The sequence below is a fragment of the Stegostoma tigrinum genome, chromosome 39, assembly GCF_030684315.1.
Source record: "Stegostoma tigrinum isolate sSteTig4 chromosome 39, sSteTig4.hap1, whole genome shotgun sequence".
NCBI lineage: Eukaryota > Metazoa > Chordata > Chondrichthyes > Orectolobiformes > Stegostomatidae > Stegostoma > Stegostoma tigrinum.
Window position 1 is genome coordinate 410,376 of NC_081392.1, and position 72,089 is coordinate 482,464.

Below are 72,089 nucleotides of genomic sequence, written 5' to 3' on the forward strand. Positions count from 1 at the left end.
ACTGCTTACAATATTCCAGCTGCAGTCCAACGGGAGACTTCTCTAGAGGTTTTAGCAAGACCTCCCTATTTTCATACTCCATTCCTTTGAAACAACAGCCAATAGTCCATTTGTCTTCCCTTTCACTCACTGAATTTGGATGCTAGCTTTTTAACGTTCACACATAAGGACCCTAAAATCCTCTCTGCTGCAGCTTTCTCCTGTCTTTCTCCACTTAAATAATATTCATCTCTTCTATTCTTCCTGCCAAAATGCAAAACCACACATTTTCCCTGTCAAGTTTTTGCCCACTCACTTGACTTCTCTCTTCTCTTTCAGATTCCTCACAACTTATCTTCCTATGCATTTTTTGTGTCATCCACAAAGATAGCAATAGTACTTTCATGATCCAAATTATTAATATATGTTCTGCCTTTGTACCATACCAAGAGTGAGGTGACCAAAGCCCAGAATATGCTGAAGACACATTTGACTGCATAGTTGGACAGTACGACACCAACATGTGCAGACATTGGCAGCAGGTCCTGAGTTACAGTCAATGTATCTCACTGGCAGAGTGCCAGGATTAATGCTATAGATGCCAAGAACTTACGTTTGTACCTATTGTGTCTATGACAAATGTCCTGCTGTTGGTCCAACTGAGCAGCTACCAGATTATAACCGAATCTGGAGCACCATGTCCTGGCTGCATCGGTGAGCTAACTGCAGGAGTAGAGGTGACAGCTGTTCCTACTTTGAGCACTTGGTCTCTGTGCAGCCTCACCTATTCATTTTGTGTCATTGGCTTTGTGCTGTAAATTTGAAATGGTAAGGAACCTGTGTGAAATGTAAGTGAACTCTATAATCCAACTGTATAGACATATATAAATTAAAGGTGTCTGTTTAACTGAAAGAAAAATGTTGTAAGTAATTGTCCCTCCAGTGCTGGTTCCTGTGACACTCCATTATTTACAGACTTCCATCCTAAAAATGACCTCTCTATTCCAAATCTCTACCTTGTATTAATTACCCAATCCCCTGTCCATGTTGATATACAATGCCCAACATCATGAGCTCTTTAAAAACCAAAAGAACTGCAGATGCTGTAAATCAGGAACAGAAATAGAAATTGCTGAAAAAGCTCAGCAGATCTGGCAGCATCAGTGAAAAAAAAGTCAGAGTTAACATTTCGGGTTTGGTTCTGAGGAGGGGTCACCAATTCCGAAATGTTAACTCTGATTTTTTCTTCACAGGTGCTTCCAAACCTGTGGAGCATTTCCATTAACTTCCGTTTTTGATCATGTGCTCTTATCTTATTAAATTTCCTTACGTCCGTTACCTTATTGAAAGACTCTTGTGATCCAAATAGCCATTACATCTATCAGATTTCCTTTATTCATCCTGCCTTCTGGCTCCTCAAAGAACTCTAATCATTTTTTTCAGCATGATTTCCACTTGATGAAACCATGCTGACTCTGTTTGATTCTATATCCCTGCACACCAGTCAATGAAAGTAGACAGGCAGGTGTAGCAAGCAATCAGAAATGCAAATAGTATTTCATTGTAGGAGGATTTGAGTTCAAAAATAGGGATATTTACTACTATGGTGAGTTCGCACCTAGGCTATTGTGCACAATTTCGTTTCTTCAGAAATGGGGGAAGGGAAGGGGGATCTGAAATAAATAGGGATCAAGGAGAGGATACACTTGCCACGGAGGAAGAGTAGCAAAGGTTCACTCGGCTGATACTGAGAATTGCAGGATAGCCTTATGGGGAGAGATTTGCTCGACTGGGCCTACATTCAATTGAGGGATCTGATTGAAATGTATAAGCTTCTAACAGGGCTAGATAGACTAGATGCAAGATGTTTCCCTTGTTGGGAAGGCTTGAATCAGAGATCACAGACTCAGAATATGGGCTTGGCCATTTAGCACAGAGAAGAACAAACATCTCTTTTCCATTTCTGCCTTTTTGACCGGTCTGTCTCCTCTCCACCTATCTTCTCCTCTATCCATTTTCTATCTGCCTCCCCCTCTCTCCCTATTTATTTCAGATCCCCCTTCCCCTCCCCTATTTCTGAAGAAGCGAAACGTCAGCCTTCCTGCTCCTCTGATGCTGCTTGGCCTGCTGTGTTCATCCAGCTCTTTCTCAGATTCTCCAGCATCTGCAGTTCCTACTATCTCTCTTCACTCAGAGGCTGTTTAACCTATCAATCTCTAACACAGAAGGCTGTGGATGCTAGGTTACTGAGTACATGCAAGAAAGAGATTAATAACTTTTTTTAGAAATTAATGGCATCAAGGGGTTTGTAGACAAAGCAGGAGTATGGCGTTGATATGGAAGATCACCATGATCATACTGAATATCAGAATAGGCTCAAAGGGCCAAACAGCCTACTCCTAATTTCTATGTTTTGATATCAGATATTCTTAAATGCTCAACCACTATGATTGCTCAGTGGTTAGCACTGCTGCCTCACAATGCCAGGGACCTGGGTTTGATTCCACCCTCAGGTGACTGTCAGTGTGGAGTTTGCACATTCCCTCTGTGTATGTGTGGCTTTGTTCCAGTTTCCTATCTCAATCCAAAGATGTGCAGGCTAGGTTGATTTGTCATGCTAAATTGCCCATAATGTTCAGGGATGTGTAGATTAGGGGGAATGGGTCTGGGTGGGATGCTTTGAGAATCAGTGTGGACGGGTTGGGCCAAAGGGCCTGTTTCCACACTCTAGATATTCTATGGTCTTTTATAATAGACTCTTAATATTTTGTCAATGGAGAATCTTAACCTAACTGGCCTATTGTTAGCTTTTTTTGGCTCTTTCCCTTTTTGCAGAAATGTGTTATATTGGAAGTTTTTAATAATCTTGGGGCTTTACCAGAATCTAAGGATTCTTGGAGATACTACCAGTCCATCCGTATCTCTGTAGCTACTTTTTTGAAAAAAAACAAAAGAACTGCAGATGCTGTAATTCAGGAACAAAAACAGAAGTTGCTGGAAAAGCTCAGTTGGTCTGGCAGCATCTATGAAGAAAAAAATCAGAGTCTGGTGACCTTTCCTCACAACACTTCTTTGTACTTCTTTTAAAATTCTGGGATACAATCCATCTGATCGAGGGGACCTATTAGCATATAGCATAATTAGTTTCCCTAATGCTGTTTCTGGAGTAATAGTCATTGTGCTTTTTTCCTCCCCTCTCCCTTTTGCCCCTTTGTTATTTAATATATTTTAACATTGCTATTAGTATCCTTTACTATGGAAAATTATGCAAAGACTTGATTAAATTCCTCTCCCATTTCCTGATTCACAATTATTATTTCCACAGCCTTGTTTTCTAAGGGGCCCATGTTAATTTTGGCCTCCTGTTTGTCTTCATATATTTAAGGAAGTGTTTACTGTGTGTTTTATGTTATTTGTTAGTTTGCTCTCATAGTTTGTATTCTACTTTTTTTGGTCATCTTTTGTAGGCTTTTACAACTTTTCCAATCCTCTCGTTTACCACTAATGTTTGCCACATTGCATTTTTTTCTTTCAGTTAATACCATCCTGAACTTCCTTAATTATAGTTAACATGACCCTTTTGTCCCTTTCCTACAATCATCTTATTCACTGGGATAGACCTATGTTATGAAACATGAATTATTTTCTTAAATGTTCATCATCATAGGTCATAGAATCCCGACAGTGAGGAAACAGGCACTTCAGCCCAACAAGTCCACACCAAATGTCTGCCATCGTTCCCCTGCCATCTTTTCTACTAAACTCCTTTCCCCTTTCTCTTCAGCCAACTCTGCCTTAATTCTTTTATAATTCCCTTTGCTTAAGGTTAGCACAGTTATTTCCAACCAAAGATCCTCCCTCTCAAAGTGAATGCTATCATGTTATGATAACTACTTCCCAGAGCTCTTTTACTCTGAAATCATTTATTAAATCTGCCTCATTAGACATTACGAGAGTCAAACTAGCTATTTGTAGATTGTATCCAGAACTGTTCTTGGGTACAAATCCTGGAACACCACCTACCAATAGCACATGCACTGCAGTGATTCAAGAAGACCAATCTAACACTTGCCCCCATACCTCCTCCCTCACTCCCATCCCAGGCCCCAAGAAGACTTTCCACATCAAGCAGATGTTCACCTGCACATCTGCCAATGTGGCACATTGCACCTACTGTACACATTGTGACCTCCTCTACATTGGGGAAACCAAGTGGAGGCTTGGGGGCCGCTTTGCAGAACACCTACGTCAGTTCGCGATAAACAACTGCACCTCCCAGTTGCGAACCATTTCAACTCCCATTCCTCAAACGACATGTCCATCCTGGGCCTCCTGTGGTGCCACAACGATGCCATCCGTAGGTTGCAGGAAGAGCAACTCATATTCCACTTGGGAACCCTGCAGCCCAGTGGTATCAATGTGGACTTCACAAGCTTCAAAACCTCCCCTCCCCCCACTGCATCCCAAAACCAGCCCTCCCTAACCTGTGATAATGGGAACTGCAGATGCTGGAGAATCCAAGATAATAAAGTGTGAAGCTGGATGAACACAGCAGGCCCAGCAGCATCTCAGGAGCACAAAAGCTGACGTTTCGGGCCTCGACGCTTCATCAGACAGGGGAATGGGGTGAGGGTTCTGGAATAAATAGGGAGAGAGGGGGAGGCGGACCGAAGATGGAGAGAAAAGAAGATAGGTAGAGAGGAGAGTATAGGTGGGGAGGTAGGGAGGGGATAGGTCAGTCCAGGGAAGACGGACAGGTCAAGGTGGGATGAGGTTAGTAGGTAGGAAATGGAAGTGCAGCTTGAGGTGGGAGGAAGGGATGGGTGAGAGGAAGAACAGGTTAGGGAGGCAGAGACAAGCTGGGCTGGTTTTGGGATGCAGTGGGGGGAGGGGAAGAGCTGAGCTGGTTGTGTGGTGCAGTGGGGGGAGGAGACGAACTGGGCTGGTTTTGGGATGCGGTGGGAGAAGGGGAGATTTTAAAGCTGGTGAAGTCCACATTGATACCATTGGGCTGCAGGGTTCCCAAGCGAAATATGAGTTGCTGTTCCTGCAACCTTCGGGTGGCATCATTGTGGCACTGCAGGAGGCCCATGATGGACATGTCGTCTGAGGAATGGGAGGGGAAGTTGAAATGGTTCGCGAATGGGAGGTGCAGTTGTTTATTGCGAACCGAGCGGAGGTTTTCTGCAAAGCAGTCTCCGAGCCTCCGCTTGGTTTCCCCAATGTAGAGGAAGCGACACCGGGTACAGTGGATACAGTATACCCCATTGGCAGATGTGCAGGTGAACTTCTGCTCCCTCACCTGTTCTTCCTCTCACCTATCCCCCCCCCCCACCTCAAGCCGCACCTCCATTTCTTACCTACTAACCTCATCCCACCTCCTTGACCTGTCCGTCTTCCCTGGACTGACCTATCCCCTCCCCACCCATACTCTCCACCTCCTCTATCCATTTTCGATCCGCCTCCCCCTCTCTCCCTATTTATTCCACAACCCTCTCCCCATCCCCTTCTGTGATGAAGGGTCTAGGCCCGAAACGTCAGCTTTTGTGCTCCTGAGATGCTGCTGGGCCTGCTGTGTTCATCCAGCCTCACGTTTTATTATCTTGGATTCTCCAGCATCTGTAGTTCCCATTAACTCTATGAATTCTTCTTCCTGGTTACATTTGACAATTTCATTTTTCGAATGTGCATGAAAATTAAAGTCATCCATGATTAATAGTCACCAATGGTTTTTCCGACACGCTGTAATTAGATCGGATTTGTTCTTTGTCTTACACGTTTCAATTCGAACGGTAATCTCGGAGCATTTCACTCTCCGGCCGTGCAAGTGGCGCTGCAGCCTGTGCAACAAACGCTCCCGAGCTGTTTTGAGCCTTCCAGGCTGCTAGATGGCGCTGTCTGCCCCATCACGTGATTAGACCCCGCCGTATACGGTTTCGCCGTTGGAGGTGCATTGTGGTAGTGTTCAGAGCGGAATTTATTTTGGGTGAGTGTGTGAGATCGTGGTGATAGTCAGAGAGGCCTTTCACCCAGAAGTGTTGATCCGTGGTTGTAAGTTTATAATTATTTGGGCCCGTACTAGGTTTCTGCAGTGTAGATTCCGGGCTGCCTCTGGGATCGATTTTCGGCTCGCGCCGGTGGGGAGGTGTTCCGTGGAGATGATTGACAGCTATTTAAACCATTAGCGTCAAAAGCAGGTCAGCTGTTGAGGCGGGTTTACTGTGGGTATTGTGATGGCATCACGGAGGATGGCTGGAGGCCGCGCTGCTACCCTATCCATTAGGGTTCAGCCTGCGCTTCTCTCGCGGCCTGCTTAGGTGTCCCCGAAATGTGCCCTTTCCACTAGTTGAGTGAGACTAGTTCGTTCAAACAATCAATACAGGAGCAAAAAGCCTACATGCTCCCTTTCCCTTCTGAATGATTCTATATGACATATTAGATAAACTGAATCATGCTTTGACTAAAGCAGGGACAGGAGAGGTCAATGGTGCTGTGGATTGGCCTTCGGCAAAGGGCTGACTTGATATACCAAGTGCTTACATCATCTTTAGTAACATGGGAAACTGGGCATGGATGTCATGGCATTGGAGAATCCAACAGGAGTTTACATAGAACATAGAAAAGTAAAGCACAGTACAGGCCCTTCGGCCCACGATGTTGTGCTGTGGAATAATCCTAATCCAAAAATAAAATAACCTAACCTACATTTCCCCTCTATTCACTGCTGTCCATGTGCAATTAAGTGTGATCACCATTTGATCATGGCTGATATGTTTCTCAACCCCATTCTCCTGCCTTTTCCCCATGCCCTGACCCCCTGTACTAAACAAGAAAATATGCACATGACTTCTCCTCCACAGCTGTGTGCTGTAATGAGTTCCATAGATTAACCACCCTCTGGTTGAAGAAATTACTCCTCATCATAGTTCTAAAGTGTTGTTCCTTCATTCTGAGGCTGTACCATTGTGCCTTGTCGTGGGTCTGATGTATGAGGAGACATTGACTAGGTTGGGATTGTTTTTACTGGAGTTCAGACAAATGGGGGGAGTGGAGATCTCAGAGACTCCTAAAATTCTAACATGACTGGACAGGGTAGATGCAGGGAGGATGTTACCAATGTTAGGTGTGCCCAGAACCAGGGATCACAGTATGAGGATTCAGAGTAGACAATTAAGGACAGAGATGAGGAGACATTTCTTCACCCAAACAGTGGTGAGCCTGTGGAATTCTTACCACCGGAAGTAGTTAATGCCAAAACATTGACTGTATTCAAGAGGCATCTAGATTTAGCATTTGGGGCTAATGGGGTCAAAAGTTATGGAGAGAAAGCAGGATTAGGCTATTAAGTTGGATGATCACCCATTATCGTGAAGAATGGTGGAGCTGGCATGAAGGGCCGAATAGCTGCCTCCTGCTCCTATCTTCTATGTTTACATACGCTTCAGGCCTCTTAGTATTCTGTAAGTTTCAATAAGAACTCACCTCATCCTTCCAAACTCCATGGAGTACAGACCCAGGACCCTAAACTGCTCCTCAGCTGAACAAGCCCTTCGTGCCCACAATCATTCATGTAAATCTCTTCTGGACCCAGCATATTCTTCCTTATGGGACCTAAAACTGCTCTTAGTAGTCCAAATGCAATCTGACCAGAGCCTTGCCCACCCTCAGCATTTCTTTTCTTGTATTCTAGCCTTCTTGAAATAAATGCTAGCATTATGGTTGCTGCCCGAACTCCTAACCGAGCCTGCATGTTAACTATAAGAATCTTGAACTAGCACTCCCAAAAAGAGCTGCATGGGAGGATTTAAACTAGCAAATTGCATGGGACCCAGGGAGAAAGTGACAAAAGAGATCAGTTTGAGACTAGTACAGTTGGGAAAAAGAACAAATCACACAGTCTGGGCAGGCAGGAACAAAGCAGAGAACAAAGTAGGACTGATAATTAAAATACTTTTATTTCAATGCAAGAGGCCTAACAGGTAAGGCAGATGAACTCAAGGCATGGTTGACAACAAGGGAGTAGGATATCATAGCAATTACAGAAATGTGACTCAGGGATGGAGAGAACTGATCCAAAATGTAGATGTACCTACGAGAGAAGGTACAAAACCTGATCTATTCTTGGGAAATAAGGCAGGGCAGGTGACTGAGGTGTAAATGGGGGAGTACTTTGTTGCCAGTGACTGTAATTCTATTAGTTCAGGGTTTGAGTGAAGATTTGTAGCTCGGGTGCTGGTTGTAGCCGTCGGTGTGTTCGCCAAGCTGTAGGTTGGAAAGCAGACATTTCGTCCCCTTACAAGGTGACACCCTCAGTGTTGTAGAGCTTCCTGTGAAGCGCTGTTGTCTTGTTCCGTTTTGAATTTATACGGTCCAATCTTTGCTGCTTCCGATAAGAGCCAGTTCCAGCTGTATGTTGTAATGGTGGTATATTGGGTCTAATTCTTGTGTTTGTTGATGTTGTGTTTGTCTATGGATGAATGCCAAGCCTCCAAGAATTCCCTGGCTGTCCTCTGTTTGGCTTGTCCAATGATAGTACTGTTGTCCCAGTTGAAAGTGTGGTTTTTCTCATCTGTGTGTATTGAAACCAAGGACATCCGGTCCGTGTCATTTAGTTGCTGGCAGGTGTTCATGGATATGGGTTGCGAGTTGTCTGCCTGTTTGTCCCACGTAGTGTTTTGTGCAGTTTCTCCATGGTATCCTGTAGACCACATTTGTCCTGCCCGTGGTATCTATTGGGTTTTGAGCTGTGATCAGTTGTTGTCTTAGTGTGGCTGCAGGTTTGTGTGCTGTCATAATTCCTAGCGGCCTGAGAAATTTGACTGTCAGTTCTGAAGTGTTTTCTTTTGTAGCCGGACTACTCACTGGTTCCAGTGATTCCTGAAAGATCACCACCGAAATTTGACAATCCCTTCAGCTATCTCCTTCGATACCCCGGAGTGTAGCCCATTCCGTCTGGGTGATTTATCTGCCTTCAGGTCTTGCACCTTCCCCAGCACCACCTCCTTGCTGATGGTCACTACACTCACCTCTGCCCCCTAATTCACTAAGTTCTAGTACGTTGCTAGTATCTTCCACTGTGAAGACTGATGCAAGGTACCTTTTCAGTTTCTCCATCATTTCTTTGTTGCCTTTTACTACTTCAGCAGGTCACTTTTCAGATTAATCTACCGTTAATCTATTAGGCTACATGAAAGCAGCATGCTTTCATCAGAATGTCTTGATTCAAGTGATTCCAGGCACAATTAAATGTGACACCATTATACCCTCAGGTTAAGTGTAATGCAATGTTACACTAACTTATTTTTCTTTTGCGGGTCGTTCAAGGATCATGCACAGCAGCCAATTCGGGCAGTAGGAATCAATGCTCCAAACAGCCTCAGCATATCATAGAACGATACAGAGCAGAACAGGCCCTTTGGCCCTCGATGTTGCGCCAACCTGTAAACTAATCTAAGCCCATCCCCCTACACTATCCCATCATCATCCATATGTTTATCCAAGGACTATGTAAATGCCCCTAATGTGGCTGAGTTAACTACATTGGCAGGCAGGGCATTTCATGCCCTTTCCACTCTCTGAGTAAAGAACCTGCCTTTGACATCTGTCTTAATCTACCACCCCTCAATTTGCAACTATACCCCCTTCGTACAAGCCGACGTCATCGTCCTAGGAAAAAGACTCTCACTGTCCGCCCTATCTAATCATGCATGGAGTATCTGCACATACATGCAGTTTAGGAAACATATGGTATGATATTGCAATAATACTGTGATCATGAGTCTTAAAGGTAATCTGATATCCTGAGTCTGAAACATAACACAAACAGACCCCATGTCCTTCTAGATGGTAGTGGTTGTGGGTTTTGAAGGTGCTGTCTAAGACAGTGGGTGTCAACCTTTTCAGTATAAAGGCACACTTCAACAGGACAAACAGTTCCAAGGCACTTCCACTGTTTTGTCTGCGTGGAATTGACATTCTGGAGACTTGCATGTGTGCAGTCAATTGGAGTGCCTGGTGTCAGCAGGTACTGCCTTCTTTTATAGACAGTGAAATTACAGAGGAAGTCAAGAGCACAAATGTAGCCTCTGCTCAAGTGGAGCTGTGCTGCATCCTAAAAATTTCACACCACATTTCTAACCTGAGTGTGCCATGACATGCTGGTTTAAAACTACTGGTCGAAGGAGCTTTGTTGAACTTCTGCATTGCAACTAATACCTGATACTCTGAGCATCAATGGCGCAGGAAATGTTTTTTGTGGATGTGGTGCTTATTAAGTGGCTGCTTTGTCCTGGGTGGTGTAAAGCATCTTGAATATGTTTTAAGCTGCAATCATCCAGGCAAGTGTGGAGTATTCCGTTACATTCCCGACTTCTGCCTAAGGGATGGTGGGCTGTCTTTGAGGAGTTAGGAGTTGAGTTACTTGCTGAGGCGTTCCAAGCTTCTGACTTGCTCTCTTTTTTTTTTAATCGACTCGTGGGACATGAGCATTGCTGGCTGGCCAGCATTTATTGCCCACACAAGCTGCCCTTGAGAAGGTAGTTTTTTTTTGAACCACTGGAGTCCATGTGCTGTAGATATGCCCACAACACCCTCAGGGAGGGAATTCCATGATTTTGACTCAGCCACAGTGAAGGAATGGCAATATCTTTCCAAGTCTGGGTGATGTGTGACTTGGATGGAAACTTGGAGGTCGTGGTATTCCCCATGTACCTTGTAGCCACGGTATTTACATGGCTGCTGCATCTTTGCTTCTGGTCAATGGTAACTTCAGGCAGAGCTCTCTCAGCCACTTCGAGGCTTCACATGCATTCATTGGTTTGATTGTCATGCTAACATGTGGAGTTCTGATTTGGAGGCCCAAGTTTTTAAAATATATATTAGAGGGAACATTGTACCCAGGATGTTGATAATGGTGAATTTAAGTGATGGTTATGCCATTATGGAAAAATCAAAGTTTGTTGGATATGGTCATTTTCTGGCACTTGTTGCTCGAATTTTACTTGCCACTTGTCAGCCCAGGTCTGGACATTGTCCAGAACATTGTATTTGGACTGCTTCAGTGTTTGTGGAGTCTTGAATGTGCAATATTCTGCACCATTCAGGAATGAACTTCCCCACATGAGGTGTAATAGAACATACTGCACAGTACAGGCTCTTCAGTCCACGATGTTGTGCCAAACTCTTACCCTAATCCTAAGGTCTATCTAACATCCACCCCTACCTTTATACCTATCATCCATATGCCTATCTAATAGTCACTTAAATACCTCTAATGAGGCCGACTCCACTACCCTCTCTGGCAATGCATTCCAAGTCCTGACTGCTCTCTGAGGAAAGAACCTATCTCTGACGTGTCCCCTATATCTACCGCCACTCACTTTAAAACTATGCCCCCTCGTAATAGTTACCTCCACCCTAGGAAAAGTCTATGGCTATCCACTCTATCTATACCTCTGATCATTTTGTACACCTCCATCAATTCACTTCTCATCCTTCATCATTCTAAAGAGAAAAGCCCTGGATCTCTCAACCTTTCCTCGTAACACCTTCCCTCCATTCCAGACAACATCCTGGGAAATCTCCTCTGCACCTTTTACAACACCTCCACATCTTTCCCGTAATGAGGCGACCACAATTGGACACACTACTCCAGATGTGGCCGAACAAGGCTTTTGTATAGCTGGAGCATAACTTCACGGCTCTTGAACTCAGTCTCTCTATTAAGGAAAGCTAACACACCATACACCGCCTTAACATCTCTATCCACCTGGGTAGCAGCTTTCAGGGAACTGTGGACATGAACCCCAAGATCACTCTGCTCCTCCAGACTGCCAAAAATCTTTCTGTGAACCCTGTATTCTGCTTTCAAGTTTATCCTTCCAAAATGAATCACCTCACACTTTTCAGGGTTAAGCTCCATCTGCCACTTCTCAGCCTAGCTCTGCATCTTATCAATGTCCCTTTGTAACCTAGAACAGCCATCCGCACTATCCACAACTCGACCCACCTTCACATCGTCCGCAGTCTTACTAAACCACCCCTCTACCTCCTTCATCCCAAACATTTACAAAAATTTGTAGCTCAGATTGAGGTTCTGCTAAGAACCCTGATATCGGAGATCCCATGGGTGTTCTGTTGGTTTGTCTGTAAGTTTTGTTATTGCAAGTGAAGTGGGTGGTGAGGCATAGATCCACTAGCTTGATGATGTTGTCTCACCACCCACTTCACTTTCAATAACAAAACCTAGAGACAAACCAACGGAACACCCATGGGATCCCCGATATCAGGGTTCTTAGCAGAGGCAGTAATGCAGAGACTCGAACAAACAGCTCTGCCAATCATCCAACCCAAACTTTGTGTCCGCTATGTGGATGACACCTTTGTCATCACTAATCAAAACAAATTAGAGGAAACCTTCAAGACCATCAATAATACCCTTTACTGGCATAACATTCACAAAAGAGGAGGAAAACAATAGGCTGCCATTCCTAGATGTCACAGTAGAGCGAACAGCCAATGGGGAACTTCAAACCAGCGTCTACAGGAAAACAACACATACGGACCAAATACTGAACTACAGGAGCAACCATCCCAACACCCACAAACGAAGCTGCATTAGAATATTATTCCAATGAGCCACCACGCACTGCAGCACAAAGGAACTACGCAGAGCAGAGGAAAATCACCTATACAGCGTATTCAAAAAGAATGGGTGCCCTATGAACACAGTCCACCGATTCCTCAGCAATAAACCCAAACAAACAGACAAAACGGACCCAGAAACCATAACCACTCTCCCCTACATCAAAGACATCTCGGAAATGACTGCCAGACTACTCGGACCTCTTGGCATCAGGGTAGCCCACAAACCCACCAACACACTAAAACAGCAGCTAATGAACTTAAAAGACCCTATACAGACAACAAATAAAACAAACGTCATCTACAAAATACCTTGCAAGAACTGTGACAAACACTACATTGGACAAACTGGCAGAAAGCTAGCCACCAGAATACATGAACATCAACTAGCCACAAAACGACATGACCCACTATCACTCGTATCCTTACATACAGATGAGGAAGGACACCACTTTGATTGGGACAACACATCCATCCAAGGACAAGCCAAAAAGAGACACGTACGAGAATTCCTAGAAGCATGGCATTCCAACCGGAACTCCATCAACAAACACATTGATTTGGAGCCAATCTACCACCCCCTGAGAAAAAGAACAGGAAATGACATCACCAACCCAAGGAAACCTAACCAGATAAATAGAAAGCGGGACATAACACCAGCACTTCATCGGAGGCTCACTGATGATGTTACCTAGAATGGTGACAAAACGTCTGAAAATGAACCTTCCAGCTCAGCAAGCAATCTCACATCCATTTACAAAAATCACAAATATATGACCTAGAACAGGACCTTGTGGTACACCACTCGTTACTGAGCACCATGTTGAACATTTTCCGTCCACAACCACCCTTTGTTGTCTAAGGGTCAGCCAATTCTGAATCCAATCTACCACATTTCCTCCCATCCTATGCCTTCGTACCTTCTGCATGAGCCTACCATGGAGAACCTTATCAAATGCCTTACTTAAATCCACGTACACCACATCCACAGCTCTACCTTTATCCACGTATTCAAAGAATTCAGTAATGTTTGTGAGGCATGATCTACATCTCAAAAATCCATACTGACTATCACAAATCAAACTTGGCCTTTCCAAGTGATCATAAATCCTATCTCTCAGAGCACTTTCCAATATTTTGCCCACCACTGACGTAAGACTAACTGGCCTGTAATTTTCGGGTTATCCCTATTCCCTTTTTTGAACAAGGGAATGATGTTTTCTTCCCTCCAATCTTTCGGCAGTATACCCATGGACACTGAGGATGAAAAGATCATTGACAAAGGCCCTGCAATCTCGTCCTTCGCATCCCATAGAGTCCTTGGATAAATCCCATCAGACTCAGGGGACTTACCTATCTGCAAACTTCTCAAAATTCCTAGTGCACCATCCTTATTAACATTGACCTCCTCTAGCCTACCAGCCTGTTTCATGCTGTGCTCCTCTACAACTAGGTCCCTCTCAGTTGTGAATACTGAAGCAGAGGTCCTTAATGAATACTTTTCTATCTCTTTAGGCTCCGTGCACAAATTCCCTTTACAACTCTTGATCAGCCCTGCCCTTTCTCTGGCCATTCTCTTATTTCTCGCATACATGTAAAAGGCCTTGGAGTTTCCCTTGATCCTATCTGCCAAGGTTTTCTCATGCCCCCTTATCGGTCTCCAAAGCCCTTTCTTCAGCTCCTTCCTGGAAAACTTGTATCTCTCTAGAGCCTTTTACATTCTTTGTTCCCTAAATCTTATGTAAATATCCTTCTTCCTCTTAACCAGTGGTTCTACCTCTCTGGAGAACCAAGGCTCCCTCATTCGACCACATCTTCCCTGCCTGCTAGGGACAAACATATCAAGCTCACGCAGTATGTATTCCTTAAACAATCTCCACATTTTAATACTGCTCTTTCCTGACAGCATCTGTTCCCATTTTATGTTACTCAGCTCTTGTCTAACAGAATTGTGATTACCCTTACCCCAATTATAAATCTTACCCTGCTGTATGTACCTATCCTTTTCCACAACTGTTGTAAAAGTGACAGAGTTTTGATCGCTACTGCTAAAATGCTCTCCTACCAAAAGGTCCAACACTTGGTCCGGTTCATATCATTCTCGAACTGCCTTTCAGTGGCCTCTATACTAGCCCTGACTAGCGTTGCCACTCCCCTGCCTCTTTTTCCACCTTTCCTGTATCTTTTAAAGCATCTAAATAGTGGAACTTCCAACAACCATTCCTGTCCCTGAGTTATCCAAGTTTCTGTAATGGCCACAATATCGTAGTTCCAAGTACTGACCCATGCTCTAAGTTCATCCGCCTTATATCTGATACTTCTAGCATTGAAGTATACACACTTCAAACCATCCCTGTGTCCACAGTTACGGTTCATCAACCGCATTTCTTTATTAACAACCTCACTCCCCGTTGTGTCTGTTGGAAGGCTGAATACGTGTTCCTCTGAATTACAAATCTGGCTCCCCACCCCCTGCCAATCTATTTGTGCCATTCCAGTCCAGGTGCAACCAGTCCTGATTGTATAGGTCTTACCTTCCCCAGAATGTGCTCCAATTATCCACATTATGGAAGCCTTCCCACCTCCACCAGCCCTGCAGCCACGTGTTTAGCTGCACTCTTTCCCTGTTTCTTTCCTTGATATCACGTGGTACTGGTAGTAATCCAGAGCTAACTATCCTGTTTGTCCCCGACTTCAGCTTCCAACCTAACTCCCTGTACTTGTTTTTCACATTCTCCGTCCATTTTCTACCTATGTCATTCATGCCGATGCGTACCATGTGTAATAATGAAGGGAATATCATTACTGAAGCACCTGAACCACTGGTTAAGAGGAAGAAGGATGCTTACATAAGGTTTAGGAAACAAAGAACATAAAAGGCTCTAGAGAGATACAAGTTTTCCAGGAAGGAGCTGAAGAAAGGGCTTTGGAGACCTATAAGGGGGCATGAGAAAACCTTGGCAGATAGGATCAAGGGAAACTCCAAGGCTTTTTACACGTACGTAAGCTAAAGACACTACCCTAAGAAAGTTCCAGCTGGAATAGCTCAAGTGGGAAGCATTTGTATGAATATCTAACGGCTGGTTCACTCCTGCATTTCAGCAATAATTGTGCCTGTTTGGGTTCTTGAGCAATAGTAGTGTCCCTACCTCTGGGTCTGGAGACTCTAACCATGTCTGCTGCAAAGGTATGTGTTAACATCTCTGAACAAATTGATTTGAAATACCGAAGAAAATTTGACACAGGCCAAAGTCCAACTTGCTCCAGAGGTGTGTCCTAACATTTCTGAACACCTGAGGAAGTGGCGCCTTGTTAGAAACACTGTCTCTACCTTTGAGCCAGCAAGCCTGGGTTCAAGTCCCACCATATCCAGAGCTTTCTAAGAACATTCCTGAACGGGTTGATTAGAAACTATCTACACTGAGGAAGTGGTGCAGTAGTGTTGTTCCTATACTTGAACCTGAAGGCCTAGGTTCAAGTTCCACCTACTGCAGAGGTGTATAACAACATCTCTGAGAAAGTTAATTAAAAATATATTGTCTATGGCCAAACTACTGTATAAATGCCCAATTTCATTTCATATGATCTTGGAAGCTCAACAGACTCAATCTTCCTTTGTACTCAGTAGGAGACTGCCTGGAAATACCAGGGGCAACCAGTCTAGGATGCTTGTGGTGAAGAGGTAGTGTGCATACCTGACTTTTAGATAGGCCTCTCTCATGCTCTTCATTTAGCCAAGGTTGATGCCTGGCTAGATGGTAATAATAGGGTGAGACATGTGCCAGGACATAAGTTTGCAGATTGTATTGAAGTACAGTTCTCCTGCAGCTGATGGTCCACAACACCTAATAGATTTTCAGTCTAGAGTTGCTAGTTCTGTTTGAAGTCAATCCCATCTAGCATGGTAATAGTGCCATTGACCACGTTGGAGGTTTCTCTCAATGTGAAAATTGTTCTTCATCTGCATAAGGACTTTGCGGTGGTCACTTTTACAGATAGTGATAGTCAGGCACATCTGCAGCAAGCAAATTGGTTAAGATGGCATCATGTATGTTTATCCCCATTGTTGTTTTCTTCGCCACTTGTTGCAGTCCCAGCCTAGCAGCTATGTCCTTTAGGACTCGACCACATCAATTAATAGCAGTGCTGACAAGCCACTGTTGAAGTCTCCCATCCAGAGCATATTCTGCACCCCTGTCACCTTCACTGCTTCCCCTGAACAGTCTTCAACATGAAGGAATACTGATTCATCAATTGAGTGGTGGGCATTACATGGTAATCAGCAGAATTACCTTGGCACAGGACGTATCCAGCGTGATGATTGTGCTGAGTGGGACATTGTATGTAAGGTATTATTCTGTGGCTGTTGCTTAACTAGTCCATGAGACACGTTCTCCTAATTTTGGTACTAGCCCCCAAAAGTTATTGAGGAGGATTTTGAAGTGACGACATGCTGTGTTTGCCTTTGTTTTTTATGGTATCTTAGTCAAAGCTTGGTGGTCTCTTTGGCTTGATTACTTTTTTGAGAGCTTCTCACAATTCATACAATTAACTAGTTGGGTAGGGCAATTCAGACATCAGTTAAGAGTCAATTACATTATTGTGTCTGCTGTTATACCAGGCAAGGAAGTCAGCTGTCCTCCCCCAAAGGATTTAAGTGGACTATATGTGTTTGTATGATAATCAACAATTGTTTTAAGTCGTCATTGGACTTTTAATTCTAAATATTTATTGAGTTCAAATTCAGTCTTCTTTTGTGATATTCAAAGCTGGGCCCCCAGAACATTAGCTAGCATTACCTGTCTGACAATGAAGCCAGTAGTTGGCATCACCCAGAGCAAAGGTTATGTCCTTCTATGTTTCCATACTGAATATTTCACCTATAGTCTGCCTTCTCTCAACACGATCAATGCTCAACATGTTTCTCTTTCTAAGGTCCGCCTTGCAGCTCAGTATACAAACACTGTGCTCAAAAGTCTCACTCCTAGCATGTCCCACTTACTCATTCGAAAGCCCCTTTTCCCAAAATGTCCTTCACTGAAACTGCAGATTTTCTCTCTTTCATTGCCGTTAGGACCATTCTACCCCCATGACCCAGCTTGCCAAGACCATGGAAACCCCCTCTTTCCACATGCATACACCCTTCCCTACCTACCTTCTTGGCTACTTCTTGCAGTAGCTGAGTGGTCACTGGACTGCAAATGTGCAGGTGAACTATGTGCAGACTTCAAAAAATCCCAGGATCCCCACACCTAATAGCAGGACAAATGCTGGGGCTATCCAAGCAAATATATTATCTTCCCAGATGATTTATTACTTGGCAAGTAAAATACCAGATCTTGTCTTGATAGGTCATACTTTATTTGTTTTGGTGATCGCTTGCTGAACCGTAAGTACATAATACTGCAGCCAAAACAGACTGTCTTGTATGTCTGTATTAAGTCACCTCCTAAACACCTTCTCTCTAACGAAAACAGCCTCAAGTCCCTCAGCCATTCCTCATACGACGTTCCTTCCATACCAGGCAACATCCTGGTAAATCTGCTCTGCACTCTTTCCAATGCTTCCACATCCTTCCTATAATGCGGAGACCAGAACTGTACGCAGTACTCCAAGTGTGGCCGCACCAGTGTTTTGTACAGCTGCAACATGAAATGTTGCAAAACATGGATGAGGATAGATATTTAGGGTAGATATTTTCCTAATCAACCTTTTCAAAGATGTTATTAGAGCAGGTAGGACTTGAACCTCGACTTCCTCATTCAGAGGTATGGACACCACCACTGTGCCACAAGGGCCCACAAGAGTATGTGTTTTCTAAGCAATCTATTCAGACATGTTGTGCTGGAGCAGTATAAGATATTGGTTCAACCACAGCTAGAGCGTTATGAGCAGTTCACAAATCCTCTTTAGCAGAGGATGTGTTTGCACTGGACAGGGTGCAGAGGAGATTTAATGGGAATGTTGCCTGTGCAATGAAGTGAGAATGGATAGACTGGGGCTGTTTTTCTTGGAGCGGAGTAGACTGAGGACAGACATGATTGAGATTGTATGAAATTGAGGGCCCCAAGAAAGAACATTTCTCCTTGGTGGGGAGATCAATGACCAGGGGGTATATATTTAAAGGAAGAGGCAGGAGGTTTAGAGGGGATTTGAGGAAAAATGTTTTCACCAATAGAATGATGAGAGTCTGGAACTCGCTTCCTAAAAGGGTGGTAGAGACAAAAGCCCTCATAATATTTAAGAGGTATTTAGATGTGCAGTTGCAATGGTGAGGCATCCGAAGCTCTGGGCCAAATGGGATTAAAATAGTCAGAGACTTGTTTTCAACTAGCACAGACTTGATGGACAATGGGCCTTTTGTGGTGCAATTGACCTCTGTAACTCTATGACTGCCTTTTAAAGAAGGGAGCTCCAACAACTCCGAACTCTTTCAGAGAAAAAAAAAGTTTTCTCATCTCGGTTTTAAATAAGGATGACACCTTATTTCTTAAATTATGGTCCTAGTTCTAGATTCTTCCACACAGTCAAATGCCCTTTTAATCTCCACCTGGTCAAGTCTCCTCAGGATCTGGTATTATTTCAATTAAATCGCCTCTGCCTCTTCCAAACTGCAGAGGGTACATGCCGAGCCTATCTGGCCTTTCCTCATAAGGTAATTAGCTCATTTCAGGCTATAGATTAGTAAAGGGCAGACTCTCTCATCTCACCTCTAGAATTTGACTCTTTAGACCACACTTGTACCAAATCTATAATGAAGTCAAGGGCTGAGTAGTCCTGGTAGAACTGAGTATCAGTCAACAGTGTAAGTTGTTAGCACTGTTGAACACTCCCATCACTTTCCTCTTGATTTGCAATAGACTCAAGGAGGGGTGATCGGTTGATGCTATATTGGAGCAGCTAGGCTAGAGGCATGGCAAACTCAGGAGCACAAGTTTTCAGTACTGTTCTTAGAATGTTGTCAGAGCCTGTAGCTTTCACAGAATCCAGTGCCTTCAGCTGATTTGTTGATATCACATGAATATACTTGATGAATGACATCCGTGGTGTTGGGACTTTGGAGAGGTGTCAGTACATCATCAACTTTTCACTTCTGCTTGCTAATGATTCAGTTTCATACCGATATATTGGGCTCCTCAATCATTGGGAATTTTTGAAGAGTTGTTTAATGGTGTAATTGTCCAATATTCATTCATTCATCACTGCAGAATTTTTGCAGTGTTTACCACACAGGTAATCCTATACGGCAGGAACAAAAACAGAAGTTGCTGTAAGTTCAGCCCATCTGGCAGCATCTGTGGAGAAAACATCAGAGTTAATGTTTCAGGTCCCGTGACCTTTCTTCAGAACTGCAGCTTCACCAGGTTGACACCTGCTGTGTGTGTATGACTGACTGGTGCTGCTCTTAGAATACCTTTTTGCAGTCTTCATCAAACCATCGTTGATCCATGGCTTGATGAACCTAAATTCCACCTTGATGCATGGATATATTTATTCTTTTACTCCAGTTCTCCTTTGCGGCAAAGATCATTATCTTTGTCTTTCTAAGCTGCCTGCTGTCTGTTTTCCAGAACTGCCTGTTCATCTTTCTATGACAACAAAGTGTGAAGCTGGATGAACACAGCAGGCCAGGCAGCATCTCAGGAGCACAAAAGCTGATGTTTCGGGCCTAGACCCTTCATCAGAGAGGGGGATGGGGTGAGGGTTCTGGACTAAATAGAAAGAGGGAAGCAGACCGAAGATGGACAAGAGAGTTCATCTTCCTATGCTCAATTCCTGTGTTCCTTACACATGTACATTCAAGTCCCTTTCAACATCCTCATTTACAAGTTCCTTACCTTTTGAAAAAACCTGCTTTTCTAATTTTAAGAGCAAAGTAAATATATTCATAATCGCCCACACTATACTCCATCTGCTATCTTGATGCCCACTCTTGTCTATATCTCTTTGCAGCTTCTGTGTTCACTCCTCACACCTTGTGTTTCCTGCAAGCTTTGTATTGTAATCACCTTTGCTGCATTCCATGTTTAAAACTTTTTAAAAGATATTTGATTTCCCAGTGACCAACTTAAAAGAATTGTTTAATATTTCAAGTTTTAAGATTCAGTGTTGCTTTTAGTTTGTTTATTACAATGATCCCATTATCTCTGCAACAATAATTGCGTTCAGTTTTTCTGAAGGTTTTCCTTTTTATAGGTGCACCAGACAGGTACAAGACTCTTTTTTAATATATTGCAGCTGACCCACCTCAAGCCTATAATTAATCAGACCAAAATAGCATGTCAACTCTGTGTCAGTGTTAGATTTTAGAATTTGCTTTGCAAAGTAACTCCTTTACGTGATGGCATAAGATTCATGCAACAATGGGTCAAGACCAGAACACGGAAGGTATCAGAAAGGTCTGTTTGCTCCCTAAATACGATGTTCAGTTTACAATCATGAACTAAGATCAGATTTATCTCAAACTTCAACTATTTGATGCAGTGCAAAATGCATACATAATTTGTGACCTAATGAAAGACCAAGTGAATCTGTGATTGATCATTTCCTGTTGCCTCACAAGTCCCCACCCATCACCACATGTGATGGACCTTCTCTTTGCTTGCTGCTGCCTTTGATCTCAGTACAAGTGGCTCCTCCATGTCTACTCCTGTCCTTATTTCTGTATTTTCAGCTGCCATCAGCCTTTCTCTCTCTTTGTTCCTACTAGGTCTGGATCCAAAGACTACAGAAAGTTCCAGGCAAGTACTTTGTCATCTAGGATAATTTCTCCAGCACTTCTAATTCCTACCTACCATCCATTCTGTTCCTACAATCATAGCTTCTTAGTCTAAAGGAGCAGCAGAGCTACAACATTGGTGTATGAGCTGGAACAGTTTTGTGGGAAAGCCAGAATCTGTATTTGGAAGAGCAACCCCTCTTTGGTCCTGTCTTCTACACTTATTCACCACTACAGTCAAATTGCCTGTTGTTTTCCTATGCTTTCAAATATTCAGCCCCAAACTAGAAGGGTCGTAATGTGTGGTAATATTGGCCCCATACAATATTTCTTGAGTTTGCCACCCCCATCATCATCTTGGCTAACTGATGGTTTTTCTGGTGAATTTGTCCACCTCTCCTTGTGTAGTCTGACTGTTGACTCTCAGCTGCTGACACATTCATGTCTCTGCATTTTGCCAAGCCCTCACTTTGAAACAAATTCAAAACTGAATACCAGCAGGAAGACCCACTCTGACAATTCTTCTATCCCTTCATCACACCAAGACAAATCTTCCAAATGCACTAAATTACCACACATGAGTCATTTCAGCCAGAGACAATCTTGCTTCTGCATTCTGCAGAGTAGATCACAGAAAGGTAGCATACAGACTGTGTACTTTGCACACCAACTGCAGTGCTTTGTCTCCCTTTGAAACCACACTCTTTCCTTTTCTATCTGAAATCCTGGAGACAGAAAGTCTGCTCACAATCAGCCCCTGCTGATCTTGAGATAGTAGGAACTGCAGATGCTGGAGAATTTGAGATAAAAGCTGGAGAGCTGGATGAACACAGCAGGCCAAGCAGCATCAGAGGAGCAGGACGGCTGACGTTTCGGGCCTAGACCCTTCTTCAGAAATGGGGGCGGGGAAGGGGTATCTGAAATAAATAGAGAGGAGGGGGAGCGGGTAGAAGATGGATAGAGAAGAAGATAGGTGGGGAGGAGACAGTTCAGTCAGAGAAACAGGGGTGGAGCCAATGAAGGTGAGTGTAGGCGGGGAGGTAGGAGATGGGGGTGGGGCTTGAGGTGGGAGGAAGGACAGGTAGGGAGGTGGGGACGAGCTGGGCTGGTTTTGGGATACGGTAGGGAGAAGGGAGATTTTGAAGCTTGTGAAGTTCACATTGATCGCATAGGGCTGCAGGGTTCCCAAGCGGAATATGAGTTGCTGTTCACACAACCTTCAGGTAGCATTGTTGTGGCGCTGCAATAGGTCCAGGACAGACATGTCGCCTGCGGAATGGGAGGGGGAGCTGAAATGGTTTGTCACTGGGCACTGCAGTTGTTTATTGCGAACCGAGTGTAGGTGTTCTGCAAAGTGGTCCCCAAGCCTCCGCTTGGTTTCCCCGATGTAAAGGTGGTCACAATGGGAACAGCGGATGCAATATACCACTTTTGGAGATGTGCAGGTGAACATCTGCTTGATGTGGAAACTCTTCTTGGGGCTTGGGATGGGGGTGAGGAGGGAGATGTAGCATTTCCTGCAGTTGCACGGAAAAGTCTCCCTCATTTCTTGCAACTCATCCGTCACACCCCGTCCCCGCAATAACAACCAAAACAGAATCCCCCTTGTCCTCACGTACCCCCCCACCAACTTTTGGATCCAATGCATCATTCTCCGATACTTCCGTCATTTCCAATCCGACCCCACCACCAAAGACATTTTTCCCTCCCCACCCTTAACTCCTTTCCAGAGGGGCCACCCTCTCCGTGACTCCCTTGTCTGCTCCACACTCCCCTCTAGCCCCACGTAATCCGGCACTTTTCCCTGCAACTGCAGGAAGTGCTACACCTGCCCCAACACCTCCCCCCTTACCACATCCCAGGCCCCAAGAAGACTTTTGACATCAAGCAGATGTTCACCTGCACATCTGCTAACGTGGTATCCTATATCCACTGTTCCCGTTGTGGTCTCCTCTACATCGGGGAAACCATGTGGAGGCTTGGCGACTGCTTTGCAGAACACCTACGCTTAGTTCACACTAAACAACTGCAATTCCCAGTTGCAAATCATTTCAACTCCCCCTCCCATTCCGCAGACGACATGTCCCTCCTGGGCTGCCTGCAGTGCAACAACTACGCTACCCGACGGTTGCAGGACCGCAACTCATATTCTGCTTGGGAACTGTGGAGCCCAATGGTATCAATGTGGCCTTCACAAGCTTCAAAATCTCCCCTCCCCCTACCGCATCCCAAAACCAGCCCAGGTCATCTCTGCCTCCCTAACCTGTCCTTCCTCCCACCTCAAGCCCCACCCCCATCTCCTACCTACTATCCTCATCCCGCCCCCTTGACCTGTCTGTCCTTCCGGACTGACCTCTCTCCTCCCTACCTCTCTATTTACTGGTTCCATCCCCGCCTCTTTGACTTGTCTGTCTCCTCTCCACCTATCTTCTCCTCTATCCGTCTTTGATCCGCCGCCCCCTCTCTTCCTATTTATTTCAGATACCCCTTCCCGTCCCCCATTTCTGAAAAAGGGTCTAGACCTGAAATAAAAGCCTTCCTGCTCCTCTGATGCTGCTTGGCCTGCTGTGTTCATCCAGCTGTACACCTGCTGTGCTTGCCTTTGTTTTAGGTGTGGATGTTTTCTAAGTAACTGTGTGATCTCATCATGCCTCCTGGCCTAATGCTGAGCAACAACTAGCACAGATTGTACGACTCACTTCACTAATCCGTTTTTAGCTTGAATTGAACAGACCATGCCGAAACACATCTTATAAAGCGTTGCATTCATAACCTTAGGATAGATCAATGATTGACACTAGGACAGAAAGTAAGTGTAAATAGTTGAGCTCCTGACCCTGATCTTTGTAGCTTTTTGTTAAGCACAGGCTGCCAACTTGAAAACGCCATACTTTAGCCTACTGTTTACTTCATGTCCATTAAATGATCCTCTAAGTAATCTAAAAGTGAAGTTCAATGGCAGGTATTTTTGTTGAATGTCTGAATTGTCTGTTTGAATGTTTCCCTCTATCTACTTCCCATCACACTTCCTGGTTTATCAAGCAGATGTGCACCTGCACGTCTGCTAACGTGGTATACTATATTCACTGTTCCCGTTGTGGTCTCCTGTACATCGGGGAAACCACGTGGAGGCTTGGCGACTGCTTTGCAGAACACCTATGCTCAGTTCACGCAGGCAGCCCAGGAGGGGCATGTCGTCTGCGGAATGGGAGGGGGAGCTGAAATACTTTTAAGGTCAAGGCAAAAAAGAATGGAGTGACAATTCAATTTTAATTGCTGCTCATTAGAAGTTTTGGATCATGATATCTGTTTGTTGCTGATGTTAACTGTGAAGCAGTGTCTGTCCAGATACATGAATGGGTTGCTGGACCACTCTGCTAGCCAACAAGATCGTTCCAAGGCTCACGCTCTGGTTAGAAGGCTAGCTTGCATCTCTTATTGGTTAGCTATGTTTGCATCTGAATAATGACAGACAAGAATAAACCTGCTGCTTATCAACTTAAGAGGAGGTTGAATTGCAAGGAAATATCGTTAAGTGCAAAAAATAACAGTCATGTGTTCTGTTCCTCAGGTGAGCAAAAAAATGACTTCCACACAATTTCAGACCATTATTCAGGGAGAGGCATCTGAGACAGACTCAGAGGAGGAGTTATATCTAATATCCTCTGCACCAGCAGCTGTCTTGCAGACTGGAACCAAAGTGGCTGGTGAAGCGTCGGAAACTGATGAGGAGGAGGAAGACTGTGCAACAGCAGTGCACGATATCCAGCAGGCCATTCAGCGTGGCCTGCCACCGCTGATTGTGATCAGGGAGGAGCAGTCAGACATCCTGACGGCAGTAGAGGAGAAACCAGCTGTGAAGATTCGCCACCAAGGGCGTTATAGTACCTTATTGCAACAGAAGCTGAGAGAAAGTAATGGGCGTCTTCACCAGAATGTCGAACAGGCAGTGAAGCAGATGTATGAGAGTGCAACCAAGGAGATCCGAATCGCCACCAGCCATCTGAGCAACTCCCAGAATGGGATTATTAATGCATCGCACAGTATACGCTTAATTTTGGATGATTTGAGATCTGTGACAGAAAAGATGGATATAATCACAAGCTGTAATTTACTCCCTGACATCCAGATCCCCCCCACAGCAACTAGGCCAGCACAAGTTTGAGTTTGTTTGTACAGATAGTTGAAGTCTTACTGCAAATTGTATCTCCAGGCCTTTTAAAGAACCGAGTGTTTCAGGAAAATTTAAAACTCTGACTAATACGGCTCAATTCAACGTTAGAACCATTTCAAGAAGGATTAATGTAGGCTGAGCTCAGGAAGCCTGTTAGAATTTAACTTGTATCATCTTGCTACCTGCCACTGACCGTCATGTTTCTTACCTACTCGTGGTATGATTCTAGGACTTCGTGAGGATAGGATTTAATTTATACCAATGTTATCATTGGGTTCATTGACTATGTTGTAGTAACGCACTAAAAGTTGGAAAACCTCCAATTTACATCACAGTTATCTTGTAAATCTCAGATCATGATCTTGAATCATCACCTAAAATGGTTCCTAGTTCTCACTATTACTACATACTAGTAATTATCTAAATATGTTATAGTTCAAAGCATGTCTTGAATACGCAGCATCTTTGGGTGTTGTTTCTGCAGGTTAAGATGGAAAAAGTTAACACCCTCTCTATTATGCTTAATTGACAAGCTGAGAAACAGCTGTGCAGTAGGTTTAACTGCAAGTCTACTGATTTAAATATTATCGAGTCCTAGACTGATTTGTCACAGAAAGAGAATTAATGTTATGTCATAATGGATATTCACTGTGATATTATGAAATGAATTGGAACCGCCTTTACATAATTGTTTAAAAGATTCTCAATATTACCAGTAAAACAATTTTGCACTTTTCTTTATGGTGGTTGAGTGTTTCCAATAATACTCAAGGTCAAAAACACACTCAGACATTACAATCTGAGGTTTTGTTTTTAAACAGGAAATGTGGGGTTTGCTGACTGGACCAGCAATTGTTGCCCATCCCTTGAGAAAGATGGTGGTGATTTGCCATCTCAAACCTCTGCCGATTGAGTGTAGGTACACCTGTATTACAAAAATCTTAACCTTAAATCCCCACGATCATGACTTGGGAGTGTATCGTCTTTGCTTCACTCTCACTGGCTTAAAATCCTGGAACACCTCCTTTAACAGCATTGTGCAATAACATCATGTGGATTACACTGGTTTAAGAAGGCAATTCACCACCAATTAGGAATGGGCAATAAATGCTGGCCTAACCTGCAATGCCCATGTTCCGTGAATGAATTTAAAAAATAACTCAGCTTGTAATGTCTAAATTTATCCAATCTGACCTTCTGCAGGTCTCAGCCTGGAGGACTTTTGCTGTCAGTCATCTGAATAACCTCACCGTGTTTGTGGTAGTCGAATTATATCACCTTCACAACTGGCAAACACTTGGCTTTAATACTTGAAAGATTGACTGTATTAAATCCCTTCACCTGTACTATTTTAGTTCAGATTATCAAGATTAAAGTGCTGACTACTTAAGTGAAATGAATAATGCCAATTAACAATTTGTCAACAGATTGATGTCAAAGATTGTGTGTTTCAAACCTGTGCAGTCATAAATTTGTTAGGCTTCATTTATTATGGAGCAATTAAGCACCCGCCCTGCATGTTACAAGGTTTTGTTAGCTCTCGTACTGTTATTTCTGTTACATCTCCAAAAGAACAAGCTGAACAAATTTCTAACGATTGCTGTTTGCAAAACACAAAAAAGGAATGAATTGTATCCAGTAAGCCAGGACCCTCAGTGAGGTTGTAAGCTCTGAGGCAGCAGTGATTACCATTGTGCTCTAGCTGTGCTACCTCTCTGACAGGCCCTCACACTCTTAGAGACAAAAAAAACCTGCAGATGCTGGAATCCAAGGAAAGGAGCAGTCAGCGTTTTGGGTATAACTGCCAGGCCTGAAGAAGGGTTATACCCAAAACGTTGACTGCTCCTTTCTTCCAGATGTTGCCCGGCTTGCTGTGTTCTTCCAGCCTCCTGTTTGCCTCATACTTTGACTGACATCCTCATTCCTCCCCCTCTTCGTCTCATTTCTCACAATTTCCAACTCTCTCAATAGGGCACAATGGGAGAAATATTGGGAAGCACTCACAGCATTAATTGACTGTGCTTTACGTTTGAAATGCATTTTTTTCTATCATTTACATCTTTGCTGATATGCAAACAATTCATTTCTTTGTAACATGAAATAATTCCTGGAAGATCACACTGTCTCTGTAGCTACGTCCTTTAACAGTCTAGAATACATCCCATCAAGTCCAGGAGATTTCTAGGTGAAGTGAGTGGGCAAAAGCTTGACAGCTTAACATGGAGAAAGACTGCAGAAAGCATCCATGTTAAGTGGGTAATAGAGAAGGAAGATGGAATGTTGACCTTTCATTTCAGTGGGAGTGTAGTATAAAAATAGGGACATCTTGCTAAAACTATGCAAAGTATTAGTCAGATCACAATTGGTATACTGTAAACAGTTGTGGGCCCCTTATCGAAGAAAAGATCCACCAGCTTTGGAGGCAGTCCGGAAAAGCTTTATTAGAGTGATGCCAGGTATGGATGCACCATCTTATGAGTAGAGGTTGAGTGGAAAAACAGCCTGCAGTCTTTGGAATATAGAAGAATGAGAGGCGATCTTATTGAAAGAAGTAGGTTCATCCCAAAGAAAAGAAAGATTATCCGGGGTGAGATTAGACAGCCATGGCTGACAAAGTCAGGAAATATATCAAAGAAAAAGAGTGCCTATAAAGTGGCCAAGAGCACTGGGAAATCCGAAGATTGGGAAGGCTACAAAAACAAACAGAGGAGAACAAAGAGAGCATCAAGGAAGGAGAGGATCAAATATGAAGGTAGGCTAGCTACTAATGTTAGAAATGATAGTAAAAGCTTCTTTCAATACATAAGAAACAAACAAGAGGCAAAAGTAGATATTGGGCCACTCCAAATTGATGCTGGAAGGCTAGTGATGGGAGATAAGGAAATAGCTGAAGAACTTAATAAGTACTTTGTGTCAGCCTTCACAGTGGAAGACATGAGTAGTATGCCAACAATTAGGGAGAGTCAGGGGGCAGAGTTGAGTATGGTAGGCATTACAAAAGAGAAGGTGCTAGAAAAGCTAAAAGGTCTAAAAATTGATAAATCTTCTGGCCCCGATATGCTACATCCTAGAGTTCTGAGGGAGGTGGCTGAGGAAATAGCAGAGACTTTGGTTGTGATCTTTCAAAAGTCACTGGAGTCAGGGAAAGTCGCAGATGATTGGAAAATTGCTGTTGTAACTCCCCCTTGTTTAAGAAAGGATCAAGGCAAAAGATGGAAAATTATAGGCCGATTAGCCTAACCTCGGTAGTTGGTAAAATTCTTGAATCCATTGTCAAGGATGAGATTTCTAAATTCCTGGAAGTGCAGTGTCAGATTAGAACAAGTCAGCATGGACTTAGTAAGGGGAGTACGTGCCTGACAAACCTGTTAGAATTCTTTGAAGAGGTAACAAGTATGTTAGACCAGGGAAACCCAGTAGATGTTATCTCTCTAGACTTCCAAAAGGCCTTTGATACGGTGCCTCACGGGAGGCTACTGAGCAAGGTGAGGACCTGTGGTGTTCGAGGTGTGCTGCTGGCTTGGATTGAGGATTGGCTGTCTGACAGAAGGCAGAGAGTTGGGATAAAAGGCTCTTTTTTGGAAAAGATTTACCAGGATGCAAGAATGGCAACTGGTGACGAGTGGTGTCCTGCAGGGTTCAGTGTTGGGGCCGCAGCTGTTCGCCTTGTGTATTAATGATCTGGAAGAAGGGACTGGGCGCATTCTGGCGAAGTTTTCCGATGATACGAAGATAGGTGGACAGGCAGGTAGTACTGAGGAGGTGGGGAAGCTGCAGAAAGATTTAGACAGTTTAGGAGAGTGGTCCAGGAAATGGCTGATGAAATTCAGTATGAGTAAATGTGAGGTTTTGCATTTTGAAAAAAAGATTACAGGCATGGACTATTTTCTAAATGGTGAGGAAATTCGTAAAGCAGAAGTACAAAGGGATCTGGGAGTGTTGGTCCAGGATTCTGTAAAGGTTAACTTGCGGGTAGAGTCCATGATTAAGAAAGCGAATGTAATGTTGTCATTTATCTCAAGAGGATTGGAATATAAAAGCAGCGATGTGCTTCTGAGGCTTTATAAAGCTCTAGTTAGGCCCCATTTAGAATACTGTGTCCAATTTTGGGCCCCACACCCCAGGAAGGACATACTAGCCCTGGAGCGTGTCCAGCGGAGATTCACACGGATGATCCCTGGGATGGTAGGTTTAACGTATGATGAATGGCTAAGGATCCTGGGATTGTACTCTTTGGATTTTAGAAGGTGTGGAGAGATCTAATAGAAACTTACAAGATAATGTATGTCTTAGAAGGGGTGGATGCTGGGAAGTTGTTTCCATTAGGCTAGGACCTGTGGGCACAGCCTTAAAATTAGAGTGGGTAAATTTAAAACTGAAATGAGACGACATTTCTTCAGCCAGAGAGTGGTGGGCTTGTGGAATTCATTGCCACGGAGTGCAGTGGAGGCCGGGAAGTTGGATGCCTTCAAGGCAGAGATCGACAAATTCTTGATCTCACAAGGAATCAAGGGCTACAGGGAGAGTGCAGGGAAGTGGAGCCGAAATGCCCATCAGCCATGATTTAAATGGTGGAGAGGACTTGATGGGCCGAATGGCCTTACTTCCACCCCTATGTCTAATGGTCTTAAGTAAGATTCTTAGGGTTCTTAACAGAGTATGTGTAGAAAGGTTGTTTCCCCTTGTGGGAGAGTCATAATTGAGAGAGTCAACCAGAGGCCATAAACCGTAGAATAAGGGTTTAACCATCTATGACTAAGATGACAAATTTCTTCTGTCAAGGCTCTAACAATCTCCTCCCTTGCCTCCATCTGTATACTGGGATAGATTCCATCATGACCCAGTGGATTTTTTTCAAGACACCTTCTTAAAATTGACATGCCCTAGAATATCAACATAACCCAGTCTTAGCATTATCCATTTCTTTCTCCATGATGCAAAGTATTCATTAAGAACCTCACTGATTTCGTCTGGCTCCATACATAAATTTCCTCCTTTGTCTTTGAGTGGACCCACCTTTTCTCTAATTACCTTTTAGCTCCTAATATAATATAAATTTTTTTGGTTTTCTCTCTAATCATACTTGCCAAGGACAATTCATGGTCCCCTCCAAGCCACCTATTTCTATGTTAAAATTTTTTTCTGCTTGTTTAATATTCCTCAAGGCCCTTAGATGATTTCTGTTTCCTAAACCTTACAAATGCTTCTTTTTTCCTTTTTAACTTAACTTACAATATCCCTTTTCATCCAGGGTTCCCAAATCTTGCCATCCTTATCTTTCATCCTTATAGAAACATGCTGGTCCTGAACTCTGAACCATTAAATGGCTCCCATGTGTCAAAGATAGCAAGAACTGCAAGAACTGGAGTCAGAGATAACACAGTATGGAGGTGGAGGAACACAGTGGACCACGCAGCATCAGAGGAGCAGGAAAGTAGCTGTTTTGAGTTGAGACCCTTCCTTATTCCTGCTCCTCTGCTGCCTGGCCTGCTGTGTTCCTCCAGCTCTATACTGTATTGTCCCATGTGTCAGATGTGGATTTAACCTCAAACAGCTGTCCCAAGTGTAATTTCTCCTACTCCTGCCTAATACTTTGATCATTAACCTTCCCCCAAGGTTTAGTACTTCCACCCAAGGACTAGTCTTATCCTTATCCATAGCTCTATTAAAACTTATTGTTCCCAAATTGCCTCCCCAATAAAACTTTGATCACTTGGCCAGGTTCATCCCCCAATTCAAGGACTAGTACTGCTCGTTCCCTAGTCAGTCTATTTACATATTGTTTCAAGAAACCCTGCTAAATTCTACCCCACCTAAGGCCTTGGAACTAAGGGAGTCCCAGTCAATATTAGGGAAGTTAAAATGGCGTGGTGGCTTAGTGGTTAGCACTGTTGCCTCGCAGCGCCCGGCACATGAGTTTTATTCCAACCACAGGCGACTGTCTGTGTGGCGTTTGCACATTCTCCCTGTGTCTGTGTGGGTTTCTGCCAGATGCTAAAGTATCGTCGCACAATACAAAGATGTGCAATTTAGGTGATTGGCCATGCTAAATTGCCCATAGTATTCTGGGCTGTGTAGGTTTGGTGATTAGCCACAGGAAATGCAGGGTAACAAGGATAGGTGGGGTATGGGTCTGGATGGGATGTTGTTGGAAGGTTGGTTGGGCCGAATGGCTTGTTTCCACGCTGTTGGGATTCTGTGACCCAGTAGTACAACTCCGTTGTTTTACAACTGCTTACATATCTGTTCCCCTATCTTTTGCTGGCTATTGGGATGCCTATATAATTACCCACCTTAATGATTGCACCTTTCTTATTCCTGAGTTCTACCAAGATGGCCTTGTTGGATGAACCTTCCAAGATGTCTTCTCTATAATAAAGCTGTGACATTTTCTTCAATCAGTAATGCAATATCTAAAGTTTGGAACAGTAAGCTGCCAAACCTGGCCCACTGTCAACCAAGTTTCTGTTATGTCATAGTTGCACGTACTACTCCAGGCTTTAAGCTCATCTGTCTTACGAGCATACTCCTTGCATTGAAATAAATGCACTTCGGGCCGCCAGTGTCTGCCATGTTCACAAAGAGGGCTTTCCAGAGTCAGTAGGGCTATTTTTGTCACTGTTATTTCCCGGGCTTGACTTGATGCTAGGTAGTATATTTGGTTTCATTTCTTTGTTGAGACTTTGTAGTGATTGTTACAACTGAATGGCTTGCTTGACCATTTCGGAGGGCAGTTGAGAGTCAACCATATTGACGTGACTCTGGAGTCACATGTAACTGGCCAGGTAAGAATGGCAGATTCCCCTCCCTGAAGGATATTAGTGAACCAGATCGTTTTTTCCGACAATTGGCAGTGGTTAAATGGTTAGCATTAGGCTCTTACTTCCAGATATTTATTGAATTCAATTTGCACCAACTGCCACGGCCTGATTTGAAACCAGGTCCCAGAATATTTGCTGAATTTCTGGATTAATAGTTTAGCAGAAAGAACACTCAGGTATTGCCTCCCCTAATATGTGGAATGAATCGGCTGAGGAAATGCCAGAAGCAGATACAATTACATTTGAAAGACATTTGGATAGGTACATGAATAGGAAAAGTTTGGAGGGCTATGGACCATACACGAGCAAGTGAGGCTAATTTAGTTTGGATTTATGGTCACCGTTGACTGGTTGAACCTAAGAGTCTGTTTCTGTACTGTATGATTCTATGACTCTAAATACAAAAAAACTTTATAAATCTTTAGTGATCTTTATAAGTGACTTGGATGAGGAAGTAGAAAAGAGTGGGTTAGTAGGTTTTCTGATGACACGAAGGTAGCTGGAGTTGTGGACAGCATGGAGGGCTATTGTAGGATGCTACGGGACTTTGACAGGATGCAGAACTGGACCAAGAAGTTGAAGATGGAATTCAACCCAGTAAAGTGTGATGTGATTCATTTTGGAAAGCCGAATTTGAATGCAGAATACAAGGTTAATGACGGATTCTTGGCAGTGTCGAGGAATGGAGGGATCTTGGGGTCCATGTCCATAGAGCCTACAAAGCTGCTACACAAGTTGATAGAGTTGTAAGGAAGAAGGAAGGTGTGTTGGCTTTCATTGACAGAGGAATTCAGTTTAAGAGCCATGAGGTTATGCTGCAGCTCCATAAAACTCTGGTTGGACCACTCACGGAATATTGTGTTCAGTTCTGGTCCCCTCGTTGGAGGAAAGATGTGGAATCTTCAGAGAGGGTGCAGAGGAGATTTACCAGGATGCATCCTGGACTGGAGGGCAGCTCTTCTGAGGAAAGGTTGAGGGAGCTAGGGCTTTTTTCATTGGTGCAAAGAAGGATGAGAGGTGACTTGATAGAGGTGAACAAGATAATGACGGGCATAGATAGAGTGGATAGTCAGAGACTTTTTCCCAGGGTGGAAATGACTGTTATGAGGGGGCATAATTTTAAGGTGATTGGAGGAAGGTATGGGGAGATGTCAGAGGTAGGCTGTTCACACAGAGAGTGGTGGGCGTGTGGAATGTGCTTCTGGTAGTGGTAGTGGAGTCAGATACTTTAGAGATTTTTAAGCGACTCTAAGATAAGCACATGGAGGATGGAAAAATGTAGGGTATGCAGGGTAGATTGATCTTAGTAGGATAATTGGTCAGCACAACATGGTGAGCTGAAGAGCCTGCATTGTGTTGTTCTATGTTCTATGAATAAAAAGTGATGACAGTGAAAAGAGCAGGGTAGTGACAGCATAAAAAGTGGAACTACAGCATCAGAAGAAACCAAGTTTGAAGTCACAGGAAGGAAGGAAGGCAGGTAATGTTTAGAACAAAGAACAGTACAGCATGGGAACAGGCCCTTTGGCCCTCCAAGCCTGTGCCAACCCATTTTGGCCTTTCAGGATCTTTATCCCTTAGCTCCCATCCTGTTCATGTAGTTGCCCAGGTGCTTCTTAAATGCTGCTATTGTGTCTGCTTCCACCACCTCCTCTGGCAGCACATTCTAGGTGCTCGCCACCCTTTGTGTGAAAAAACGTGCCTTGCACATCCCTTTTAAACCCCCCCCTCCCCCCGCCTTGTACCTTGAACCTGTGTCCCCCAGTAATTGACCTCACCACCTTGGGAAAATGCCTCACTCTTTCTATTCTATCCATGCCATTCACAATCCTATAAACTTCTATTAGGTCATCTCTTAACCTCCTACCTTCCAGTGAAAGTAAATCCAGTTTATCCAACCTTTGTTCTCGGCTAAAATTCCCCATACCAGGCAACATCCCAGTAAAACATTTATATACCTTCCCCAAAGCATCCACATCCTTCTGTGGACCAGAATTGTATTCTATATTCCAAGCGTGGTCTAACTAAACTTGGATAGAGCTGCTGCATAACCTAAGAACCAAAAGAACTGCGGATGCTGTAAATCAGGAACAAAAACAAAGTTGCTGGAAAAGCTCAGCAGGCTTGGCAGCATCTGTGGAGGAGAAAAAAAGAGTTAATTTTTCGGGTCGGGTGACCCTTCCTGTTCTCTCTTTTTTCTCCTCCACAGATGCTGCCAGGCCTGCTGAGCTTTTCCAGCAACTTTGTTTTTATTCCTGCTGCATAACTTGCCTATCCTTTATTCAATGCCCCTTCTAATGAAAACAAGCATACCATAGGCCTTTTTTACTACCTTATCTACTTGCGCTGCCACCTTCGGTGATCTGTGGGCTTACACACCCAGATCCCTCTGTGTATCAATACTCCTAAGTGTTCTGCCATTCACTGTATAACTGTACTTGACTTTACAGAATGCATCACCTCATATTTGTCTGGATTAAACTTCATCTGCCATTTTTATGCCCATACATCCAACTGATCTATATCCTGCTGTATTTTCTGATGATCTTCCTCACTATCCACAATTCTACCAATCTTCGTATCATCTGCAAATTTGCTAATTAGACCAGCCATGTTTTCCTTCAAATCATTTATGTAGACCACGAGCAGCAGAGGTCCCAGCACTGATCCGTTTTGAACACCACTAGTCACAACCCTCCATTCCACAAAGCATCCTCCCACTGCCACCCTCTGTCTCCTGTGACTAAGCCAGTTCTGTATCCATCTTGCCAGCTCACTCTTGATACCATGTGACTTCACCTTTTGTACAAGTCTGCCATGATGGACCCTCTCAAAGGCTTTACTGAAGTCCATGTAGGCAACATCAACCACTTTTCCCTCATCAATCATCTTTGTTACCTCCTCAAAAAACTCAATGTAGTTAGTGAGGCTCAACCTCCCCCGATTAATTGTATGAATATTTTCTCCTTTCTTGCTAAACTGGGATACTTGTTCAATTTAACAGTTAAGAAAAATACAAAGACTCAACTAGTATTGGCATATAGCAAGTGAACCAATAAGTATATTAGCACAGGTTTATGTTTGTAAATAAAAGTTAATAGTTTAAACAGCGCACTGACCAGATTGTTAAAGAGGGAATAAAGTGTTTTTCTTATACTTTTGGGCATCTATGACCTTTTGCAAATCCTATCCACGTGGGAACCTCAGGAAGGTTCTCTTGTGTTTGGGAATCACATGTTCAGGAAGTTCCTCCCTTTTCTTCATCTCAAACTCAGGATTTCTTGAGTGTCAGGGTAAATCAGATTCATTGCGAAGCAGCAGCCGGATTGTACATACCACCAGCAATCAGAATTCAGGACTACAGATTGTTAGCCTTCCAGAAAAGTAGATAGAAGCAGTGAATGCAGGATATTTTAACCTAATTGTCACTCTCAGTACTAAGAACTCTGAAAGATTGAAGTGCAGACATCCACGACAATGTACAAGACAGAACAAAAAAATCAGAGAAATGCCATTGTGAGAGGAAATTCTACAGTCAGGTGGGATGGCCATTTCTGTAAATTTTGAAACCTTCTTATCCCACAATCCCAGATTAGAATGAGTTGCATATAGAAGGTGTGATCCTGGTGCCAGAGTTAGAAGGCGTCACAGAAAGGGTACAAATATATTAGTCAAGGGCAAGGTGGCCAAAGCCATGGTATACACGTGGTCTCACTATTAATGATACAGAGAAGATGGTCATTGAGATCCAACAATCATATTTTCAGGAGTTGGAGAAAAAGTTGAAAAGTCAAAAATCGGAAGCAGTAATCACTGGATTACTCCTAGTGTCACAATCTAGCAGACTTGAAGTAGCAAATTGGTGAGTATGTGTGAATATGTATCTTGAGACAATGTAGAGTCACATGAACTGGAGTAGGCCATTCAACCCATCAAAGCTGCCCCGCCATTGAAAATAACATGACTGATTGAACATTTGTACCAGCCTACTATGAGGTATCTTATCAAATGCCTTACTAAATTCCATGTCGACAATATCCACTGCCCTTCCCTCATCAAGCATTCTTGTCTTCTCTTATTAATGTGTTATTATTATGATTGCAAGCACAATTCCAGATACTTTTCCTTCTAGTCGAACACCCTTGAATATTTCAGTTTCCAGTCCTAGCCACTATCTAGCCAGGTTTCGGTAATGGCAATTAGATCATACATGTGTGATAATGGGAACTGCAGATGCTGGAGAATCCAAGATAACAAAGTGTGGAGCTGGATGAACACAGCAGGCCAAGTAGCATCTCAGGAGCACAAAAGCTGACGTTTTGGGCCTAGACCCTTCCTCTGAGATGCTGCTTGGCCTGCTGTGTTCATCCAGCTCCACACTTAGATCATACATCTGTTCGATTTAAGTTATTTATTATTACATGTATTTATTACAAATACAGTGACAAGTCTTGTTTAGTGTCGCCACTCTCCGGCACCATCTTAAAACACAGAAAGTAAACAAAGCACAGAATATAAAGACAGAAAAATAAAACAATAAAGTTAGGTGGTTTTTGGAATGATTCCAGCTCAGCCAGGGCATGGATCCAGGCTCCTCATGCCCGATGCCTCATGTCCATTGCCGCTAAACCAGTGACACTGCTGCAACTGAACTTTGCCACACTTCTGCCACTAGATAAAAGAGTCACCGCTCTCTGGTGCCCTCTTATCTCCACCATATAACAATGGAATAACTAAGGAAGCTAAAAGTTATATGTTCTTTCAATTTGATAATATAAATCATTTCAAGAAGGCTAGAATACAAGAGCCAGGATGTACTGCTAAGGCTAACTAAGGCTTTGGTCAGACTGCATTTGGAATATTGTGCAATTACGGGCTCTGTATGTAAGGATGGATGTGCTGACCTTAGAGGGGGTTCCAGAGGAGGCTTACAAGAATGACTGCAGAAATGAAGGGATAATCTTAAGAAGAGCAGTTGAGGACTTTGGGTCTATTTTTGATGGAGTTTAGAGGATGAGGGCAACCACATTGAACTTACAGAATATTGAGTGGATGTGGAGAAAATGTTTCCACCAATAGGAGAGACTAGGATCTGATAGCACAGTCTCAGAGGGAAGGGGTGAACCTTTAGAACTGAAATGAAGAGGAATTTCTTCAGCCAGAGGTTGGTGAACCTGTGGAACTCATTGCCTCAGAAAGCTGTAGAGGTGAAATCATTCAGTGTATTTAAGACCATTTGGGTGGAATGACTAAATGAGTCACTCGACACCCAGGCCCACTTCAAGCATCAAATAGTTTATTATTCTGCACCTGTGCGGAGAAAACCTCTGGCTGTCTAGGGACTTGTTCATTGAACAAAAGGAAGCACACAAGTGAAAATAGATATCGCTGGGAAAACTCAGCAAGTCTGGCAACATCTGTGGAGGTGAAGATGAGTTGACCTTTCAGATCCAATAATGCTTTTTCAGAACTTCTGCCAGACCAGTTGAGCTTTTCTAGCAATTACACATATTCACTGCTCCCCAGCTAATAGGAAGGATGGCTTTTCTATCTGTTTTAGATTGGATAACCACAGGAATGCAGTTAAATCCCTTAATGCCTGGATATTTAAAGCTCCACTTTGATCTATGACATGACTACATTTAGCTGTGGATTTTAACTGATGTGGGTCAGACCCTTCCCTTCTATCATGATCAGTGCCAAACTGGCCTCTTTCAGCATTTTCTCAAGGATGCTTCTTATCAAACTGCCTCTATGCAAGCTGCTATACTTTTCTTTCAACCAAGTCCATTTTATTAATCTCACAAGACCCTTTGTATTATTTTAAACTTGTTACCTTGAACATATTCCTTCTGTGAAGAGTATGATAACTTTTGCTTATAACTTAAATGCAAATAGCAGACTATGGAAGCTGCTTAGAATCATAGCATTCCAACGGTGTGGAAACAGGTCCATCAACCCAGCAAATCCACTCTGGCCTTCCAAAGAACATCCCGCCTAGACCCATCCCCTACCTTTTCCCTGTAACCCTGCATTTCCATGCTAAGGCACCTAACCTACACTTCCCTGAACAAAATGGGCAACTTAGTATGGCCGTCACATCTTTGGACTGTGGGAGGAAACCGGAGCACCAGCAGAAACCCACGCAGACACGGAGAGAATGTGCAGACTTCACACAGACAGTCATCCAAGACTGGAATCAAACCCAGGTCCCTTGGCACTGTGAGGCAGCAGTGCTAACCACTGTGTCACTACGCCGCTCAAAGGGCAAAAGCTGTTACAGCTGAAAAATTTCCTCAGCTGTATTATGCCAGCTCAACCACTTTCAGTCATTTTATATTGCTTCAGTCATGGATGGCCGTAAAAAGGCAGAAATAGATTGGTTCTTGATGAGTAAGGGATCAAAGGTTATGGGGGAGGGCAGAAAAATGGAATTGAGACACAAATCAGTCATAATTGATTGGCAGAAGACAGTCAATGGGCTCCTTTATCTTAAAGCCTATGTGGCAAAGATACTAAGAAGGAGGAGGTGCTGGGTGTCTAAGGTAGTTGATTCCTCAGGGCCTGATAGGATCTATCTTGGATACTGAGGGAGGCAAGGAAGTCAAATTGCTGCGGCCTTGACAGAGATCTTTGTATCCTCTTTAGCCACAGGTGAGGCCCCAGAATTCTAGAGGAGAACCAATCTTATTCTTTTGTTTAAAAAGAACAACAGGCATAATCCAGGAAATTACAGGCCAGCGAACCTTACCTCAGTGGGAGGGAAATTGTCGAAGAAGATTCTTTGAGACATGATTTACACACATTTGGAAAAGTGGATTTAATGATAGTCGGCATGACTTTTCGCAGGGAAGATCTTTTCTCACAAATTTGATCAAGTTTTTTTTTAAGGAATGGTAAGGCAGTAGATGTTGTCTTCATGGACTTTAATGAAGCATCTGACAAAATCCCTCATAGTAGGTTGGTCCAAATTCTTGTGGGATCCACACTGAGTTAGTAAATTGGATTTAAAATTGTTTTGGTCATAGAAGACAAGGGTAGCAATGGAGGGGTGTTTTTCTGACTAGAGATATGTGACCAGTTGAATTCTGCAAGGATCAGTATTAAGACCTCTATAGTTTATAACATATATAAATGATTTGGATGAAAATGTCAGTGATATGATTAGTAAGTTTGCAGGCAACATGCAAATTGGTGGAGTTATAAATAGTGAACAAGGTTGTCAAAGGATACAGCAGGATGTAGATCAGTTGAACAGTTGGGTAGAGAAATAGCAGATGAAGTTTGATGGACAAATGTGAGGTGGTGGATTTTGGGAGGCAACAGGAAAGTGCATAGTAAATGGCTGAACCCTTAGGAGCATTGATATACAGAGGGATCTTGGTGTAAGTCCATAGCTCCCTGAAAGTGGCAACACGAGTGGATAAGGTGGTAAAGAAGGCACTCAGAATGCTTGCCTTCATCAGTCACACATTGAGTATAAAAGTTGGCAAGTCATTTTGCAGCTGTATAAAATTTTAGTTTGGATTAAGCTGTGTAGTTCTGGTCACCATGCTGTAGGAAGGATGAGGAGGCTTTGGAGAAGGTGCAAAAGAGGTTTACCAGGATGCCAGGATAATAAAGTGTGAAGCTGGATGAACACAGCAGGCCAAGCAGCATCTCAGGATGCCACCTGGATTGGAGTATATGAAGCTTACAGAAAGCTTAGAAAAACTGTGTTTTTGATAGTGCATCGGATGCTGAGGAACAACCTGCTATAATTTTACAAAATTGAGAGGCAAGGAAAGGGTGGTTAATCAGAATCTTTTTCCCAGGGCGGAAATGTCAAAAAATACTGTACATAGCTTAAGGTGAGAGGGGAGAGTTTAGGATTAGCTTTATTAGAATTAGAATTAGAATTAACTTAATTGTCACATGTATGGTACAGGAGGTGTGTGAGGCAAGTTGTTTACACTTAGGGGCGACATGTTGGCTCAGTGGTTAGCTTTGCTGCCTGTCACAATGCCAGGGACCTGGGTTCAATTCCACCCTCGGGCAACTGTCTGTGTGGAGTTTGCACATTGTCCCCAAGTCTGTATGGGTTTCCTTCGGGTGCTCCAGTTTCCTCCCACAATTCAAAGATGTGGAGGTTTGGTGGATTGGCTATGCGAAATTGCCCATTGTGTTCAGGGATGTGTAGATTAGGGGGATGGGTTTGGGTGGGATGCTCTGAGTGTCAGTGTGGGCTTGTTGGGTCGAAGGGCCTGTTTCCACACTGTCGGGATTCTCTGATTCTGTGCAGAGCTTAGCTGAAGTATGTGTAACATATTTGGATTTTCAAAAAGCATTTAACAAAGGACCACACATAATCTTACTTAAGAACTCTTAATAGTGTAGATAATCAATTAGTATGGGCAGAGTATTGGCTAACTAAGAGAATAGAAAGAGTTGGGATAAAGGGGTTCTTTTTCAGGATGGCAACATGTAACTACTGCAGTACTGCAGGGTTCTGTGCTGGGGCCGTAGTTACTTACAATATATATTAATGACTTAGCTAAAGAAAGCAAATGTGTTCTCATTAAGTTAGCAGATGACAGAAAGTTAGGTGGGAACACAAGTTGAGAGAATGATACCATCTACAATAGAAATGATGGCATAGTGGTATTATCACTAGACTGTTAATCAAGAGATCCAGGTAATGTCCTGTGGACCTAGGTTCAAATTGCACTGTGGTAGATTTTGAAATCAATAACAATCTGGTATTAAGAATCTAATGATAACCGTAAAACAACTGCTAATTGTCAGGAAAATCTATTAGGTTCACTAACGTCCTCTTTACTTGGTTTGACAGATCAAGGAAGGCTGGGATTTTTTTTCACTGGAGCGTAGGAGGTTGAGAGATGACCTTAAAGAAGTGTATAAAATTATGAGGGGTATAGATAAGATTAATCATGGATGTCTTTTCACTGGGATGGGAGATTTCAAGACTAGATGCCACATTTTTAATTTAAGAGGAGTGATTTTAGAAAGACATGAATAGCAAATTTTTTCGACAGTGGTACTTCATGTGTGGAATAAGTTTCCTGAGGAAGTGGTGGATGTGGGCACAATTACAATGTTTAAAAGCATTTGGATAAGTGCATGAATAGGAAAGATTGGAGGGATATGGGCCAGGAACACGCAGGTGGGACTAGTTTAGTTTGGGATTATGTTTAGAATGGACTGGTTGGACCGAAGGCAGGGCAGGTATCAGATCTTGTGGTGGGAGAGCATTTTGGTGATAGTGACCATAACTGCCTCACATTCTACATAGCTATGGAGAAGGAGAGGATTAGGCAGAATGGGAGGATATTTAATTGGGGAAGAGGAAACTATGATGCGATTAGACATGAGTTAGGAAGCATGGACTGGGAGCAGTTGTTCCATGGTAAGGGAACTATCGACATGTGGAGACGGTTTAAGGAACAGTTGTTGGGAGTGATGAGTAAATATGTCCCTCTGAGACAGGCAAGAAGGGGTAAGATTAGGGAACCTTGGATGACGAGAGCGGTGGAGCTTCTAGTGAAAAGGAAGAAGGTAGCTTACATAAGGTGGAGGAAGCTAGGGTCAAGTTCAGCTAGAGAGGATTACATGCAGGCAAGGAAGGAGCTCAAAAATGGTCTGAGGAGAGCCAGGAGGGGGCACGAGAAAGGCTTGGCAGAAGGAATCCGGGAAAACACAAAGGCATTTTACACTTACGTGAGGAATAAGAGAATGGTCAAAGAAAGAGTAGGGCCGATCAGGGATAGCATAGGGAACTTGTGTGTGGAGCCTGAAGAGGTAGGGGAAGCCCTAAATGAGTTTTTTGCTTCTGTCTTTACGAAAGAAACGAACTTTGTAGTGAATGAAACCTTTGAAGAGCAGGTATACATGCTGGAATGGATAGAGATAGACGAAGCTGACGTGCTGAAAATTTTGTCAAACATTAAGATTGACAAGTCGCCAGGCCCGGATCAGATTTGTCCCCGTCTGCTTTGGGAAGCGAGAAATGCAATTGCTTCGCCACTTGCGAAGATCTTTGCATCCTCGCTCTCCATTGGAGTCGTACCTGAGGACTGGAGAGAGGCAAATGTAATTCCTCTCTTCAAGAAAGGAAATAGGGAAATCCCCGGCAATTATAGACCGGTAAGTCTCACGTCTGTCGTCTGCAAGGTGTTAGAAAGGATTCTGAGGGATAAGATTTATGACCATCTGGAAGAGCATGGCTTGATCAAATACAGTCAACACGGCTTTGTGAGGGGTAGGTCATGCCTTACAAACCTTATCGAGTCTTTTGAGGATGTGACTAGAAAAGTTGATGAGGGTCGAGCTGTGGATGTGGTGTATATGGACTTCAGTAAGGCATTTGATAAGGTTCCCCATGGTAGGCTCATTCAGAAGGTCAGGAGGAATGGGATACAGGGGAACTTAGCTGCTTGGATACAGAATTGGCTGGCCAACAGAAGACAGCGAGTGGTTGTAGAAGGAAAATATTCTGCCTGGAAGTCAGTGGTGAGTGGAGTTCCACAGGGCTCTGTCCTTGGGCCTCTACTGTTTGTAATTTTTATTAATGACTTGGACGAGGGGATTGAAGGATGGGTCAGCAAGTTTGCAGACGACACAAAGGTCGGAGGTGTCGTTGACAGTGTAGAGGGCTGTTGTAGGCTGCAGCGGGACATTGACAGGATGCAGAAATGGGCTGAGAGGTGGCAGATGGAGTTCAACCTGGATAAATGCGAGGTGATGCATTTTGGAAGGTCGAATTTGAAAGCTGAGTACAGGATTAAGGATAGGATTCTTGGCAGCGTGGAGGAACAGAGGGATCTTGGTGTGCAGATACATAGATCCCTTAAAATGGCCACCCAAGTGGACAGGGTTGTTAAGAAAGCATATGGTGTTTTGGCTTTCATTAACAGGGGGATTGAGTTTAAGAGTCGTGAGATCTTGTTGCAGCTCTATAAAACTTTGGTTAGACCGCACTTGGAATACTGCGTCCAGTTCTGGGCGCCCTATTATAGGAAAGATGTGGATGCTTTGGAGAGGGTTCAGAGGAGGTTTACCAGGATGCTGCCTGGACTGGAGGGCTTATCTTATGAAGAGAGGTTGACTGAGCTCGGTCTCTTTTCATTGGAGAAAAGGAGGAGGAGAGGGGACCTAATTGAGTTATACAAGATAATGAGAGGCATAGATAGAGTTGATAGCCAGAGACTATTTCCCAGGGCAGAAATGGCTAGCACGAGGGGTCATAGTTTTAAGCTGGTTGGTGGAAAGTATAGAGGGGATGTCAGAGGCAGGTTCTTTACGCAGAGAGTTGTGAGAGCATGGAATGCGTTGCCAGCAGCAGTTGTGGAAGCAAGGTCATTGGGGTCATTTAAGAGACTGCTGGACATGTATATGGTCACAGAAATTTGAGGGTGCATACATGAGGATCAATGGTCGGCACAACATTGTGGGCTGAAGGGCCTGTTCTGTGCTGTACTGTTCTATGTTCTATGTTCTATGAAGGGTCTGTTTCCTTGCTATATGACTCTATAATTCAATATGTATCTTTATGTGTGCCTTTAGTAGGCTTCACACAATCAGTAAGGAGAGATCACATCTGGAATGAAACATAGCACAAGTGAGTGTGCAGGAATGAGTGCAAGTCAGGGCCACATAGTAACTGAATACAGTTTAACAGTATTCCAATACAGTTACAATGTTTAAAAGACATCTAGATAAGTGCATGAGTAAGAAATGGTTGAAGGGATATCGGTCAAGTGCGGTCTGGTGGGACTAGTTTAGTTTGGGATTACGGTTGGTGTAGACTGGTTGGACAGAAAGATCTGTTTCCACGCTATACGACTCTCCGACTCTTATGTAAGCATAATTTTCTTTTGGAGAGAAGTATTACTAAGGGGCTTAAAAGTAGTCATTGCAGCAGAGTTTGCACCCATGATGTGCTCCTTCTGTGTTATATGACAAATCATGGAAACTTCTGTTGTCCCTGATGAGTACATGTACGGGAAGTGTGCAGCTATTGATGAACATTGTCTACAGGAAGAGTACCAGATGACTGGAGGATAGCAAATGTGGTTCCCCTGTTCAAGAAGGGGAGTATAGACAACCCTGGTAATTATAGACAAGTGAGCCTTACCTCAGTTGTTGGTAAAGTGTTGGAAAAGGTTATAAGAGATAGGATTTATAATCATCTAGAAAAGAATAAATTGATTAAGGATAGTCAGCACGGTTTTGTGAAGGGAAGGTCGTGCCTCACAAACCTTATTGAGTTCTTTGAGAAGGTGACCAAACAGGTAGATGAGAGTAAACCAGTTGATGTGATGTATATGGATTTCAGCAAGGTGTTCGATAAGGTTCCCCACAGTAGGCTATTGTACAAAATGTGGAGGAATGGAATTGTGGGAGATATAGCAGTTTGGATCGGAAATTGGCTTGCTGAAAGAAGACAGAGGGTGGTAGTTGATAGGAAATGTTCATCCTGGAGAGAAGTTACTAGTGGTGTACCGCAAGGGTCGGTGTTGGGTCATTTGTCATTTTTATAAATGACCTGGATGAGGACGTAGAAGAATGGGTTAGTAAATTTGCAGACGACACTAAGGTCAGTGGAGTTGTGGATAGTGACAAAGGATGCTGTAGGTTGCAGAGAGACATAGATAAGCTGCAGAGCTGGGGTGACAGGTGGCAAATGGAGTTTAATGCAGACAAGTGTGAGGTGATGCACTTTGGTAGGAGTAACCAGAAGGCAAAGTACAGGGCTAATGGTAAGATTCTTAGTAGTGTAGATGAGCAGAGAGATCTCAGTGTCCATGTACGCAGATCCTTGAAAGTTGCCACCCAGGTTGACAGGGCTGTTAAGAAGGCATACAGTGTTTTAGCTTTTATCAATAGAGGGATCGAGTTCCGGAACCAAGAGGTTATGGTGAAGCTGTACAAAACTCTGGTGTGGCCGCCCTTGGAGTATTGTGTACGTTGTGGTCACCGCATTATAAGAAGGATGTGGAAGCTTTGGAAAGGGTGCAGAGGAGATTTACTAGGATGTTGCCTGGCATGGAGGGAAGGTCTTACGAGGAAAGGCTGAGGGACTTGAGGCTGTTTTCATTAGAGAGAAGAAGGTTGAGAGGTGACTTAATTGAAACATATAAAATAATCAGAGGGTTAGATAGGGTGGATAGGGAGAGCCTTTTTCCTAGGATGGTGACAGCGAGCACGAGGGGGCATAGCTTTAAATTGAGGGGTGAAAGATATAGGACAGATGTCAGAGGTAGTTTCTTTACTCAGAGAGTAGTAAGGGAATGGAACGCTTTGCCAGCAATGGTAGTAGATTCGCCAACTTTAGGTACATATAAGTTGTCATTGGATAAGCATATGGACGTACATGGAATAGTGTAGGTTAGATGGGCTTGAGATCGGTATGACAGGTCGGCACAACATCAAGGGCCGAAGGGCCTGTACTGTGCTGTAATGTTCTATGTAAATTACTCTAAGTAAACTGCATTTCAGAGCTGGAGGTGCAGGTGAATTCACTGTGCAGCATCTGTGATGCTGAACAAGTTGTGGACAGCACATTCAGTGAGGTGGTTGCATTAAGTGAGATGGTCACTTGTCCTTTCAAACTGAACAGGCAGAAAGGGCAAACAACCACAGGCAGAGTAGAGGAAGGCAGCTAGTGCAGGAGACCTTGAGATAACAAAGTTTGGAGTTGGATGAACACAGCAGGCCAAGCAGCATCTTCGGAGCACACACTTTGGCCATCCACCTGTCTAGAAGATATATTGTTTTGGCTACTGTTGGGTGAGTTAATTCTGTAGGAGTCAGCACGGGGCAGTCAACTTCATGGCATCATGGGTGGTCTGCTGCACAGGACAGGAGGAAAATGAACCGCAGGGCGATAGTAGAAGGAGATTCAATTGTAAGGAAAACAAACAGGCATTTCTGTGGCTGCAAAAGTGGCTCCAGAATGATGTGTTATCTCGCTGGTATCTGAACTAGGTTGTTACTGAACAGCTACAGGGCATTCTGAAGGAGTGGATGAACAGACAGAGACAATAGTTCATATTTAACAATACCATAGAAAAAGGAATGAGGTCCTGAAAGCAGAATTTGAAGAACTAGGAAGTAGATTAAAAAATAGGTCTGAAAAGGTAGTCATATTTGGTATCAATTCCAATGCCATATGCAAGGGAATATAGGAACAGAAGGCTAGTCAAGATGAATGAGTGGCTGGAGAGGTGGTGCAGGAGGGAGGGCTTTAGATTTCTGGAAGACTGGGAACATTTTTTGGGGGATAGTGGGATCTGTACAAGGTGGACAGATTGCATCTGAAACAGAATTGTACAAGGATCCTTTTTCAGGGATGCTTCCTAGTGTTGGTGGGGAGTTTTTATATTAGTTTGGCAGGGGTTTTGGAACCAGAGAGTACATTCAGCAAGGAGAGATGAATGGCCAAAATTAGAAGTCACAGCAAATGAGTCAGGATAGCATAGATACTATAGGCCAGTTAAGGCAGAAGGGAGTTTGGCAAAGTTGGATGACATTTATTTTAATATTTGAAGTCTAATGGACAAGACAGATGAGTTGAGAACACAAACTAAAACATGGCTGTATGATGTGATTGGTGTCACTGAGTCATGGTTGAGAGATGGGCGGGGACTGGTAGCTCAATATTGCAGGATACAGGGTCTTCAGGTGAGACAGGGAAGGAGGTAAAAGAGGAGGAGGTGTCACAATTTTGATCAGGGTATCTACTTCAGCAGTAAAGAAAATGACATCTTAGAAGCCTCTTCAAATAAAGTCGTACAGGCATAACTTAAAAGCCAAAAGGGAGCAATCACATTGCTGGGAGAGTACTCTAGACCCACTAACAGTCTGAGAAATAGAAGGGCAGATATGGAGATGAATTTCAGGGAAGTGTTAAAGCAATAAGGTAGCCATAATATGAGATTTCAGCTTCCCCAACATTAACTGGGGTAGTCATTCTATGAAAGATTTGGAGAACTGGAACATTCAGGCATTCAGGGCAGATTTTTAACCCGCTATATAAAATGTCCTACAAGACAGAGTGGTCCTAAACTTAATTTTAGATATCAAATGGTTCAAGAGGGGAACATTTTGCCAAGAGTGATCATAACTCTGTTAGCTTCAAAATTGTTGTAGAAAAGTACAAGAATGGGCCTGAAATCAAAGTTCTCAATTGGGGGAAGGCTGATGTTAATAAGATCTGTTTTGATTTGGTCAGAGGGGATTGGAATATGTTATTTTCAGGCAATTCTGCCTTAAAACAGGAAGATACATTCAAGAAGAAAATATGAAGACTACTTAGTCAAACAATATGGAAACCCTTCTATCAAACTCATCCGTTTATCCTAATCTGATCAAAGAATCCTTACACTGTGGAAGCAGGCCATTTGGCCCATTGAGTCCACATGACCTTCCAAAGCGCATCCTACTTAGAACCACCCTATCCCTGTAATCCTGCATTTAACCATGGCTAACCCACCCAGCCTGCACACTATGGGAAACTTAGCATGGCCAATCCACCTAACATGCACATCTTTAGATTGTCAGAGGAAAGCAGAGCACACCCACACAGACATGGGGAGAATGTGCAAACTCCACACAGACAGTCACAGACAGAGGCTGGACTTGATCGCAGTCCCCTATCACTATGAGACAATGGTGCTAACCACTATGCCACCCTATTTGGCCCCATTTGACAGCATTTAGCCAATAATCCTCTAAACCCTTCCTATTCATGTACCCAATCAGATGCCTTTTAAATGTTGTAATTGTACCCGCCCCGTTGCTTCTTATGGCAGCTCATTAATACCTCTATAAAGTTACCCCAGCCTATTCCGCCTTTCCCTATAGCTCAAACCATCCAATCCTATGGCCAACCTCTTCCAATAATGAGAAAGGATGTGGCCATCAAATCCTGTTTACCAGGAAATCAAGGGATATATAGCATTGTGTAAGAGAAAAAGCAAGGGAGGCTTAAGCCAGATATAGAGGAGTTAAAAAGCCAGATATAGAGGAGTTAAAACATCATAACCCCAGAGGAGTATAAAATGCACAAGAGGTAACTTAAAGGTGGAATAAAAGGATGCAACCAGCAAAATAAAGGAAAATTCTAAGTTGTTTTACGAGTACATTAAAGTTGAAAGATAATGATGATAAGAGTATGCTCATTAAGGTTCACCACAATAATTTGTGCATGGAGGTAGAGGATGTAATTAGTGTTCTAAATGAATACTTTATGTCGGTGTTCACTAATGAGAGGGCTGACATGTGTACAGAAATCAGGCAGAAGATCTATGATATGGTTAAAAAAATTAGCAGAAACAGAGAAGAGGTCTGAGTGATCTGGCAACCTTAAGTATAAATAGGGCCAGATTAAATGTATCCTAGGTTGTTAAGTGAGGCAAAAAAGGGACCAACAGAAACACTTCCAAAATTTTTGCTCCCTCTCCAGCCACAGGAGAGGTGTTGGAGAACTGAAGAACAGTAAATGTAGTAAATCTTTGCAAGAATGGAGCAATAGATTAACCAGGAAATTGTAGGCCAGTTAGTCTGATGATGTGGAAGCTATTGGAAGCAATGCTGAGGAACAGAATTAATTGGCATTTGCAGAGGCAGGGATTAATCAAGAACAGTCAACATGGTTTTGTTAAGGGGGCGTCATGTCTGATCAATTTGATTGAATGTTTTGAAGAGGTGACAGGTATATCGATTAGAGCAATGTTTTTAATGTAGCCTACTAGGGCTTCAGCAAAGCTTTTGATCAGGTCCCACATGGGAACCTAATAATAACGATAAGAGTCTGAGGCATACAAAAAAATTTGGCAGATTGGGTCCAAAATTGGCTGCGTGGTAAGAAGCAGAATCTGATGGTTGTGGGGTGCCTTTTTGCCCAGAAACCTGTGTCCTGTGGGATTCCACGGGGATTAGTGTTGGGGTTCTTGCTGTTTCTGATTTATTTGGTCAGAAATCACATGACACCAGGTTATAGTCCAACAGGTTTATTTGAAAACACAAGCTTTTGGAGCCTCAGTCCTTCTTCAGGTCTAAGCAAGAGAGGTAGTATCAAACACAGAATTTATAAGTAAAAGATCAAACATTCACACCATTGATGATGTACTAAACAAACCTAAGATGCTGTTAAATCTCTGATTAGTTTTAGAAGGTTTTAATTGATTAATATGTATATGTAAATCCCTGGATTCCTTTCAAGTCATGGTCCTGAGAGAACTAAATGTTTTATCAGTGTAAAGAAGAGGTGACATTTTAGGTCAGACAATGCATGTTAGGTATGAGATCTTGTTTAGGATCTGTTTGTGTTTTAGTTTGAAGTCAGACTGGTTTTATTTCTAAAGTAGGAATTTATAAAATGCCATATTGACTGACTGTCTATAAATAGTGTGCTTTTTGAACAAAATAAAGTGTATCAGCAAAAAACTGATAAAATCTTTAGTTCTCTTAGGTCAGTGACTCAAAAGGAATTTGGGGATTTACGTATAGATGTTAATCAATTAAAACCTTATTACAGATTAAAGATTTAACAGCATCTTCCATTTGTAAGTACTTTCTCATCAATGGTTTGAACCTTTGATCTTTTACTTACAAATTCTGTGTCTGATATTATCTCTCTCACCAAAACCTGATGAAAGGCTGAGGCTCCAAAGGCTTGTGCTTTCAAATAAACAAGTACTATAACCTGGTGTCATATGTTTCTGATCTTATCCACTCCAGTCAAACACTGGCAGTTCCACATTATAATTTATATAACTGATTTAGACTTTAATGTCAGAGGATATTGCTTCATTGGAGGCTGTTCAGAAAATGTTCACTAGGATGATTATCTTATAAGCAAACGCTAAACGGGTTGGGAACATACTCACAGGAGTTTAGAAGAATGAGCAGCGATCTCAGCGAAAAATACAGGATTCTTAAGGGGCTGGACATGATAAATGCTGAGAGGATGTTTCCCCTCATGGGAGAGTCTAGACCCAGAGGGTATAATCTCAGAATAAAGGGGCACCAATTTAAGACTGAGATGAGGAGGAAGTTTTTTTTCTCTCTGTCAGAGGGCTGAGTCTCTGGAACTCCTTGCCACAGAGAACTGTGGAGCAGAGACCTTCTGAACATTCAAGGCTGAGATAGATAGATCTTGATCAGTAGAGGATCAAGGAGAAAGGACAGGAAATATATAGGGAGATGATGTAAGAGAGGCAACAGCCTAGTGGTATTATCACTGGACTGTTAATCCAGAGACCCAGATGATATTCTGGGGACCCAGGTTCGAATCCCACCACCACAGATGGTAGAATTTGAATTCAATAAATATCTGGATTTAAGAATCTAACGATGACCATGAATGCATTGTCAGGGAAAAAGCCATCTTGTTCACTAATGCCCTTTAGGGAAGGAAACTGCCACCCTTACCTGGTCTGGCCTACATGTGACTCCAGATCAAAGCAATATGAACAACGAACATAGAAAATTACAGCAGTGGAACAGGCCCTTAGGCCCTCCAAGCCTGCGCCGATCAAGATCCTCTGTCTAAACCTGTCATCTATTTTTCTAAGGGTCTGTATCCCTTTGCTCCCTGCCCATCCATGTACCTGTCCAGATACATCTTAAAAGACACTATCGTATCTGCGTCTATCGTATCTGCGTCTACCACCTCTGCAGGCATCAAGTTCCAGGCACCCACCACCCTCTCCATAAAGAACCTTTGAAGCATATCTCCCATAAACTTTCCTCCTCTCACTTTGAATTCATGACCCCTTGTAATTGTGTCCCCTACTCTGGGAAAAATCTTGCTATCCATCTGGTCTATACCCCTCATGATTTTGTAGACCTCAATCAGGTCCCCCCTCAATCTCCATCTTTCTAATGAAAATAATCCTAATCTACTCCATGCAAGGCGCTAGCGCCCTCCATACAAGGCAACATCCTATGAACCTCCTCTGCACCCTGTCCAAAGCATCCACATCCTTTTGGTAATGTGGCGACCAGAACTGTACACAGTACTCTCAATGTGGCTGAACCAAAGTCTTACAGAACTGCAACATGACCTGCCAACTCTTGTACTCAACACCCCATCCGATGAAGGAAAGCATGCCGTATGCCTTCTTGACCACTCCATTGACCTGTGTTGCCACCTTCAGGGGACAATGGACCTGAACACCCAGATCTCTCTGTACATCAATTTTCCCCAGGACTTTTCCATTCACTACATAGTTTGCTCTTGAATTAGATCTCCCAAAATGCATCACCTCGCATATGCCCGGATTGAACTCCATCTGCCATTTATCTGCCCAACTCTCCAATCTATCGATATTCTGCTGTAATCTCTCATAGTCCCCTTCACTATCTGCTACTCCACCAATCTTCATGTCATCTGTGGTTGACTCTTAACTGCCCTCTGGGCAATTAGAGACGGGTGATAAATTCTGCCTTGCCAGTGATGCCTTCATCCCATGAATGAATAAAAAAAAGTGGGCGTGAGAAATGTTGGATCAGCCATGATCTTATTGGATGGCAGAGTAAATTCGAGGAACTGTATGACCTATTCTTGTTCTTATTCTGTATGGCTGCATGACCTTAGGATATAGATGGGGTAGTCAAATGGGCTAATCAGTAGCAAAAGGAATTCAATGCAGATAAATGTGAACAAACAAGGCAAAGGAAGGGAATACATGATGAAATGTTGGACCCTGGTAAGCAGCAAGGATCAGAAGCACTGGTTGTGCATGTACATTGATCCTTTAAGATATCAGGACAGGTGAATAAAGTGGTTAAGAAGGCTTGTGGCATACTTGCTTTCATTAGTCAAGACATAAAGTTGAAGAGCAGGAAACCTATGCTGGAACTATGTGAGATGTTGGTTAGGCCACAGCTACACTATTGTGTGCAGTTCTGGAAGCCACATTATAGAATGAATGTGATAGCACTGGAGACGGTGCTGAGGAGATTTGTCAGGATGTTTGAAACAGAAGTTACAGTCCTGGACTCAAGGTTAGATCTGCTTTCTCTCTACAGATGTTGCCAGACCTGCTGAGTTTCCCCTGCAATTTCTGCTTCTCTTTCAGGTTTCTGGCATCTGCTGTTCTTTGTTTATCTTACCAGAGTGTTGCTTAGGCTAGAGAGATGTAGTTGAGGGATTGGACAGATCGACATTGGTTTCCTTCAAGCAGAGAAGATTGAGAGGAGACAAGATTGAGATATGTAAACTTATCAGGGATATAGATAGACTAGATACGAAGAAACTTTTTCCCCTTAATGGAGGGACCAATGGCCAGGGGCATAGATTTACGCAGAGAGTTGTGAGAGCATGGAATGCGTTGCCAGCAGCAGTTGTGGAAGCAAGGTCATTGGGGTCATTTAAGAGACTGCTGGACATGTATATGGTCACAGAAATTTGAGGGTGCATACATGAGGATCAAAGGTCGGCACAACATTGTGGGCTGAAGGGCCTGTTCTGTGCTGTACTGTTCTATGTTCTATGTTCTATGTTCTATTTAAGATTAAGGGCAGAAGGTGAGGCCTCTTCTAGAATACTGTGTCCAGTTCTGGTCCATAGTTATAGGAAGGATATTACTAAGATGGAGATTGTTCAGAAGAGATTTACCAGGATGTTGCCAGATACGGAAGAAGTTATAAAGAAAGGCTGGATAGGCTGGGGCTTTTTTCACTGGAGCTTAGGAGGTTGAGGAGTGACCTTATAGAAGTTTATAAATTAATGAGAGGTATACACAGAGTTAAGTATAGTTTTTTTGCCCTAGAATGGGGGATTTCAAGACTAGGGGGCACAATTTTAAGTTTAAAGGAGAGAGATTTAAAAAGGCCACATGGGTCAAATTTTTTACATAAAGGGTAGGTCGTATGTGGAATGAACCTCATGAGGAAGTGATGGAAGTGGGTACAATTACAATGTTTAAAAGATGTTTGTATAAATACATGAATAGGAAAGGTTTAGAGGGATATGGACCAGGAACAGGCAGGTGGGACTAGTTTAGTTTGGGATTATGTTCAGCATGGACTGATTGGACCGAAGGGTCAGTTTCTGTATGAGTCTTGTGTATGAGTCTTTGACTCTATAACTATTTAGATGTGCACTTACACATGTGTTCTACAAAAAAATCTCATGAAACATTTGTTAGCAAAATTGACAACTGACAGAACAGGACAGTCCATATCCAACTGGATAGGAAAGTTGACTCAAGGACAGGAGCCATGATTAATGATCATTTTTCAATTGTGTTTGTAGCCAATACTACTGACAGGCCAAATACAGCACGAGCATGGATGAATTCTGGAGCCTGAACTGCACCGTTTTAAAACTAATTGGCTGATGTCCACTGTTCACTGATGAAGACAAACACAAATGAATGTCTGAGAGAAGAAATTGCTCCTCATCTTCATTCTAAATGATATACCCCTGATTTTTAAACCATGCCTGTGATTCCACAGTATTCCACGAGGGGAAATATCCTCTCAGCATTATCCCTGACAGGCTGTTTCAGAATCTCGTGCTGCACTAAGATCATCTTATTCTTTGAGACTCCATTGAGCATAGACTTTCATGCTCAAGCTTTCATCGCTCAGGACCACCACTACTCACAAGTTCCTCTGCAAGCCACTCATCACGTAAATTTTGAAATATATCTCTGTTCCTTCACTATTGCTGGATGAAAACGTTAATAACATTGTGCATGTATCAAATAGACTGCAGCAGTTCAATAAGGTAGTTCACCAACATTTCTCAAAGGCAGTTAAGGATAGAAAATAATTGTTGGCCCAGCCAATGAAGTCCAAATCTAATAAAAAAAGACAAACATCTTGTTAAGGTGGAATGACCAAATAATCACTCGACACCCTAGAGTTCATGTCCTGCATCAAAGAGTTTATTAAAATTACACCAGAGGGAATCAGCGGCTTCTTCAACAAACAAAGGAAAAACATGCATTCTTATGTATTTATTTTTATCCTACCTTTTACATTTACAGATCAATCATTTTGTTAATTAATTACATATACATTCAATCAAATAAATCATGTACCTGTCTGATCAATGATGGACAGCTCTGGAGACATGTTCAAACTTTCTCATAGTCCCATCGTATTTACAAGACATCCCCATTTTTATCCTTGGGTCTCTTACAATGTGTTCTTTCAACCCACATTCCAAAATCTGCTAGTTTCTCCATCTGTGATTCATTTCTCCTGGCAATAATATGGGGGATGCTGTTCACTGTCTGAGACAAGGTTGCTTAATGAAATCTCAATCTCTGTTTAATGCTTTTGGTGATTTATGTATGTAAATGAATCTATAACTACTTAAGAATCTATATCTATGATTATTCAAAGAATCTAAAATCTATTACTTTGTAACAGATTGACTAATTAAAGATTCACTAATTAAGAGTAGAATTCTTATATGAAATGTTCTTGTCTATGTCTCCTGCATAAACAGCTGCAGTTGCATTAAAAACTGTAAAAAATACTATCTCAATTCTGTATCTTGGCCTGACCAAGCTATGGTTGTTTCTATTTATGCAGGCTCCATAAAGCAAATATTTTCCCAAGCTTCCTAAGACTGCAGCATCAGCCATGTTTTTAACTGCTTTTGCCATCAACGTCTATCAACCATTTTGTGCTGCTCAGTTATGGGCAATCCTCACACATCTCATGAACCTCATGAAGGTGAACCTTCCGAACTGTTTCAATGCAAGCATATCCCTTTTAATAGGGTGACCAAAACTGTGGCCTGGCGGATGCGTTTGATACTTTAAATTGCATTTGCAATGAAGGCCAGCATTTCATTTATCTTCCTAATTACTTCTTGCTCCATCTTGATGTTAATATTTTGTGATTCATTCACAAGGAAACACCAGTTTCCCTGTACCATAGCATTCTGTTGGCTAGAATTGTCCCATGGAAGAGGGATTTTAGTTACAAGATTATGTCACTAAAGCTGTGGTTGTTTTCCTTGGAACAAAGAAGATTGAGGGGAGATTTGATGGAAGTGTACAAGATTATGACAGGTTAAGATAAAGTAGACAAGGAAAAGTTATTTGCTTTAGTTGGTGGTACTAAGTCTAGGAGGGTGAATCTCAATAAAATATAAAGAATTCTAATAGGACTACACTGGGTTAACACAAGAAGATTGTTTCCAATGATCAGGAAGTCCAAAACTTGGGATCAGAGTCTCAGGATATGAGGTGGGTGATTTAAGACCGAGGTCAGGAGAAATTTCTTCATCCAGACAGTGGTGAACCTGTGGAATTCTCTGTCACAGAAAACATTTGAGGCCACGACATTGAATGTTCAAAAGCAGTTAGATTTAGTTCATAAAGCTAATGTAATCAAAGGGTATGGAGAAAAAGCAGGAACATGGCCTACTCCTGCTCCTATTTTCGATGCTGTTATGTTACTATCACTTCAAAGAACTGTAATAAGTTTGTCAGACATGATTTCTCCTTCATGAAGCCATACTGAATCTGCTTGATTAGATAATGATTTTCTAAATGCTCTGCTATTATATCCTTTATAATAGATTCTAACATTTTACCAATGACAAATGACCTTGTAACTGCTATTATAAACTCTGGCAGTAGCACAAAAATAACTGCAGTAAAGGTTTCTTTGGAATATTTCACATTCTATGGAATCTTTCATATCAAACTTAAAGGAATAAATCCAATCTGACTGACAGAACTTTCAATAGTGCAGTGCTCCCTCAGACTGTTTGAAAGTATCAGCACAGTTCTTCTATGTTCAAATCTTTGGAGTTGGAATTCAAGCTGCAATATCAGAGGGAAGAGTACAACATACTAATGTTAATGTATTCGCACATTAGTTTGAGCAGTTTGAAAAATCACTTCTGTCAAAGGTGTGAATTGTAACTAAACCAGCAACAAAAACAGTGAAATGTAACTAAACTACTGAAAATTCTGCAATGCAAAAAATGTTCTGTTTGATGGCACAATTACCCAGGTATTCTCTGAATGTTCAATTCATTGGAAAATACTTTCTTGACTGCCTCAAATCCTTTATTACTATTGTATGTTTGAGTCAGCCTGATTTAACAGTAGTGCTGGTGTACTAAAGTTATCATCAGCTTGTACAGAAGTAAGATTTTAAGTGTTGAACATTTTATCATTTCCCTCTTATTCTGACTTCCATTCAGGCCTTGTAACATTTTCAGAAGATGAGGTTGCTCTTCTCCCTAATAATTTGCTTCCAAGAAGTAATTCCATCTTTCTCTTTAAAGAAGAATCTAGATTAATTGTGTATGGCAGGATTATTTTTGCATCCTTAATGGTGAATTTATAGCTGATTGATAAAAACTTCTGAAAGATTTCAGGATCTCCATCCAGTGTCAATAATTTATCAATGCTGGGTTGTATTAATGTCAATTTGTCTGAGGAGTTTTCATAAATGGTCCACAATAGCATCTCATCATTAATATTCTTTTCTTCATTTAACTCTTTCCTTTGTTCTGCATCTTCCAAGCATTGCCAGATCCAGCTGAGGCGACATGGCCAGCAGGTGGCTAAAATAACCCATGCAGCGATTCTCTGAGGGGAAAATGAACTCATTGAAATATTTCTTTCAAACATGAGTGCAGTCATAATTGGAATTATGTTTACTATCCTCCTCATTTGTAGGAAGTTCTCCTCAATGTACTCATGAAGGTTGCTCTCTCTGTCCATTAAGCACTGATAGGCCTGTTGAATATAGTGACTTGGTTTCATTTTGCCATTTCTTTGTTTAGAAGGATGGTTCTCTTCACATGAAACATTCATCAATGGCACAGCTTCCATAGAGTTTCCCTGAAACTTGCCTGCTTCATGTCTTTGAAACTGCATTGGAGTATCTTCCATTAGGGCATTCTTGCCTTCCACTACCTGCTTTATAAAGTTGAGTTTGGTTTGAGCATCCATCTGGGGGACACAAAATGGTAGTGTCACAATTCTGTTCAGGAACTCATAGCCATTGTCTGCCATACCTTTGAAAGTATTAGATTTCTCCACACAGGCTACAATGATGCTAGGGTCAACAGCCAGCACTGAAATAAAAGGAGCGTCTGGATCTGAAAGAAGGATGTTCATAGCGTCTAAGACTCCAACAACTTTATCTGGAGTGCACCTATCAAGACTCATAATTTCCAGGACTATCCTAATCTTTCTACGTTCAAAGATTTCAATGTACTTGATGAAGTTTGTAAGAACTTTAACTTCTTGCTTTATATCATTCATGAACCCCAGTTGAGCGCTGAAGTCTGTTTTATTCATTAGGCTTTCCATTTTGGCCTTCTGACTGACTATCATATTTCTGCCCACTGCAAGGGAGTTTTTCATTGTCAGGAGAGCAGAACATCCAATTAGTCCAAAACCCACACCTTCAAGGGCTAAGGCAAAATTATTTCCCGTCTCTGCAATCGAAACACCAAACACTGAGATGGCTAGTGTGAGTATCAGAGCTAGTAATAGGAGGAAACTGAAAATAAACCAAACTGGAATTCGGAGGATTTTTTTAGACACCCATTCAGAACCAAATTTGCATTTCTCTAAGGTAGACTGGTGACCCAGGGACCTAACGATACTAGTTGGAATGCTTCCAAACTGGTCTTTGATGTTATCACACAATGTTGTTATGAGACCAGCCCACAACTTATCACTGCCTGCAAATTCCCATGCACTGAATTTAACAAATATGAATCTGAAATTTTTTCGTTTTTCATGCTGTTCTGTCAGCTGAGGCTTAAGGAAAATCAAATGTAGCAAAAGGAAAACAAATCCAAGACCAGAGGTTGTCCGAGGTTTCTCCTGGGTCCTTGAAAATTCCTTCTTCTCTCGACAAAGTGCTTCCGCTACCATTTGTTCTACAAAAGGATAATATAGTCAGCAACACACATTTATTTTAAAATACAAACTTAATTCTTTGTGTTTAGGGTGATATTTATAAAATTCAGCTAAGAATGTGAATAATTTGCAAGTTCCAATCAATTGGTGTGAAGCAAAAAAAAATCAACCTAGGCAAATTTGAACTTTCCACATGCCATTCAATACTTAAAATCTTCCTCCATGAGCTAGCATATCTATGGTTCGATGTAAAGAAATAACTTCCATTCCTAAATGTCACTTTGCAATGTTCCAATGACATAGTTAAGTGCTATTACACTGTAAGGTCAAAGGATCATGAAGGACCAAGAGGATGGTGAGAATCGAGAAGGTCTTCATCCACAAAATGCCAAAGAGGCATAAAGGTCAACAGCACAGAAAATAATCCCTTTGGCCCATCGTGTCCATGCTGGTCAAAAACACCACCCAACTATTCCAATCCCATTTTCCAGCACTTAGCCTTGTATGCCTTAGCATTTCAAGTGCACATCTAAATATTTCTTAAATGTTATGAGTGTTTCTGCCTCTACCACACTCACAGGCAGTAAGTTCCAGATTCCCACTACCTTTTGGGTGTAGCACCAGTCACAGTTGAGCTCTGTCATGGACCCTGTCAGCCTTATCCATGTCCTCATCCTTCTCATTGGAAGACTGGTGCCATTCCATCGTTCCTCTGCATCCAGAACATCACCTCATTGCCTGTTCCAATTTTGCAGAGCACGGCTTGATGACGTAGCACAGTCTGGACTACATTGCAGGGCACACTTAGATCTGTGCGAGCAGTCGAACTGCATCTTTGAGAGCCCTATACCTGCTCCACCAACTTATATGGATGAAGCCTGGATAGCATTAAGCTTGGTATCAATCAGAGAGTTGCGCAGTGTGTCAAGAGCTATGGTTACAGTGGACTCTTGGAAGATGTTCAAATAGTGGTTAACCTTCAGCCAGCAGTGATCTTTTGTACAATATTGCTGATCAGTTCCACATTATTTAGATACCCAGGTTCAATTTGCTGCTCACTAATGACATGTAGTAAATTGGCTTTGACCATCCCTAAGCACCCTTACTGTGCATTCGTAGCGAATGGGTACCAAAATGATTGCATGTTAAATGTGGCTGCTCTTTGCAAATGGCTGTTTCATGTTTTTGTGCTACATGTTGTGGTATCCAACAAACATCAATCTTGTCCTTTCACCCATCAAACTGACACTGACTTTCACCAACCTGGGCCTTGTCCCACCTGTTCTCTATTACTATGTTCTCCCTATCCCCTGAACCCTAGCATTGAACCTGATTGATACCCATCCTGCTCCTTTATGTTCTTCCTGTGGAGCCCACAGTGGTGGCCACAGTAATAACCTCCCTGGTGTAGTCTACCATTCTTCCATTGCTGTTTCCACATTCTCCCCATTCAGTTTGAGATGCCCCTGTCACTATCCTTAATGTACTTCTACAAATGCCTCTGCTTTCCCCACAAAGTCTTGACTCCCTTCTGTCATTGACCCCCTCACAATCCCTACATGGCCTTGCCCTGCTGAAAGATTCATGATCAGATACACAGGACAATGATTGACCCAGACCTCTCAACAACATTGCTAGACAGTCCCTAGACATGACTAACCAGAGCTCTAACTGTTACCTTTGCTGCTTCCCAACTGATAATGCGCCCTTCCTTTGACTGCTTGTGCTAGCCCATGCTGCTGAACACCCTCCAGACTGTGTTGGGTCAGATTCCCTGACCATGAACATCCAAAGATGATGACTAATCACATGGAAGCCTCTAGTCTGTGGCTATGATCGATAAATCAGGATCCCTGACTAACAACAGCACCCCTTGACTGGACTGAAGACTAGTTTCCACTCTATTTCTGATATGGCTATTTGCAGTGTGTTTGCTGCATAGGCCACTGACACATGCTGTCAGTATTAAATTAATGTATCAATGTGTTGTTCACCAAGATAACTCCTCCACTCCCCTACCTATCCCCAATCCTACCCTGGGCAGTACAATACTGAAAAGCTGTGTTTGCACTAAAAGATCACTTTCAAAATGGCAATAGTGAAAGCCAAACTTATGCCCTACACACCAGTTCTTATCATAACAAGGGCTGCTACCATAACCAACTTATTGTCAGCACTAATAGTCCCTATTTGCAGTTATTGATTCTCCCAGACTGAGCTTTTCCCATTTCTTTGCTTGCCCAACTGTTGTTCTCTCTCCGGGCTACATCTCCACCTATTGTTTAATTCTTTCCCCAAACCCCACACCATCTTTAGCATAAGTACCAGCCTTTTTTTAGCTATAATCTGAAAAAAGGCCACGGGCCCAAAACATTAATTCTGCATTCTCTCCACGGATACTGTCAAACCTTTTCTGATGAAGGGTTGAGGCCCGAAACGTCAGCTTTTATGCTCCTAAGATGCTGCTTGGTCTGCTGTGTTCATCCAGCTCCTCACTTTGTTATTTTGGATTCGCCAGCATCTGTAGTTCCCGTTATCACTGCCAAACCTGCAAGTTTTTCCAGAAACTTCTGTTTTTGCTCCTGATTTACAGCATCCACAGTTCTTTTGGTTTTTTACTTTGGAGCTACAATTTCTGTACTTGTTTAAAAAAGAATGGGAGCGTCTCTACACAAACATCACGCACATTCATCCTGGGGTTCACCACTGAGCAGAAGCTGAATTGGACTGGATATATAAATAAAATGATTACAAGAGTTGGTCAGAGGCTAAGAATCCTGCAATGATTAACCTACCTCTTGACTACCCACAGCCTGTCTATACACCACAAATTAAGAATTTACTTAGTGTGCGGAATTATGATCGCAGCAGTCATTATTGCTAATAGCTCAGGCAATAGCCCATTGAATTATCATGGCACTGCTCATGCAGAGATCCAGGAATATTCTAGGGACTCAAGTTCAAATCCTGCCATGGCTGATGGTGGCCTTTGAATTAAAAGAAAACCTGTAATTAAGAGTGTAATGATGACTGAATCCATTGTTGATTGTCAGAAAAGCCATCTGGCTCACTAATGTTGTTTAGAGAAGGAAACAGCCGTCCCTAACTGATTTTGCCTATATGTGACTCCAGATCCACGGTAATCTGGTTAACTCAATTGCTGTCTGGGCAGTTAGGGATGGGCAATAAATTCTGGCCTGGCCAGCGATGCCCACATCCGAAAATGAATAAGAAATGTAGCAGCAGTGTGTACTACTGACAAGATGAACTGCAGAAATTCGTGAGATCTTTAGACAGCATCTTCCAAGCACATGACCATTTCCCTCCAGAAGGAGAAGGGCAGCAGTTCACAGGTGGCAACCTACACATCATTTGACTGGGAAATACACCACAGTTACTTCAACATTACTGGGTCAAAATCGTGGAATTCCTCCCAAAGGACATTGTAGTCTACTTAAAGCATACGGACTACATCAGTTCAGGAAAGCAGCTCACAACCACATTCTCAATAGCAACTAGAGATAGACAAAAAATGCTGCCCATAAGGGCATCAGAGGTCATTAATGTGATAAGTTGGACAAAAAAACTTGCTAGGCCTTGTGATGCAAAACCAAGAATCTCAACACAACATGAATTTAACCTAAAAAAACGTAAGTTTCAGCCAGAGACTTTTAAGAGTTTTGGAGGAGGTTAAACGATGCCATAAGCAACAGGCATCTGAGTTCCTTGATTTGTCAATGGAAGCACCAAGACTGGTTCAACCAAGATATAGTCCAGCTACTAGGTGACTTACACAATGTTCAGATCCTACACATTTGTTAAAGAGAAAATCAGACAATGGCATATCCCATTAAGCCAAGCACACGCTAATTAAAAATTGTGAAGAGCTGATGATGGGTGTATGAGGCTACGGAGCTTCAAGAATTTATTGATAAGCACACTTTGAAATCTTTCCATGAAGGTCTGTAACCTGTCTATGGCTCCATAACCAAAAGATCTACACCTATCCCCTCAACAAACTGCAATCAACTCCTAACATGCAGCCACAGAACAAGGAAATCTACATGAGATAATGGGAACTTAAGATCCTGGAGAATCCAAGATAACAAAGTGTGAAGTTGGATGAACACAGCAGGCCAAGCAGCATCTCGGGAGCACAAAAGCTGACGTTTCGGGCCTAGACCCTTCATCAGAGAGGGGGCTGGGGAGAGGGTTCTGAAATAAAGAGGGAGAGAGGAGTAGGCGGACCAAAGATGGATAGAGGAGAAGATAGGTGGAGAGGAGAATAAAGCTGGGGAGGTGGGGAGCAGATAGGTCAGTCCAGGTAGGAAATCTTTATGATTAAATTAGTAAGGAAATCTACATGATATTCTCTAATCAACTAATAGCAGTGATCTACAATTATTTATCAAGCTGTTGGTGTTACTCACAGAAAAGGCACTGAGACAAGAGATATAATTTTCAAAGAGCTGAAGTCAACAAATACAAGAAGATTTCAAAGGATCTTGTACTCCAGGAATTCCTTCTCTAAACTCTACTGTCGACCTATTTCTCTTCCTTTAAGCCATACCTTAAAACTGCCTCTTGGATCAAATTTTAGATTACTTGTCCTCATAGCTCCAATGATGTGCCTTGGAAGGTACTACTATATTAAAAAGGCTGTACAATTGCAAATAATCATTATAAATAAGCCTATTTCATATCTATATTTCATACTTGCAATAAAAAACCCAAAGTCTTTTGGATCTATTATATCAGTGTTAATAGTTATTATAAAATCAGGAAGAATCCACATGGTTGGTAAGGGAAGTTATGTTTGATAAATTTATTAAATAATATGCAGTGTATTTGTATTCAATACATTCAATACAGTGCCACATAAAAGACTACTTATTACACTAGGTGAAAGTTCACGGGATTGGGGTATTGTTTAGATTGGGTAGAAAATTGATTAACAAACAATTGATCAATGGTCGGCACAACATTGTGGGCTGAAGGGCCTGTTCTGTGCTGTACTGTTCTATGTTCTATGTTCTATGTTCTATGTTTTAAACAGGAATCAGAGAGTTGGAACACATGAGTCATCATTTTCAAGCTGGCAGACTGTAACTAGTGGAATGCTTTGGGGATCAGTGCTTTAGCTACTTAAGATCAAGATTAATGGTTGACTGAAGGGGTTGATTGATTACTTTATAATCAAATATGCTCCTGACACAAATATTACGAGGAGGATGTTCAAAGTCTGCAAATGTTTTTACATATTTTAAGGAAATAATTGGCAGATGCAGCATTATGTAGAAAAATGTAAGGATATCCATTTTGGCAGGAAGAATAGAAGAACAGAACATTATTTAAATGAAGCAAGACTGCAAAATGCTGCAGTATAGAGTGATATAGATGTCCTTATACATGAAAACGTTGGCATACAGATACAGCAAGTAGTTAGGAAGGCAAATTAAATTTTTGCCTTCATTCAAGAGTAATGGAGTTTTTCTCCCCCTTTCCTATCACAATTTCAGTGTTTATTTCAAATTAGGAGCTAGGAAATAAAGAATTGAAAGCAGGTTATTGCAGTGCATGGCAATTAATAAAATTGAAAGCTCAGGGCAGAGCCAGAAATATTAATTGAAATTAATCATTCAAACAGGAAAAGGGCCAAATTGTTAAAAATAGAAACATTTTTTGTACACTGTGATTGGACATCTGTGACCTGTTGCTTGCAATTCCTATTCCCAATGTGTGAATCTTAGAGCACTTCACTATCAAATTCTGAAGAGCTATGAAAGAAGTTAAAAAGTAGGACTTAAAAGGCATCTCCAGTCTGGATTATTCTCAGTGCTGTGCACCACCAAGCAAAGTAATGGGAAGATAGCGAGTGTCATTGAGGTATGGCGTGAAAGGGAAGGCTTCAGATTCTTGAGGCATTGGAACCAGTTTTGTGGTAGGTGGCATTTATTCAAAAGGGGCAGATCACACCTCAACAGAATGGGAAGCAATGCCCTTGCTGAAAGGTTCACTGGTATGGTTGAGAAGTATGGTCCAAGATTGGTTGAGCAGAATCTTTGTCGACCAATTATAAATTAATAACCTAAAAAGGGTTCAGAGGTCACATAGGAAAGGGAAGTTAAGGCCACAATCAGATCAACTCCTGCTCCAGTTTCTTAGGATTTTGTGGTCTTATAATGGCTGGTAAGATGACACCAATGAACAGTAATGAATGTTGACATTATCTTTTTGTATAATCTTTCTTCCTTTACCCTTGAATGGGATGTGGCCTTCTGTGGGAAGGCCATCATTTGTTGCCCATCCCTAATCACTTTTGAACTCAAAGCAGTTTGAGTTAACCGTATTGCTGTGAGTTTGGAGTCACATGTAACATTAATGAGTCAAAAGAGTTTTTACAATCATCAATGATAGTTGTCATGGTCACCATGACTGAGTCGAGCTGTATATTCCAGATTTATTAATTGAATTTAAACTCCATCAACTGCAGTGGTGGGATTTTGAACTCATGTCACCAGAACATTAAGCTGGGCATCTGTATTCCATTGACGTAACCATTAGAATTTAACGCCCTCTAGAAGTTGAAGTGGTTTCTGAAAAGTTGGACCAACGTCTTTAGGGTAAAGTAAACAAAGTACACACTGGATAACCTTATGATAAAGGCAAAAGCTTTCAGTAAAGTTCTCCATGAAAGGCTGATAATATAAAACATTTGAAAAGGCACAGAAGGTAGAATAGTCATATAAGCATTAATTCATTTATTAGACTCACTTTGTAACAGTTGCAGGGATTAATCAGGATGTTGCGACATACAGAATGTAACAATGATTTGTGCAGTGAAATAGGAAAGGAATGTGGATAAACTAGTTTGGCGCCAGATAGTCTGGACATTGGAACAGGGAGTGTAAAATATCAATGAAATTGTCATGAATTATGTGAAGTCAATGTAAAATGCCATGTTTGACTTTTATGACTACCCAAATTGAAAAATTAAGATCAGTGACAATGCATGAAAACAATTCAAACATGGAAAATTTTAAGGCAGCAGAACATGTGAATGTATTTGCACATTTGTTAAACATAAATGAGAAATGCAGCATAGTAGGCAGACATGATTACTCCTGTAAACGTACAGGAGACCCAAACAGATTTCAATCTAGCTTTGTTTGGTCTAGACTGAACAGTCAAGACAGCAGACTTGTTAGAATATTTAAAAGTGGTTTCTTTAGTCCAGAGCCAGGGACATCAATATTGTTATCAGACTGTAAATGGAGAAGAATCGGAAAAGAATGATTATAAACAGTTCAGAAACTCAAAAGATAGAGAACAGTAAACGTCTAGGACAAGATAAGATGGCCCACAATGGGTAAGGGGTAATTGCTAAAGTACTGCATACATAGAGTCGGGGAGACCAAACAGCTTTATTTTGCCATAATGCCACAAAATATTGAAGCAGAATTAGGCAATTTGGCCCATTAAATCTGATCCACCATTCAACCCTGGCTAATAAGTTTCTCAACCTCATTCTCATGCCTCTCTCCATAATCTTTGATCCACTTACTGATCAAGAACCTATTAATCTTGGTTTTGAATATACTCATTGAGTGGGCTTCCACAGCCTTGTGTGGCAGTGAATTTCACAGATTAACCACTCTCCACCTGAAGAAATTCCTCCTCTTCTAAGTTGTAAAGGGCTGTGCCTTCAACATGAGTCTGTGTCCTTGTGCCCTAGTCTCTCCTATTTTCTCCGCACCCACTCTATCCAGGCCTCTCAATATTCTGTAAGTTTAAATGAGATCCGTGTCATCCTTCCAAACTCCATTAAGTGCAGACCCATTGTTGCCAACCACTCCACATATGACAACCCTTTCATGGAGCCATTGAGTCATAAAGCTGTACAACATGGAAACAGACTCTTCAGTACAACTCAAACATGCCAACCAGGTATCCCAAATTAATCTAGTGCCATTTGCCAGCATTTGTCCCATATCCCTCTAAACCCCACCTATTCACATACTCATTCAGATGCTTAAATGTTGCAATTGTATCAGCGTCCACCACTTTCTCTGACAACTCATTCCAAAGACTCACCACTCTCTGGGTGAAATGTTTCCCCTTAGGTCCCTTTTAAATCTTTTCCCTCTCACCTTAAACCCCTAGTTCTGTTGCCCTGGGGAAAAGACCCTGGCTATTCACCCTATCTATGCCCCTCATGATTTATAAGATCACCCCTTAGCCTTCGACACCCCAAGTAAAATAGCCCCAGCCTATTCAGCCTCTCCCTATAGCTCAAACCCTCTGGCAACATCCTTGTAAATCTTTTCTGAACCTTGCAAGTTTCACAACATCCTTTGTACAATAGGGAGACAAGAATTAAACCCAGTATAGTCGGCTCTGCTGTAACGCATGTTTTTTGAACGTGAATTCTCTTTAATGTGATTGAAGAATCTAGACCACTATTTGTAGAACACAAAATTTCCTTGCCTGTATTGGCTACAATGCAATTCCAGCCCCACTAGTTTAAATAGCTTGGCTATTGCATGATTTTCTTATAAAACGAGTTCACATGAGAATGGAACTATCACATTGTATCAGAACCGACTGTATTCCAAAAGTGGCCTAACCAATGTCCTGTACAGCCACAACATTACCTCCCAACACCTATACTCAATGCAATGGCCAACAAAGGCAAGTATACCAAAAGCCTTCTTCACTATCCTACCTGCATGTGACTCTAATTTCAAGGAACTGCATTCCAAGGTCTCTTTGTTCAGCTACACTTCCCAGAACCTTACCATTCAGTATATAAATCCTGCATCTCTAGGATTATTCTTATAAACGTCCCCGAGATCATCTCCAATGCCAGCACACTCTTTCTTAGATACTGAGCCCAAAAGTGCATGTAATATTCTGAATGCAGTCTGACTAAAACTTATACAGTCTCAGCGTTACTCTTGTATTCTAGTCCTCTTATGCAAACATTGCATTTGGCTTCCTAATCACCAACTGAACCATCTGTTAACCTTAAGAGAATCTTGACTGACGACTCCTAAGTCCCTTTGTGCTTCAGATTTCCAAAGCCTTTCCCAATTTAGAAAATAATCTCAGCCTCTATTCTTATTGAGCAGAGTGCAAAACCTCACACTTTCCAACATGTATTCCACCAGCCTCATTTTTGACGATTCTCCAAGCCTCTTTAAGTCCTTCTGCAGCCTCCCAGCCTCCTCAACACTATCTGTTCCTCCACTTATTTTTGTGCCAAAATCCCAGTATTTCCTTAAATGCCTCAGTGTCCTGACAATTGCCTGAAAGTACTTCAAATTTCCTGGTTTTCATCTTCTCCCTTTTTGTAAAATACAAGCTAGGCCTGGGGGAATACAATCTGTGTGATATTTCGTTTTTCTTCATGTAAACAGTCATCACATTGCATTTCATGTAGGAATGGTACCTCTTCCCATTACCCTCTTGATATCTCCAAGAGAGTTGATACTACCTTTTGGTGCCAAAAGCTCCAATGTTGATGACTTGTTTTAAATAACTGATAGATTGGGTTCCCAACTCTGACTGGACATATTCCAGTAAATGTCAAAGTCCACCCCTCCCAGATTCCTGCCATTAATCACCCAACAACCAATGGTTCTGGCTTTTGAAAATCCAATTGCCCATATAGAGAGATGTGAAAGATCTCTTGGCCCACATATTTCAAGAACATAACGCATAGCTTTAGAACAAATCAAGGATGAAAGATCAGAAGCAAGGTATGAATACAATAGAATAAAATAAAATAGATTAGATAAGATTCCCTACAGTATGGAAACAGGCCCTTCGGCCCAGCATGTCCACACTGCTCCTTGAAACATCCAACCAGACCCATCCCCCTATAACCTACACACCTCTGAACACTACGAGCAATTTAGCATGGCTGATCCACCTAGCCTGCACATCTTTGGACTGTGGGAAGAAACCCACGCAGACACGGGGAGAATGTGCAAACTCCGCACAGACAGTTACCCGAGGCTAGAATCGAACCCGGGTCCCTGGCGCTGTGAGGCTGCAGTGCTGAACCACTGTGCCACCCTAGGCCATAGAATAGAATATTCTTTATTGTCACATACTTCAATACAAAGTGTAGGAGTACAGTGAAAAGTTTTTACAATAGCTGTCTTTAAAGGTGCAACTTAGATACAAGTACCACAGTACAAACCTTACAGAGTAGAACAATATAGTGTTGTTACAGAGTTAAAAAAAATAGACTAGCATGAAACAGTGAAAAGATCCAGAATGATAATAAGTGGCCGTAAATATTTATGTAGCAGTCCATGCCTGCAGACCCCAGAGCATGAGGCCACCTACAAATAAATGGAGCACAATGTAACTTTTTTTTTGCATTTATCTTTCATTGGGAGTGGCCATTATAGGCAAGGTTAACACTTGATACTGATCTCTAATTGGCATTAGGGCAATTTCAAATGGTAGTTAAGATTCATCATATTACTGTGGGGCACACACAGCCAGACCAAGTCAGTATTGCAGGGTTGCAGTGGCAAACCAAATAGGTTTTTTTCCTGACACCGGGAGTAGCTTCAAATAACTCTCATGTGATCTTTGAATCTTGACCCCGGAACATTAGCTTTCATTCATGATTCACTAGTCCAGCAACATTATCACAACACAACTGGTAACCTCAGTAGGTGAATAGTAGAGAAACGGGACATGTTTGTCTTGAAGTTCAGAATACTGTTGAAGTCATCAATTGAATTGAATTGAATTAGCTTTATTGTCACATATACTCAAACGAGTACAGTGAAAAGTTTGTAGGTTGCCACTTTTAGCACTCACTTAGGTACGGAGGACGTAGGTACAATACCTAGTTACAGAATAGAGAGATGAAAAAGAAGTGAAATTACAGGTATACAGTATAACCATAGGTCAGAGAAACAAGAGTTAATAAGATAAACATCACAGTCTCTCTCCAAGGTGTCTCCATGGCAGACCATGCCAGGGAGGTGCCTCCATGTGGTCTGACCCCTGGCTGTCACCACACTCCGCACTGAGCCATTATCCCAGCTCCCACACTGGGCTACTGGTAGCTGGTGCCCCCAGCCCAGCAGCTGGAATCCCTGCTCTGTCCGCTGGCACTCCTAATTCAGGCCACTGGTGCCCCTGCTCTAGCCGCTAATTGTTGGTGTCCCTGCTTTGGGCCGCTGGCATCCTGCTCCGGCTGCTGGCGTCTCCACTTTGGGCTGCCAAAAACACGTCCTGCTTTGGAGGCCTCATGTCGAGGTCAAGAGAAAGGAGGAGAGAGGAAGGAAAAAAGAAGAAAAATAACAGATAGAGCAGACGAGCTCCAGCTGTAGAGTCCTATTCCACCATCATCTTACCGGAAGAATCCCAGAAGCCTACCCATTGAAATTCAAGACAGAACGTTGTTCACATACAATGACCACATCGATTCTCCAAAGACCAACAGTGCTGCAGGTAGTTTGCCAGTGAAGACAACGCAATTTATTTTGCATTGTATCCACAGAGAATGTTGTAAGAGCCCCATATGGTGTTGCTTGATCCAGGGGAATCAGTATAATTCTGCTAAATGTGACACCACACAAACCAATTTCCCCTCCCTCAGGTTTGATAAACATGAATGAGTCTTTGAGACAAGATTGAATAGATCACATTTATTTGACACCATTCAATGTAATGCCATTAAAAATATTTTATAGCATTAATATGATTATTTATTCATTCATGGGATGTGGCCAACTCTAGCTAGGCCAGCATTTATTGCCCAGAGGGCAATTAAGAGTCATTGCTGCAGGTCTGGAGTCACATGTAGGCCAAACCAGGTAAGGATGACAGATTGCCTTCCCTAAAGTTGTTTGTGAACCAGATGAGCTTTTCCTGACAACCAACAATGGATTTATGGTCATCATTAGACCCTTAATTCCAGATTCTTTATTGAATTCAAATTCCACCATTTGCTATGGTGGGATTTGAATTCAGGCCCCCAGAACATTAACTGAGTCTCAAAATTAATAGTCTAGCAATAATACTACTAGGCCATTGCTTCCCCACATGTGATTCATGTAGCTTTCTATCATGATTAAAAGCTCATCATCATAACACTAACCCCATGAGTTCAGTTAAAGGGATGCTCAATGAGTCCACAGCACAGTTTATTTGCAGTATCAGTCTCATATGATCAGTTGTATTGTTGCTTGGACAAATATAAAGTATTATTCAGGCATTTCAGAATATCTTATTCCTTGTTCTTTCAGTGAGGACCAGAATAAATGATTATCTTATTCAACAAACAGACTGGATTTGCTATCAGAAGCTGAAGGAAAGGGAATTGACAAGCTGTTTAGTTACGCTGTTTTAGGTGAAAATGTCAAAGCAGCGAACTTACTTTGTACATTGTGTAGAAGCTGGTTGATTCCAGATCCCCAGGGTGCATATAAGCCTACTGTTGTTGGGGTAGGAATATAGCACAGAGCCTTCCCAAGACAGTTTGCATAAACTTCAAATTCAGTTTGATCTGAAGAAGAAATTTTACAGTTATATGAAGGGAAAGCAAGTGGTCAGGAACAATGTTGCCCACTGAAGACTGAAAGTGGGGATATTGTCAATGACTATGGGGAAATCGCACACATCTTGAATATTTACTTTGCCTCCCTACTTATAGCAGAAAAGGAGACAGCTTGCCGGAAGGTCTAAATTAATTAATATTAGATTGGGAACAGAGTCTGAATAAAATGTAAGTAAAATATCAATAATGTGGAAATTCATGGCATTAAAAAGTGACAATTTCCCGGACCGATGGTTTCAATCCAAGGATATTAAAGGAAATCAGGGAGCAAATTGTAGACACCCAAACTGTAATTTTTCAAAGTTCCCTAGATATAGGAGTAATCTCTCTGGACTGGAAAATTGCAAATGTCACCACTTTTTAAGGGTGAAAGAGGAAATCCAGGGAATTTCAGACCAGTTAGCTTAAAATATGTGTTGGGAAACTGATGGAATCTGTGATCCAGGATGGAAACTGAACACCAAAAATTTTCAGTTAATCAGGATGGATAGATCATGCCTGAAAAATCCCCTTGAATTTTTTGAAGAGGTGACAAAAGTAGTTGATAGCTAAATATACATGGATGTTGTTTACATGAATGACCAGAAAGCATTTGATAAAGTCCCATATAAGAGATTATTAACTGAGGAAGAAGTCTGTGGAGGGCAATTTACTGACATGGCTGGAGAATTGGTTGAGTGACAGGTGACAGAAAGTAGGGATGATGAGTAAGCATTCAAATTGACAGGATGTGACCAGTGATATTCTAGAAGTATCTGTGTTAGAGCCTCAATTATTAACATTACTTATTCATGACGTAGATAATGGCATGGAAAATGATACATCCAAATATGCTACTGCCTCAAAATTGAGTGGCATCATAGGCTTTATAGATGATAACATAAGATTTCAAAGGAGTATTGACATGCTAAGTGAAAGAACAAAACTGGCAGATGGAGTTCAATGTAAGCAAGTCTGAGGTTTTCCATTTTGGGCCATAAAGGAATAGATCAGGGTACGTCTAAATGGTATAAAGCTAAATACAGTGGATGTCCAGAGACACTTGGAGGTTCATGTGCATCGACCTTTAAAGTATCACAAGCAGATGCAGACAATAATCAAGAAAGCTAATGGAATTCTGACTTTTATATCCAGAGGGTTCGAGTATAATGATTCAGAAGTTATGGTGCAGTTGTACAAAACCCTGGTTAGACCCCTGGGTGGAGTTATGGTGACCAGATCTGAGCACCAGGCCTTAAGAAGAAAGTATTTCTTAGGAAGAAGAATGCTTTGGAGAAGGTACAGAAAAGGTTTACTAGGG

General features: G+C 42.3%; 2 protein-coding genes across 7 annotated transcripts in view; one reads left to right on the plus strand and one right to left on the minus strand.

The window, feature by feature from the left end:
* Window positions 1-5,881: 5,881 nt before the first annotated feature.
* bloc1s3 (biogenesis of lysosomal organelles complex-1, subunit 3) lies at window positions 5,882-26,250 on the plus strand. 4 transcript variants are annotated; one of them, XM_048522495.2, is made up of 3 exons: window positions 5,887-5,965; window positions 21,332-21,362; window positions 24,912-26,250. In XM_048522495.2, the coding sequence occupies exon 3, from the start codon at window positions 24,924-24,926 to the stop codon at window positions 25,503-25,505; it is 582 nt and encodes a 193-aa protein (XP_048378452.2). In that variant the 5' UTR covers window positions 5,887-5,965; window positions 21,332-21,362; window positions 24,912-24,923; the 3' UTR covers window positions 25,506-26,250. The 4 variants fall into 4 exon arrangements, with proteins under 4 accessions (XP_048378449.2, XP_048378452.2, XP_048378453.2 ...); XM_048522492.2 differs by lacking the exon at window positions 21,332-21,362 and having other exon boundaries at window positions 5,882-5,965; XM_048522496.2 differs by lacking the exon at window positions 21,332-21,362 and having other exon boundaries at window positions 5,889-5,971; window positions 24,917-26,250.
* A 27,978-nt stretch (window positions 26,251-54,228) lies between these two features.
* Window positions 54,229-72,089, minus strand: part of nkpd1 (NTPase, KAP family P-loop domain containing 1) — a 19,736-nt gene continuing 1,875 nt past the window's right edge. The window contains exons 2-3 of one of the 3 annotated variants that reach the window (XM_048522524.2): window positions 70,610-70,738; window positions 54,229-58,220 (exon numbers count right to left, since the gene is read on the minus strand). In XM_048522524.2, coding sequence (XP_048378481.1) covers window positions 56,503-58,220; window positions 70,610-70,738 — 1,847 coding nt within the window. In that variant the 3' untranslated portion in view covers window positions 54,229-56,502. Of the gene's footprint in view, window positions 58,221-60,608; window positions 60,792-70,609; window positions 70,739-72,089 lie in introns of those variants that run through there. The other 2 variants (XM_048522526.2, XM_048522525.2) reach the window with 2 other exon arrangements.

Bases quoted from the DNA above. Each gene is read 5' to 3' on its own strand.
- bloc1s3 (XM_048522492.2), top strand. From the start codon at position 24,924: ATGACTTCCACACAATTTCAGACCATTATTCAGGGAGAGGCATCTGAG.